The sequence below is a fragment of the Choloepus didactylus genome, chromosome 8, assembly GCF_015220235.1.
Source record: "Choloepus didactylus isolate mChoDid1 chromosome 8, mChoDid1.pri, whole genome shotgun sequence".
Classification (NCBI taxonomy): Eukaryota; Metazoa; Chordata; class Mammalia; order Pilosa; family Megalonychidae; genus Choloepus; species Choloepus didactylus.
Window position 1 is genome coordinate 79,909,959 of NC_051314.1, and position 72,089 is coordinate 79,982,047.

The 72,089-nt window shown below is 36.4% G+C and overlaps 3 protein-coding genes and 1 pseudogene across 3 annotated transcripts; 2 read left to right on the forward strand and 2 right to left on the reverse strand.

The window, feature by feature from the left end:
- Positions 1 to 666: 666 nt before the first annotated feature.
- Positions 667 to 26,620, reverse strand: LOC119542757 (olfactory receptor 6C4-like). Its single transcript, XM_037847422.1, has 3 exons — positions 26,594 to 26,620; positions 5,033 to 5,123; positions 667 to 1,611 (listed from the first exon to the last, which is right to left on the reverse strand). Exons 2-3 carry the CDS (start codon positions 5,120 to 5,122, stop codon positions 667 to 669), a joined length of 1,035 nt encoding a protein of 344 aa, XP_037703350.1. The 5' UTR covers position 5,123; positions 26,594 to 26,620.
- Positions 26,621 to 32,533: 5,913 nt separating this feature from the next.
- Positions 32,534 to 33,548, reverse strand: LOC119542758 (annotated as a pseudogene).
- A 12,122-nt stretch (positions 33,549 to 45,670) lies between these two features.
- LOC119542759 (olfactory receptor 10C1-like) lies at positions 45,671 to 46,619 on the forward strand. The gene is given in 2 exon segments (XM_037847423.1): positions 45,671 to 46,314; positions 46,316 to 46,619. Coding segments are annotated over 2 exon segments (948 nt in total).
- Positions 46,620 to 59,444: 12,825 nt separating this feature from the next.
- LOC119542760 (olfactory receptor 10C1-like) lies at positions 59,445 to 60,373 on the forward strand. The gene is given in 2 exon segments (XM_037847424.1): positions 59,445 to 60,177; positions 60,180 to 60,373. Coding segments are annotated over 2 exon segments (927 nt in total).
- The last annotated feature ends 11,716 nt before the right edge of the window (positions 60,374 to 72,089 follow it).

Genomic DNA, 72,089 nt, shown 5'->3' on the forward strand with positions numbered 1-72,089 from the left:
ATTTGCTAGGGAAACAAGTTTTGAATTAGTTTAGACTTGACTCATCCTTTTACCTCTCTCATGGGTTTGCTCAAAGAATTTAATCTGTGTTTAAGTCATCATTTCACATTTCCCAGCAATATTAAAACAAACACATGATTTCTCTTCTTTAGGACTTTGTTACTTTAAAGGCTGCAATCCTCATTAAGCAGTTACTGTGAAAAGATTACATTTGAGCAGTAATTTTACAATCTGAAAAGAATAAACTTGTACATGCAATAATATATTGCATAAGCTACTATTAACAAGCTCAGGTTACAAATTTAATTTTTCAATTCCAGATGTAGGGATTAAAGATCATATGGCAATAGACATGATTTAACGATTGAAATGTAAAAAACAATTAGAAGTCAAATTCCCAATTCCAACTTCTCCCAGAAACTTTTCTTTTCTTTAATACTGAGGTATAAAGTGTTAGAGCACACACACACAATTGTACACTTTTAAGAAGAGCAAAAGTGATGATAAAATTGACTTAATTAAAATAAGCAGTTTTATTGTTTCCGTGATCAAACAGGAACATTAATGAGATAAGGTAAAAATAAATTTCTAAAATTACCATAAAGTACATTTATGATCTTTCAAACATTTCTGTATTATTTGTCTAATGAATGACCTTAAACAGTTTCATTTTATTGAAAAAAACTTTATCTTACCCACCACGTCTTTGAAAGCTGTTTTCACTTGCTTGTTCCTGAGGGTGTAGATGAAGGGGTTTAACAGAGGGGCCACTGAAGTATTGAGCAGAGCCACTCCCTTGTTAAAAGTTGCTGTTTCTTTAACAGAAGGATTTATAAACATAAAGATACAGCTTCCATAGGAAAGTGAGACCACAAACATGTGAGAGGAACAAGTCGAAAAAGCTTTTGTCCTTTGTTGTGCAGAGGGGATTCTCAGGATTGTCCTGATAATGTATGTGTAGGAAAGAATCACCAGTGCTAAGGTGAAGATGAGCGTCACTGCAGCAAGAACAAATTCAATCACTTCTATGAAATGTGTGTCTGAACAGGCTAAATGCAACAAAATGGTGTAGTCACAGCAGTAATGATTGATGATATTGGAGGCACAGAAAGGCAGCTGGAGAGTCATCACATGCGGCACGAAGACGACTAAAAAACCAGAGAACCAGGAGCATAAGACAAGTTGAAGGCAGAGCCTCCTGCTCATCACGGTTGTGTAATGCAGGGGTCTGCAGATAGCAACGTAGCGATCATAGGACATGGCGGCTAAAAGGTAAAATTCAGTTGCTCCCAGAAGGATAGCGAAAAAATACTGTGTGAAGCAACCAGCAAAGGAAATCATCTTGTCTCCTGTTCCAATACTGACTAGCATTTTGGGAACAAAGACAGAGGTAAAGGAAATTTCCAAAAAGGAAAAATTACGGAGGAAAAAGTACATAGGAGTCTGGAGGCGATAATCCAGCAGAGTCAACATGATGATGGTCAAGTTTCCCATGATACTTAAGACATAAGTTAGTAGCAGAAAAAAGACGAGCACAGCTTGAATCTCCGGGTCATTTGTCAAGCCAAGAAGAATGAACTCTATCGCTGATGTTCTATTTCTCATGATTAACTTCAGAAAAATAGAGAATAATAATAATAATAAATTAAAGGTCTCAGATATTTTTTGAAATATAAATCAGATTTTAAAACCAACCAGAAGTAAAATAGTTAACTCTAAATCTTTCTGCACCCCTTGTTTTGAAAATGTCTTACATGTGAATAACAAAACAATAAATCAGTTAATGTATTGTTTTATTTTCCTTCATACATAACAAAGATCCTTCTTAAGGACATTTTCAATGATTGCTTCTAACTTATATCACCACTTATTTCTCACCATTTCTCACTTTTTAATATTTTCCTTCTTATTCTTTCTATTCCATTATCCTCTAAGTATTGGCTGCTGTAGCATGTATATAGATCAATCTAAAGAAAATTTCAAGAGTTGGCTTTATTTGAGAATTTTTAAAAATTAAGTTTTAACTGTAGTTTATTATCCAGCCAAGTAAATATAATCTAAATATGGAGAACACAAAAAAATGGAACTCAGTTGGTTTCTTCTTTTCTATTTGTATTTTTTGTTTATTGTAAACTTCTCATTTTGAATAATTCCAGGCAATTACCAGACAAATTTTTCTCTTAATTCTTCAAAAAGTATTTGGAATTTGTATTATTACGGTTCCTCGGTCATAGCAAGGGCTTAATAAATAGCTCTTATTTTAATATTAAATATATAGATTAATTAGTTATCAATGAAATATTATATCAAAATGATCTCACTGATTGTGCTTTCTATTGCAAACTGGATCTGCTCCTCAACAGATACTTCTTTGAAAAGTCAGTTCAAGTTCAGCTCTCCATACAATTTTCTCTAACAATCCCAGTTAACAAAAATGGTTTCTCCCATGGCTTTATAATATTTACTATAACACAACACTGGACCATAAATTCCAGTAAGTAATTTTCTACTTATTTCAGTTGATTATGTCTATTTGTCATAGCTTAAAATGAATAAACTGCCCATAAGAATCTAGCTCTGTTACTTTACACCTTTTTTAGAGGTCAGCAAATTGTACAGATTTTATCAGAATTTGAAGGCAAAATATATTATTGAGTTCTCTTCAAATACTTAGACTTATTTTATTGAATGTTAAAGAGTTTTTATTCAAATTGGAAATTCCAATTTATGCACACAGTAGTTCAGGATGTTCTTTCAATATTCTTTTTCATCAGATACGAGGAAATATTACTGAGAATGCTTTCTCCTACTCAAAAATTGTGAAGACTCTTTTTATGTTAACAATTAAATGTTTCACTACATATATTGGCATTTCTCAAATTGCAAAATGTAATAAGTTAGCAATTGTCATACATCTTAACACATCCATTATTAAAGCAAAAGTCCCCTAAAGATTCAACACTGACAAAATGGCAGCTTTTGACAGGTTAGGAAGAGTGATTGTATAGTAGAATTACGTATGGAAAGATATCAAGAGTCTTAATATTTTAAGTTGAGCCAATTTTCACTTTTGCACCAGAATTGTTTCTTTTGTTAGATAATTCATGAACTAATTACAAGCATCAAATGTATTAATTGTATTTAAAAGCTGCAATAGGCTATGCAATTTTGCAGTATTATTTTCATTAACAATCCATTCATGTTAATGAATACTCCAGGTTTTTTGCACCAATAATATAAACGTGTGTTTATAGAAATTATGTCTATCTTTGCTGAGTATATTATATTGCAAGCTTATTAATGACTACAGGTGAGTGTGGAAACCTAAAAAATAGTCACAAAGTAATGAATTTGCAAAAATATTTTATATGCAGACAAATATTAGGACATTACTTCTACTGTGGCAAAATAGTTCCTTAAAACTATATTATTACCAAAATTAGTTGAATTAAGTCATGGAAACTTGTTCCGTTAGTAATGATGTTCTGTCTCTACGTGAAAATAACAATTTAGAGCATGGGCAGATAATCTGAAGATATCAATTTTAAACTTCTAGTTTGAGATCCTAGATTTTAATTAATACAACATTCCAACTTAGAAAATGATTAATCGATTGCAGTCACTAAAGAATATTAGCATTCTGAAATTTCCATTTTTGTCAATATTTCTGACAAAATAAAAATTTTGTAAATGTTTCCCACAAAGAAGAAACATTTCAATTAATGAATAAATAAATGTAAGTTCATAAATGAATAGCAAAAACAGCATTTTTATATTTGTAAGGGATCTCATCATTTATTACAATTAAGATCCACAGAAATTATAAATTTATCTAAGAAACACAACATAAACTAAACCTATTTTTTTTTCAGCATGATAGAAGATGGTAATCCTTTATTGTAATGATTAGTCTTTTTCCCTGAAGAGAAAAAGCTGAAAGAATGAAAGGGATCTTTATGCTTTAAAAACATAAAGTTATGCATATATTGAATCAAATATAAACTTGTTCCAAACAAAACTTTTTTGGTAAAATATGTTGCCATCTAAAGCTTTACTACTTGGTTACTGGGGGGAAAATAGAGGTTTTATTTGCAGTTAAAAGAGCATGGAAGAATATTCCCAATCTCTTCTGAATGACTTTTGTTACACAGCACTTCTCACAAGGTAAAAATCTTCCCCCAAATGAACTAAATGGCTCCCATGTATATCCTTTGTCTCTTTCTGTGGTATATTTCAAAGATTTCAGAAATATTTGTTAGTTTATGAAACACTGTGTGAGATTACAATTAGGAAGAAAGTTAAAGGAAAGAGCCAGAGGACATGGGAAGTGGGGATGGGCATAGTGCAAAATATAAAAAATATAGTTTAGTTTATTTTACCCACTTTAAGCTCTAAGTGTTTGAATATGGTACAACATTTTTCTGCCTGAAAATATATTTATGCTGAAATATTAAGTTTTAAAAATTCTTACATATATTTGTTTAAATACAGCAAAATTTCTTTAAAAGGTGTATGCACAGTTATGTCAACAAAGATAAAAAGTAAACAAACAAAACATTAAGGGAACTATGAAACTCTAGTCAACTGTAACCATCAGCATCTCCCTCCTACCTCAAGCAAAAGAGTCAGTTCTGTCCTAGTTCCCAATCAAATACATTGTCACTGAATTGGAATATATGCAAGTTTATGACCCTTTGGGAAATGATCCCTAGGCCATCAGGAAGGTAAAAACCTATGCAAGCTCTTTATGGAGATAAATAGGAATATTATAAAAATTCATTCACTCCATTAACTCTATCTGTAGTAATTATCTCACATGCAAAATTATACACTCTCCCTGTTTATGCTGAATTCTGAATGCCTAATAAATTCCATATCAAAAAAAAAGCAAACATATGCCCTGAAAAACTGTAAGTTTTCCTTACATTGATGCATAGTGGTAGTAATATAAGAAATTGCCACCTGTTGGGTGAGAAATTTCAAAAGGACCTGAGAAAAACTAGAAAAGAATCAATGTTTCAAATTACCAAACTTTATTTCCATCTAAGCCTTCATGTGGCTTCTTGGAGAAATTACTGGTTCCAGGGCAAAGCAGGGAAAATACAAAATGACTCTGGAACATCCTGTGGTGCAAGAAAGAAGGAAAATGTTTTAAAAAGATGGGAACTTGTCAAAACAAATAACAACCTGAAGGAGTGCCTAATGGCCAAAGCAGGAACAATTTGAATGAGAAAATAATTAATGATAATATTGAATTTTAACCCATAGGATAATATAAATATCCCTCAGGTCATACTAATTTAAATAAGTCATTGAATAAATAAATGATGGATAAAAGACAGCTCTTTATAGAGGAATTCCAATTACTCAACTAGAAGGAAAAAGGAAAATAGAAAATACCATTTGGAAAACAGTACATTAATCATTCTTGCAGCTAAGATCTATTAATGGATGCTAAAATTCTGGAGTAGACATCTCACCCAAATATTTAGTAACTACAAAGGGGCACTTTACAGCAGAGAAATAAAGCAGTCATCACCTTAAGAAAATGATCAAAGTTTAAAATCACCAGTAATACGACCCATTGTCATCACGAACCCCTTGGTGTGAGGCACTGAGAAGGACACATCATCTGGTGATATTCTTGTGAAAAAGTCATAACTTCGTTCCAATCATGAAAACACAAAGGACCAAATGAAACTGAAGGACAGTCTACAAAAAAACTAAGTATTCTTCAAAAGTCAGGGTCATGAAAGACAAGACTGGAGACAGAAAGAGAGATAATAGCTAAATATATTATGATAGGATTCTGGAAGAGAAAACAGGTCATTTGTGAGAAAACTGATGAAATTCAAATGATATCAAAAAATGGTTGATGGCACTGTGTCATTGTTAGTTTCCTGGTTTTGATAATTGTACTACAGTTATGTAAACTGTTAACATTAGGGAAATTGGGGAAGTAGGGTTAGGAATATACAGAAACTATATGATTCTGGCAACTTTTCGCTAAAACTTAAATTAGTTCAAAATAATTTTTTAAATACCCTTATAATGTTCAGGAAAGAAGAATGAGAAGAAAATATGAAAGTCAGAGTTCATCTGCTTCAATATTGTTCATATATAGAAATACATGTTATAAAGAAATGCAATTGAAACTTTGATGTTGACCTTGTATCCTGCAACCTTGCTAACCTCAGTTTTAGAAGCTCTTTAGTAGATTCCTTGGGATTTTCTATATAGTTGATCAGGGTGTTCATGAAGAAATATGGTTTTACTTCCTCTCAAAACTGATTACTTTTTTATTGCTTTATTGTAGTGAATAAAACCTTCAGTAAAATGTTACACAAAAATGGTGATAATGGACTTCTTCCCTAGTCCTGAATCTTAAGGGAAGAACATTTTTTTTTTCATTAAGGATGATATTAGCTGTATATTTTTTGGTTTGTTTGTTTGCTTGCTTGTTTGCTTGTGCTGCTCTGTCAGGTTGATGTTTTCTTCTATATCTCTTTTTTGCTGACAATTTTAATCAGGAGTATTTGTTACAATGTTTAAAAATCTTTTAATGCACCCACTGATTTGGTCAGAAAGTTTACTTTGTTACTGTGTTAGTATGGTGAACTGTATTATAAAATTTCCAATAGTAAACTCAACATGCATTCCTGGGATGAACCCCATTTGGTGATACACATTAACCATTTTATATATTGCTGGATTAGATATGCTAAGCATTTTTAAAGAACTTTTGCATCTATGCTCATGAAAAATATTTATCTATTGTTTTGTTTTCTAGTAATGTTTTCTTCTGGTTTTACTATATGGGTAACAGTCTTCATAGAATGAGTTGGCAAGTGTAGATTTGCTGTTATTGGTTCCGTAAATCAATGATAGCATTTACTAATGAAATCATTTAGGATTGGAGTTGGAATGGTTTTTAGGTACTAACTTAACTTCACATATATATGGCAATTCAGGTTATCTATTTCTTCCTGCATGAGTTCTGCTAATTTGTCATTTTCATGAAATCAAATCTGTCCATTGCAATTAAGTTGTTGAGTTTATTGGGATGAAGTTGTTCAAAACTTTCCCTTATTATTCCTTACATGTCTAAAATTATGTAATCTGCACTGATGCCCCATCTGTTATTCCTAATGTTCACGATTTGTTTTTCCCTTTCCTGATCAGGCTAACAGGAAATTATTAATTTAACTGATTTTGATTGGAGCAGCTTTGGTTTTATTGATTTCTTTATTTTTGTTGCTGTTCTTTTATTTCCTATTTCAATGATTTCTGCTCTGATCTTTTTTGTTTATTTTCCTCTGCTTAGTTTGGGGTTTAGTTTTTTCTGCTTTTTCTAGTTTCTGAAGGTCAAAGTTTAGATTGTTCATTGGACGCTTATTTTTTAATCTACGTGTTTTGTGCTATAAATGTCCCCTTAAGCATTGTTTTAGCTGCATACAAGTTTTTATACCTTCTTTTTAATTTCCTTTCTGATATCACAATTCATTCTGATTTGACCCATGGGTTATTTAGAAGCATGGCTTTAGTTTCTAAATTATTTGGGGTAATGTCTAGAAATCTTTCTGTTGAGTTCAAATTAAAATCTCTGTTTTTCAGAAAACACACTTTGTATGATTTAAATTCTTTAAAAACTATTGAGACTTCTTTTATGTCTCAGGTGTGGTGCATTTTGTTAACGTTCTGTGAATATTTAGAATTATGCATATTCTGCTCTTTGGTGGAATGCTCTACAAAAGCCACTTCAGTGGCTGATAATGTTGTTCTAGTCTTCCAGATGTTCTAGTCTTTCTAATTGTTTTCTTGACTGTTGAAAGAAGGGTGCTGAAATCTGTGATTATAATTGTGCATTGATTTACTCCTTCATTCATTTCCTTGGGCTTGTATGCATTTTATAACTCTGTTACTAGATGGATGGACTTTTAGGGTGTCCTCTGATTAACTGACTTCACTGTCATTATTAAATGACCTTGTTTTTTGCCTGGCAATATTTTTGGCTCTGAAATTTACCTTGATTGATATTAATGTATCCACTTCAGATTCCTTTTGATTAGTGCAGTTATAATTCTTAACCCCTTCTTTATCAGGACATTTGAAATTAAAGCCAGTTTTATTTCTTCCTTTTCAGTCTTTAGGGCTTTTATTTCTTTTTAGGCCTCACTACACAAAATAGTACCTGTAAGAAATTACACAGAAGAAGTGAGATGTCACCTCACTTTAATGATAAGGGTAAAATGTTCAATATTTCACCATAAAGGGTGATTATAAGTGTAGCTTTTAAGAAATAGAGATCCTTTAGTCATTTGAGGGATTTCCCATATATTTTTATTTTGCCTGAATGTAATCATTAATGGATATAGAATTGTGGTAAATATATTCTTTGCATCTATTATGATGCCTATATGCTGAATTATATTGACTGATTGTGTTACATGGTAAATCAAAGTGAAATTTCTTGGGTAATACTCACTTGTCATGATGAATTAAAATTTTTCTATATGGCTGGAATTGGCAAACATATCTTTTGAAATTTTTCTTTTCTATCTTCATGACAAGTATTAGTCTATAATGTATGTTTTTGCAATTTTGTCAGTTTCTTGTGTCAGAATTATGCTGTCCTTGTAAACAGTTGGATTGTAAAAGATTGTAATTATTTTTTGTTTATTAAATAATGAAATCAATATTAGGCTATGCATACTTTATATTTTTTATTATGGAAGCTTTGTTAAGATGTCTTACAAAACTTGTTTATTTCATCTAAGTTGTGGAATTTATTTTATAAAACATGTTTTATAAAAGTTTTATGATAGTATATAATATTTCATTTTTTAAATTTCTAGTTGTATCTGCTGTTTCATTTCTGAAATTAACAGATTTTTCTTTTTTTTTACTAATTCTGTCTTGATAGAGGTTTATCAATTTTGTTATTCTTCAAAGGAAAAGAATGTTTGAATCTGTCAATTAGTCTCTTTTTGAATAATTTATATTTTATTGATTTCTGTTCTTATCCTTTATAACTTTCCTTCCTCTAACTTTGGGTTTAATTTGCTTTACTTTTATTAGCTTCTCAGGAAGCAACATAGACTATTGTTTGTAAAACTTTATTTCATTATTATATATGCCTTTAAAGTGATAATTTTACCTCAAATGAATTTATTTTAAATGAGTAAGAAAATCACACTGAAGTGTGATCAGAGGTTGAAAGAACCAACTTAAGTAACTTTGATATACAGTATTTTGTATTATGTACTCTAAGGCTAAAAATATAAATCCATTTAAAATACTGTTAGTAGACTTATTTCCCACAGTAGGTTGGGCTATCAGTGCTGAAACTACTTTATATGTAGCCTAGAATTATGCAAATTAGTAAATATACTGTGGACAATGAAAATTAGGTATTTCACTGTCAGAATCAAGTGTTGAAAGTAAAGAAAGGGAAATGATGAGAATGCACACTTGGGTCATTGAATTTGGAGGCTCTGTATACACTCATTGCTTTTGGATAAATATAGAAATAGATATGTGTGCATGTGCATGTGTTTAGATACATCTATTTCCTGGCTCTGTTCACTGAAATAGCTTAGAAACATTGACACCCTAGTATCTATGAGGACACCAAAGACCAGATCTTTGGTGACAAATACTAGTATCTGACAAAAGGAACCAGAACTATTTAGGGAAATGACTGATTCTTGATCTGAAGAAGGATATGCTCAAGATAAGTCTTGAACATCTTGTGCAGCCAGAAATTAAGGCAGTGATTAAAATTTATGTGGACTTGTCAAAAGGTTACAAAAGGTCAAATTGAAGTGGTTTCTGCTGACCAAATTTGGAAAAATTGGAAAAAAAATGATAATTATTGATAGTAGCCTAGAGAATACATGAAGAATGCACATGTCCATACAAATAGATAGATAATAGCTAGGAAGATAGATTAGATAGCTAGATAGGTAGATAGATAGATAGATATTTAGACAGATAGATAGAGATGGAAGAGAAAGAGAAACTCATCATGATACAATAATTTTAATAAATATTAAAAAGAATGGTAGAATTAGAAAATTAGCATTTGGCAAACACTGTTGTAACAATTATTTCAGACATGAATCCCTAGTAGATTATAGAATAAGTATGATTTAAAATGGGATATTTATTAATAGTATTCATTACAACAGAAAAACAGTAACTTCCCAGGGTTGAAACTTGGAAGACACCACTTCAACCAAGTCACTTAAGTTATCTTCACCAATAATGGGACAAACAGACATGATGCAAAGAGAAAGGCACAATATCAGTTCTGTGGTATTTATGCAAAATGCACACACAGAATCTAATCATGATGAAATATCAGACAAACCCAACGGAGGTATGTTCTCCCATTCTACAAAATAACTGGCTTGCACTCTTCAAAATTGACAAGCTCATGAAGGACACAGAAAGACTGAGGATCTGTTGCAGATTAAAGGAGACTACAGCAACTGATAACGATATGTAACATGCGATCCTGGATTGGATCCTGGCCAGAAAAAAAGGGTATCTGTGGGATAGGTGGTGAAATTCGATGAAGACCTGTGGATTTGACAATGGTAGTGCATCATTGTCAGCTCCTTGGCTTTTAAAACTTATCATGGTACAGATAAGACAATCCTCATGAGAATGGACTTCTACATCTATAATGTATTGTAAAACATTTCAAGAAGTAAAAGAGAGAGATGTGAACGGAGGATAAAATGTTACCAGTTAGGAAATCTGGATGAAGTCTACTGGAAATTACTCATAATATTTTTGGTAAACTTTTGACTCAATTGAATCTTCCAAATTAATTAAATATATAATTTAAATTTGGAAATATTGTAACACAAATTATTGGAATTCAATAACATATTAAAATATATTTCAAAACAGTGTTTTTGAAAAGTTTTCAGAGTTTTATAAAACACCTCAATGAGGTAATTATTTAAATATCTCCCACTGAAATATTTTGCAGGGTATGAATTAAACTTCATTAGAGCTGTATGGGGGAATAAATCATTATGAACATAAAAGATGTAACATGGTAAATTTGAAAAAGAAAAAGATAGTTGATATACAAAATTAGAGTATCTGCAACTAAAGCCTAATTCATGTGATGGTTTGAAGGCTTTATGGACCCCAGAAAAATATGTTCTTAAGTTAATGCATTCCTGGGGATGTAGAACTATTGTAGGTGGGACATTTTGATTAGGTTATTTCAATTGAGATGTGACCCACCTCATTCAAGGTGTGTCTAAATCCTCTTACCAGAGTCCTTGATAAGAAAATAAAATACAGAGAAAAGATACAGAAAAATGTTCCAGAGAAGCTTAGAGAGTATGCATAGAAGCTAAGAGAGACAGAAGCTAAAAGAGAGAAACACACAGATGCATAGAGAGGAAGCCACTGTAGCCAGAAGCTGGAAGCAATGAAACCCAGGAGAGAAGGGAGAGTCTAGAAGACGTGCCATGTGACTTCCCATGTGACAGGGGAACTGAGGATGCAGGCAGCCTGCCTTCAGAGTCCAGGTATCATCCTACTGATGCCTTAATTTGGACATTTTCATGACTTCAGAATTGTGAACTTGTAAATTAATAAGTCTCCATCATAAAAGCCAATCCATTTATGGTATATTGCATTTCATCATTCTCTAATTCATTATACTAAAACAATTCATAAATAATATGACATATTATCATTAGAGAGCATCTAAATTCTGATTTATTTCCAATTCCCTTTAACCCAGTTAATCTGAAACATGTAAATCATAGCTATGCAATGATAAATCAACTCAGTATAAAATTTCACAGATTAATTCAATGAAGTTTCATTCAATCCTGTTTTTTAACAAGACTTTGTTGAGCACCCAATGTGTGTTACACAATCTTCTGGGTACTGGTGATAGATTGTAAACAGAGCAGAAAAAGAAAAACAAATCTCATAAAGCCCACAATTTATTTGATCTTAACATTACCTAGACTAACATTGTTGTATAATTAAAGAAAAGGTCATAATCATAAATCTCCAGATAACAAATAGTTGTTAGTTTCATGTGAATTATTCTGTATGTAAAAATTACATGATTGTAACCCTTAACATGCATACCATCCTTTCAACTGTTTCTCATATCTATTCTCTAAATCCCTCTACAATATTCTTTAATCTGTAACTGAAAACTCCAAAAAAGGTGATGCTGAAATTCCCTGGCTGGCTGGAAATTCTTGCAATAGGTCAATGCTGGAGTTGAATAGAAATTCTTATTCTGACACCTGACACCCTCAGTTCTGACTTTTATATCCTTCAACTAATTGGATAAGAAGACACCCACATTCCTGAGGGCAAGCTCCTTTGTTGCTTGTAGGTGCAACCAACTGATTATATAGATGGAAATTTCATCTACAAAATACTCTCATAGTATCAAGCAGAACAATGTTTGACCGAACTGGACCCCACAACCCAGCCAAGTTGGCATCTGTAATCACAGTGATCATATATCTTTTATGGGAAAATGCTTAAAAGAAATAGGATGCTCTGTATATTAATAGGATAGAAACATAAGCCCATAAATTTATGACAAATTTAAAAGCCCAATCTATAAAGAAATATTTAAGGGAAAAATAAATGCCAATTAGCATTTAAACTGAGTTTACTTCACATTCTTTTTGTCCTGCACTCTCTGTGTTACCTTGTCATACACAAGTCATGTTCCTTTTACAGTTTAAACTTAAACCCTTTTTGCAAATTCATCCATGAACACTTCTATCCCATCTCTCAACCCCTTTGACATTTATAATCCATAGCTTATTATTCATAATTGTTAAATTTGATTATCTTTAAATTTGAGAACTTTCTCATTTAAAGATGTTTAGAGTGAGTCTGAAATAGTTTGTATCTTGACTAAGGTCACCAAGAGAGTCAGTGAAAGATTCAAAAGTAGGTTTTTAGACATGCACCTTAGTTCCTCTTTTACCATATATTTGATTCTGCCTTTTTCATATATGGTTTTGGATCATAACAAGATTTTGATTTAGTTGAGCAAATCATCATATTTTTTCTCTATCAGCCATTTCTCCACAAATTTGCCCATGTTTGTATACAAAGAAAACAGCTTTAAGTAATCTGAAAATGAAAATATCATTACAAACTTTAAGGCCACATCCAAAGGCCCTTTTTAAAATTGTTTCTGCACCCTCTCCACACCTCTCAAAAACACACACACAGAAGTTTATTCAAATCTAATTTATGATTAAGTGGAGGTACAGTCTCTATAGATTAATATAATATATAAATATGTATATAAAGATACACATTTTTTTTTGCCTCTAGATTCTGGACTTACAAATGAATTCTGTCAAATGGCATTTGTTTCCTTTTTTCACTTTTTTATCTGTCAGGATTCTTCACTGCACAAAATTTAAAACTGACTCTTGCTGATTTACACAAGAAAAAATACTGAAAGGTGTGATAGTTAAGTTCATGTGCCAACTTGGCCAGGTTATGGTGTCCAGTAGTTTAGTCAAGCAAGCACTGACCTGAATGTTTTGTTTTTTTGTTTGTTTGTTTTGAAGACATTTCATAAACATAATCATCAAGTTGATTGCATTTATGGCTGATTACATCTATAATCAACTGAAGAATTTGCCTTCAACAAAGAGAGAAGTCTCATCCAATTGATTGAAGGCTTTGAAAGGAGGAGTGATAACTTCAGCATCAGAAGAGAGTATTTCCATCTCTATTTAACCCAGCCAGCTTCTTATGGAGAATTCATTGAAAACCTTCATTGAAGTTTCCAGCTTGCAGCCTGCCCTATGGAATTTGGACTTGTCCATCCCCACAGTCTTGTGAGACAGCTATAAAAATTTCATAATACTTACATGATGTATAAATATATTTATATTACATTATATATTGTATATATATATTATACATACATTATATATATGTAATATATACATATATATATATATATCCTGTGTGTTCTGCTTCCCTAGAGAACCCTAACTAATACAAAAGATATTGAAGAGGGCACTGATATAATGGGGAAGGATATGAGAGAATAGGCAGTAGTTACTACCAGTGTGAAAATATGAGAGCATAATCCAGAATCATTGAAATAAAAGAGTGCTGTAGCCACAGCTAAACCCCGATGTCACAGCTTATGAAACACTGCCAGCCCTGGACACTGGGCAGTACAACTGCCACTGCCATCTCTACTGCTCCTGGACACTAGAAAACACTGGCTGCATGGGAATCTCCACTATCCCCATTTCTTTGCATTGTTACATTGCAATTAAAATTTGATTGGTTGATCTTCAATTACATGCCCAAAAACTAGCTATAAGAGAATCTGAAAAAATAAATCCCCAGCTTTCTTATCTTTTCCTTTGGAAACAGCCTCTGCCTTCCACTAGAATTCATAAAATGAGGAACCCTGAAGCTAAGCACATCCCCCACACATTATCAATGTCCTTTCCTGTATGAATATATTAACCTGTATGAGCATAAAATGAACTCGTGTGATGTCACCACAGACATGTGCACATATGATGATTCATGGAGGATATAATTATTTATTACAATATATTTTAATATATTATAACAGTAATTTGTATATTATATATTAATATTTACATATTACTATATAATAATGTATAATATTAATTATATTAATTATATAATTATATAATGATTATATAATACTAATTACTGTCATATTTTTACAGAGTGTGGAATTATGAATTCAAATTCATGATTATCTGTCTGTGGGCTTAATTCCACAGTGAAATCCTATCATAACTCACTTTATATAACTTTTACTCTTTCCAGACTCCAAAAATCCATAGCACTAACTACCCACATTGATTAGCATATTGATTTATCTTAAGAGTTTATAGGTCTATACGCATTTGTAGTTTTGCACTATTCATTTTGGAAATTGAGAATTTTACCCTATTGTTCATTATATAATTTTACTTTTATCTATTAATTGTGCTTAAGTTTTGTTTCCAAACTAAATTTAAAACATCTTCAGGACCATTTTATTTACTTCATTTAAAAATATAAATACAAATGAATATTATCTAAGATTTATATTTACCAATTTGACTTGAGGTTTTAAAACTATGTTTAAATGTCAACACAGCTGATCCCTTTATCTTCTTATCTCACTCCTATACATGTAAGAGGATTGTATAATATACAAGCTGATGAACTTCTAACCAATTCTTACGTAGATTTGACCTTTGAGTTTGTAACAGTAACTTTTTAAATATAATCTTAAAACTGTAAGCAAGCTAAAAATTGTAAAGTAGGCTTAAAATGTATCCTTCAAAGCTGGAAGCAGGTTATAATGAGAGCTCTTAGTCTCACAAAGAAACAATATGTAAATATAAAGTCTGCAGCAGTATGTAAATGTAAAGTCTGAACCAGACCTGAATAAGCTTTAATGTCCTAAACTCCCAGATAGGAATAAGCCTTTCATCTATCTCCCTAAACTGAGAGACAACTTCCCAGGTATCACAGGATGTAATCCTTGAGGAAGTAGGGTAAACTACTGAAGTTCTACAGATCTGGGGTTCATTGTGACTTTTATTGGTCACACCAAGTGATGAACCCAGATTTAGGAAATGTCCCTTCTACAGTTTTGGTGCCCAATATGAGGCCCAAAGCCTGGATCCCCGAGGAAAGACATCCATGAGTCTTAGCTCTAATGCCAATAGAGAGACTTTTCTCCAAGAGCTGGATGACAGAGATTCTTGCCCCAGGTGTCTAGGACCCCAAGGGCAAATGGCTGCAGAGGAGAACAGGTTTGGTGAGTGAGTGTGGATGTCTTGTGTGCTTGTATGGGCCCACTTTGTTTCCTCTTCAGTGACACTTAAACTTCTGCTGAAGCTGTAATCAGAAGACTGCCCTTAGTTTGAGTGCTCGGTGGCACACAAATTTATGCCAAAGCCACTTTTGGAGTGTGCAGCCCCAGGCATAAAGGAATAGCCACTGAGACTTGGTTTGGAAGGGATCAACCCCTGGCATTAAGGGACATCATGGAATTTGGTGCCTAGGTTTTAGATTTGGTTATTTGGGTGCTCAGTGGCACATAAAAGCCATTGAGACTTGGTTGCTTAGGATTTGGCTTTAGTTCTTGGTCTTGTTATAGTGTGTGGTTTGGGTGTGTTAGTTTTGTGTTTTGTCTTGTCCCATTTTGCCTCAAAAGCTATCTCAAAAGTATTTTAAAAATGGGAAACAACATGAGTGAAAAATCAAAGGAAATTAAGTAGAATGAACTTTTTAAATTGCATTGTTAAGCATTAGAAGCAATTCAGGTATGTGCCCATAACAAAGAAAAGCATGAAATATTTATGGGACATAATTTGGTCTCAGTACAAATTAAAAGGTGGCCACAAGTGGCCAAGCCAGGGATCAATAGAATACAATGTTATTTTGCAACTAGGTTTATTTTGTAAGAGAATGAACAAATGGGATGAAATTCCATTTGTGCAATGTTTTATGGCTCTAACTCAGAATGAAAAGCTGCAGAGAAAATGTCATTTTCCCCACCAGCCAAGCCCCTAGTCTGTCCTTAAAAGCTCCAGAGTTTTTGGCTCTGGAAGAAATAAAGGAGAGTTCTAGGCCCCAGTGCAAGAAAATGATTAAGTTTCCCAGCTCCCAGTTGGTTGATGCTATTGAACTCCATGTGGAGGAGTTAGTGACCAAGATTTCTAGGCCCAGGCTTGCTACTCCCATGCTCTCTGGCCACCTCCTGTTCAAGTCTGCCATTTTTGCATTCCCCTTTCCCTCCTCATAGGAGCCTACAACTTTGCCACTCTCTCCTCTTCCTCTCCCTCTGGCACCTTGTCAAAAAGTTGAGGAGCAGCCCCTCATGCCTATGAATTCCCCCAAAATGGCCTTCCCACCTCATATCCAGGGTGATATGAACTTCAGGAAGGGTGTCTCTACCTCTGGAGGGCAAAGGCAGGGACAGTGCCCTCTCCAAGAGCCAAGTGAAATAGATAATATGTGTGGGCACACTCCTTTCTCTACCTCAGATCTATACAATTGGAAAAGCTGGATTCCCAGTTATCAAGAGGATCCCAGGCAAATGAAAACTTGTTTAACTTAACTTTTGTAATGCCTAATCATAATTGGGCTGATATACAAACTTTGTTACATGTGCTATTAATCTCAGAAGAAAGGAGAATTGTAATTAAAGGACTCATGGTTATGCTGATTCTTTAAGCAATGATAAACCAGAAAATCCACTACACACCCCTGGGAATCTGGCTATTCCACAAATAGACTCCCATTGGGACCCAAATGAACAAGCTGGCAAGACAAATTAGATCACTATAAAGCACACATAATTGTGGGACTAAGAAATGGAGTTCCTAAACAAAATAACTTGAGTAAAATTCAGGAGGTTGTCCAAAAACAGGATGAAAATCCATCAATGTTTTTAGAATGACTATTTGAAGCTTACATTAGTTTACTGATGTAAGCCAAGAGGACCCAATAAATCAACAAAATGTGAATCACTCTTTTATTTGTCAGAGTGCCCCCAATATTCATTGGAAATTACAGAAAGGTGAAGGTGGACTTGAGTTACCAATCTCAGCACTAGTGGAAACTGTGTTTAAAGTGTCCTGTAATCATGAGTGTCACGGCTGCTGAGAGGGCAAAGAAGATGCTGGGCATGTTCAGAGGCATGAACTTTTTATTCAGGGCTTACTTACAAGGAAAAAATGGAAGCTTATCACATTGCCCTGAATTCAGGAGCCTCTGTAAATGGATTCAGGAGCTGCTCTGGATGGTAGTAAGTTTAGAGCTCAATATGGAAATAGTCCACCCATTGAGGGGGATGAATAAACTGGCTATGAGGGCTCAACATTCCAATGGGTATGAGAGCATAAGGTGGGGAGCAGGGGGGTCATGCAATGTAGGGAAGGGTTGATTGTATTCAACATGGAGGAGAGGAGGATTACAGAATATATTGCATATTATAACAGTATCTCAGGGAGTCTCAGGGAGGAGGTAGTTTGGGTACCAATAAGGATCTATTTGTGGAGTAGCCAGATTCCCAGTGGTGTGTAGTGGATTTTCTGGTTAACCATTGCCTAAAGAATCACCATAATCATGAGTCCTTTAATTACAATTCTCCTTTCTTCTGAGATTAATAGCATATGTAACAAAGTTTGTATATCAGCCCATTTAGCACCTGATATTACAAGGAGAATAGGGCAAACCTTAACTGTCCAAGGTCATTCAAGCTGCTGTGTGCAATCTTCAAGGCCCTTGGTGAATGCCCTGTGCCCAGGGTTCCCACAATGATGCAGCTCAAAGAAAGCACAGAAAGAAACCTATCACCTGTAAAGCTAACCAGAACGCTAATCTTTTAGGAGCAGGCCTGAGTAAACCTTTTCAGTGGCAAAGGAGTCCATGAAAGATAAAACCCCCAGGGCTCCAAGGAAACTGCTGGGCCCCCAGAAATTTCAGCTAAATCAAAATCTTGTTATGATCCAAAACCATATATGAAAAAGGCAGAATCAAATATATGGTAAAAGAGGAACTAAGATGCATATCTAAAAACCTACTTTTGAATCTTTCACTGACTCTCTTGGTGCCCTTAGTCAAGATACAAACTATTTCAGACTCACTCTAAACATCTTTAAATGAGAAGGTTCTCAAATTTAAAGATAATCAAATTTAACAATTATGAATAATAAGCTATGGGTTATAAATCCTTGTGTATATTATGAAGTGGGGGGTATTGGAAACAGGAATGTCCCAGCTTAATGCAAAGGAAAACAAGGGACTCCAGAAATCCAGTGTCTCACAGCTGCCAGGAAAGTGAGGCAGTTGGTGGGGGGTGGAAGGTGGTGCAGTTTCCACCATCAGGAAACCATCCTGATCACCCACAAAGAACCTTAGATCTCATCCCAAGTGAATAAGAAATCAGCAGATTTCCTGGTAGATATGAGACTTGATTGCACTTCAAAGGAATCAGTCCTTGTTATGGGTATTGTGCCAGTGTGAATGCATTATGTTGCCCAAAATGCCATTACCTTTGATGTAATCTTGTGTGGGCAGATGCATCAGTGTTGATTAGATTGTAATTCTTCGAGTGTTTCTGTGGAGATGCACCACACCCAGGTGTGGGTGATGACTCTGATTGGATAATTTCCATGGAGGTGTTACCCCACCCATTCAGGGTGGGTCTAAATTAAATCACTAGAGCCATATAAATGAGCGGACAAATAAGAAACTCAGTGCAACTGAGAGTGACATTTTGAAGAGGAGCTACAGCCAAGAGGGACACTTTGAAGAATGCATAGAAGATGAATGAGTAGCTGCAGATGAGAGACAGTTTGAAGACAGCCATTGAAAGCAGACTTTTGCTTTGGAGAAGCAAAGAGAGGACAAACACCACAAGAGCAACTAAGAATGACATTTTTGAGGGGGTGAAGCCTAGAGAGGAACATCCTGAGTGAAAGCCACTTTGAAAGCAGAACTCCAGAGCAGATGCTGGCCGCATGCATTCCCGGCTAACAGAGGTTTTCTGGACTCCATTGGCCATCCTCCAGTGAAGGCACCTGATTGGTGATGAATTACGTTGGATGCTTTATGGCCTTAAGACTGTAACTGTGTAACCAAATAAAGTCCCTTTTTATAAAAGCCAATCCATTTCTGGTGTTTTGCATTCTAGTAGCATTAGCAAACTAGAACAGATTTTGGTACCAGAGAAGTGGGGTGCTGGTGCTGCTGAGTTTGCAAATACCAAACATGTTGGAACAGCTTTTTAGATGGATAAGGGGAAGATTCTGGAAGAACTGTGAGGAGCTTGATAGGAAAGGCCTAAACTGCTTTCAAGAGACTGTTTGTGAAAATATGGACTCTAAAGATACTTCTGAAGAGGCTTTGACCAGAAATGATGATTGTGCGGTTGCAAACTGGAAGAAAGGTGATCCTTGTTTTAAAGTGGCAAAGAATTTGGCAAAATTGAGTCCTGGTGTCAGATGGAAGGAAGAATTTGAAAGCAATAATCTGGAATACTTAGCTGAGGAGATCTCCAAACTATGTGTGGAGGATGTACCCTAGCTTCTTTTTGCAGCTTATAGTAAAATGTGAGCAGAGAGAGATAAACTTAGAACTGAACTCTTGGGTTCAAAGAAACCAGAAGCTGACAGTTTGGAAAATCACAGGCTTCCAGTGGGTAGAATCCCAGAAGCTACAACCCAACATGAGGATTTAATCAAACATGGAATCCAACCACCATTTCAGCACAAACCAAGATTGGAGATGGAGTTAAGCAGAAAGGATTTGTGGAAAGTCCTATTGTCTGATGGCTTTGACACCTGTGTGCTTCATGTGAAGCCAACAGAATTTTTGTAAGATCTTTATAGACAGAGCCATTGCCAGTCTGGACTGGAGGAAAAAGACAAAGAACAAATTGAAGGAAAATTTTCTTCAAAGACAGAGCCATGGAGGTTGAGGTCTGGAGTCAAGAGGCCTTGGGCTGGGAGAGCGGAGTGGCCCACATGCATGGAAAGGGTGAGTTTGCCTCAGAAGTGGAGTTTTCATCCACCCTGATGCTCCAGAACAGTTTTGCCACCCCAGGCCCCAAAGACTGTGGAATGCATTCCTAGGGAATTGGGGAGAGCCTGGCTGCCACCTCATTGTTCTGAAGGGGTAGAACATGTGCCCTGGAGATGGAAGGGAACCTGGATGTTGCCCCAATGTTTGAGGAGGGTGGGGCTGAGAAGATGGTCTTCCCAATGTGTGGATATGTTGGAGAACTCACCCCAGTGTTTGGAGAGGAAAGGGTGGCCAAAAAGGCCCTTAGGAAGGGTTAGACTCCCACTCTCTCAAGTCCCAAGGATAGAACATCCTTCTGTAAATGACTCTCAGACTTTGAAATCTAATGGAGTTTGTCCTGCAGGTTTTAGGAACTGTTTTGGTCCTGTGAACCCTGTTTTCCTTTCAGTTTCTCCTTATGGCAATCAGAGTGTGTATCCTATGAAGGTCCCTCCTTTGTATATTGGAAGCACATAACTATTTGAAGTTTACAGGCCCACAGTCAGAGGGGAATTTTGCTTTTGGACAGACCACACCTGTAACTGATTTAATGGGATCTTGTACTTAACTATTGTTACTGAAATGATTTAAGTTTATGTGATATTGTGATGGGATGAATATATTTTGTATATGGAAAGATCATTTCATTTTGGGGTCCAGGGGATGGAATGTGCCAGTTTGAATGAATTGTGGCCCCATTATCTTTGCTGTAATCTTGTGTGGGCAGACGTATCAGTATTGATTAGATTGTAATTCTTTGTGTGTTTCTGTAGAGATGGGCCCCACCCAGGTGTCAGTGATTACTCTAATTGGATAATTTCCATGTGGGTGTTACCCACCCATTAAGGGTGGGTCTAAATTAAATCACTAGAGCCATATAAATGAGCTGACAAACAAGGAACTCAGTGCATCTGAGAGTGACAATTTGAAGAGGAGCTACAGCCAAAAGGGACACTTTGAAAAATGCACAGAAGATGAAAGAGTAGCTGCAGATGAGAGACAGTTTGAAGATGGCTGTTGAAAGCAGACTTTTGCTTTGCAGAAGCTAAGAGAAGACAAACACCCCAAGAGCAACTAAGAGTGACATTTTTGAGGAGCTGAATCCTGGAGAGGAATGTCCTGGGAGAAAGCAATTTTGAAAACAGAACTCCAGAGCAGAAACTGGCCACATGCCTTCCTGGCTAACAGAGGTTTACTGGACCCCATTGGCCATCCTCCAGTGAAGGTACCTGATTGTTGATGTGTAACCTTGGACACTTTATGGCCTTAAGACTGTACTGTGCAACCAAATAAACCCCCTTTTATAGAAGCCAATCCATTTCTGGTGTTTTGCATTCTGGCAGCATTAGCAAACTAGAACAGATATATCTGAAGTTGCTAATGACTGATTCTTCTCACAGCATCAGTAATGCCAAATTGGAAAAGGTCAATTGACTTATGAATTTCTTTGCAAGCCTCTCTGTTTCTCTCATACCTGGTGAAATGAATTTACAAGTTCCAGCTTTATGAGCAGGCCTGCACACTGCATCAAAAGATCCAGGCAAGCAACAAGTTCCTAACAAGGAAGGGCCATGGAAAATCCTCAAGGTGAGCCAGAGATGTAAATGAAATCATGATAAGATTACAGCCAGACATGATTCCAACATGTTTAAGCAATGTACACTTAGGCAAGGAGAGGAGAGAGAATTGTTGCCACTAATTAAAAGATTTTAGAAAAAGGACAAATAGCACCAGGATCTCAAGATTACAGATTTGTCTGGGATTTAAAAGGTGTGGGAGCCCTGGGTCCCCAAGTGTCTTGAAGACTGCACACAGCAGACTGCTTGACCTAGGACAGTTAAGGTTTGACCTATTCTCCTTGTAATATCAGGTGCTAACTATAATCTATACTCAAAACTACCTCCTCCCAGAGACTCCCTGAGATACCATTATGTCTATAATCTTCCCCCTCCTGCCTGTTGATTGCAATCAATCCCTCCCTATATTGCACAACAACCCCCCCCCCCAGCTCCCCACCTTATGCTTTCGTACCCATTGGAATGTTGAGACCTTATAACCATCTTATTCAGCGCCCCACCCCAAACTGCAGACTATTTCCACATTGAGCTCTGAACTCACTGCCATTCAGAGGAGCTCTTGAATCCATTCAGAGAAGCTCCTGAATTCAGGGAAACATGACTCAAGTTCCTCTCTGTAGGTAAGCCCCATAATAAAAGCTCATGTCTCAGAATGTGTCTGGTGCTTTCTTTAGTCCTTTGGCTACAAAAGCCCTCTTGGGCCAAGAGAAGAGTTATAAATAGTGGGAAATATATGTCTCACAGCACCTAACCTATATATTCTCATCAATATTTCTGATGCATATACTTAGTTTGCTTTAAAGGCTCCCATTGATTGCATCCCAATAAATAAAGACACACAAAACCCTGGCATAGAAATAAAACAACAGTGTAGTTGAATTGTGTTACCACAAAGTTTTAAAAATGCAAGTCTTATCCAGAAGTTTTCAGGGAGTAAAGCTCCACAAGAAACTCCTTGCAGGCTAGACCCTTTGGCAAGTGGCCTTGCCAAAGTACAAAAAAGAACTCAGAATTTTTAGGTATGGCTGGCTATTCTTGACTGTCAAAATCAAATTTCAGATTGATAGCCAAACCTCTAGAGTGGTACCTTGGTATTTGACTGCATGAAACTTGTTGAATTTGGTATTCAATGCATTTTGTTGTGAAAGTTTTGTCCCAGTACTTGTTATTTGTTTGGTACTTAATGTGCAAACTAGAACTTAGTGTTGGTTGCCCCATGACTCCTTATCCTTTCCAGCCAAAACAAAGTGTCATGTGTTAGTCACATGGTAGCTCTTGCCCTGTGCACATCCCCTTGTGTTCTTGGCTTCTGTGGTCATTTTGTGTATTTTTGCACTTTTTTCTCATCATGGGGCCTAAGGAAATGAGCAGTAATAATGCTGAGCAGAAAAGAAAGTTATTTTGTGCCACCATTGAGGAAAAAAAAAGAAATAATAGGCAAATATGAGAGCAGAATTCACATTATTGATCTTGTTAGGGAATATGGTGTGCCTAGAACAATGGTCCCCACCATCATTAGGAATAAAGAAGTGATAAAAAAAGGCTGATGTTGCAAAAGGAGTTAAAGCAGTAACACAGCAGCATTCCCAAACACTAGAGTAAGTTGAAAAGCTGATATTAATTTTGTTAAATGAGAAGAAGTAAGCAGGCAACAGTGTATCAGAAGCCATGATACGTGAAAAAGCAAAAGTGTTGCATGTCACTTTTTTGAAAAACAAACCAGGACTGAATGGTGATTGTGTTGAATTTTTTAAGGCCAGTTATGGCTGGTTTGATAATTTTAAAAAGAGGACCAGTCCATAGGGGCATGAGGCATGGCAAGTCTGGAAGCGCTAATAAATAGCTGCTGATGAATTTGTCAGTGAATTCAAGACTACATAGAGGCTGAGGGTTTTATTCCCCACCAAGTTTTATCTGAGATGAGACTAGACATTTTTGGAAAAAAATCCTGAGTAGAACCTACATCACTAAAGAGGAGAAGGCATTACCAGGTCACAAAACAATGAAGGACAGGCCAACTCTATTGTTGTGTGTCAATGCTAGTGGGGACTTAAAACTCAAGCCTCTATTAGTCTATCATACTGAAAACTTGTGAGTTTTCAAGAAGCATAATGTCATGAAAAGCAAACTCCATGTGATGTGGAGGGCAAACAGCAAAGCTTGGGTCATGAGGCAATTTTTCACTGAGTGAATAAATGAAGTGCTTGGTCCCTCACTGAAAAAATATTTGCTGGAGAAAGATTTGCCTCTGAAAGGTCTAGTACTTTTGGAAAATGCACCTGTCCATGCTCCAGGCTTGGAGGATGACTTATTGGAGGAATTCAGTTTCATCACTGTAAGGTTCCTGCCCCCCAACACTACTCCTCTCATCCAGCCCATGGACCAGCAGGTCATTTCAAACTTCAAAAAGTTGTACAAGGCACTTTTCCAGAGGTGCTTTGAGATCACCTCTGACACCAAGTTGACCCCCACAGAATTCTGAAAGGAGCATTTCAGTATCCTGCACTGCCTTAACCTTATTAATAAGGCCTGGAATGAAGCTCTTATAGGACAATGAATTTGCCATGGGAGAATTTGTGGCCAGAAGCTGTGACTCAGAGAGATTTCAAGGGTTTCAGGCTGACCCTAAGCCTGCAGGTACAGAGGATACAGTTGTGAAGGATATTGTATTTTGGGGTCAATCAATGGGTCTGGAGGTCAATGCTGCTGATGTTGAGGAGTCAATGGAGGAACATCATGGAGAGCTGAGCACTGAGGAGCTGCAGGAGCTACAGAAGGAGCAGCAACAAGAGGTGGCTGAAGAGATTTCAGGTGAGGAGGAGATAAGGGAGGATGTCCCCAGTTCCTTGATAAAAGAAATGTGTGCAAAATGGGCAGAAGTTCAAAACTTTGTGGAGAAGTACCATCCAGACAAAGCTGTGACAAGCAGGATGTGAATTTATTGAATGACCAATTTCACATTTTTGAGGAATTCTGAAAAGAAGACAGAAGCAGTCTTCATTGGATAAGTTTTTAGTGAAGGTGACAAGGAGTGTGTCAGAGCCTGTGGTGCAAGTTGAAAAAAGGCAGAAAACAGACAGAACACCTGAAGTGCCAGTGCCCGATGTTCTATTGGAGGGGGACTCTCCTTCCGAACAACACTGTATGTAACCTCTGCTCCTCACCGCTCTCCTCCCACCATCCCATCAGGACATAGACTCTTCTCAGTACAGATAAAGTGAAGTTTTTATTTTATTTAATCTAAGTATGTATTAATTTTTAGGTTTATTTCCCATTTAAAGTAATGATATACAACCATATATTTTTACATACTGCCTGAAAAATTTGCATTGTCTTTGGTTTGGAAATGCGTTAAATTTATTTATATTATTCCTTATGGGAAACAAAATTGTTTGTTACTCCTTGTTTTTGGTACTTGGTGTGCTTCCCAGAACCAATTAACAATGAGTGCTAAGATACCACTGTATATCTGGCCCTAAAAGGAAATGAAAAAAGATCCTTTAAAATGGACAATTGCCTTTCAAAGTTTAAAGGCAAATTGATATCAGCTCTAGACTCCAGGCTCCCTGATCCCATGAAATAATTTGACCTCTCCATGAAAAGTAGGGCATGGCCTTCAGGGTGCTTGTGTAGCCTTTTGGGAAAAAAATATACAACCAGTGGCTTATTTGTTAAAACAGCTTGACAGTGAAGCCCAAGGATGGCCTCCTTGCCCAAGGACAGTGGCAGCCACTTGGGAACTCTTATAAGAAGCAAACTGTTTAGTTTGAGCTCCCTATCATATGCTTACTGTACTGGGACAAGAGGAGGGCAGAGGCTCACAAAGGAGAAGCTAAGTCTTTATCAGGCAGTGCTACTGGACTATCTTGTGTGTCATCTTAATAAACTGTAAATGAGCTCAATCCTGCCACCTTTCTCCCAGAAACTAACAGAGGGTCTGAATGGATTTGCCAAAATGTGATTGTGTTCATCTAAGTCTATTTAAGCAGACCAGGCTTGAATTCAAGCAGACCTGTGCCACCAGCAGACCCAGACCTATAAACATTCACTATGGGAAAATTTCCATAAATCAAGGTAAACAGAATGCAAGATATTCAGTAGCAAATATTGCCTCTCTGGCCAGGAGCATCAGTGCAAAGGGTGGGGCTAATTGTCCCCTTAAGAGCCCTCCAGCTGAGCACAGGCAGAGTCACCTGCCTACAGACATAAGATATGTTTTTGCTGATCTTCATGATCATAGAACAATTTAAAAAGAGCATGGTCAAATAACTGCAGCCAACAAAGACATAAAATATATAGGTCTAATTTTAAAATATTAGATGCAGTAATACATCCCCAAAAATTAGCTGTCCATACATAAAGAACATCTATCCACAGATAATAAAAGGGCCTAGAAAGTGAAGAAGACTGGCAAATAGACTTACAGTAAAGACAAAAGTCCCTGGAAACTTCTAGTATTTGCAAGTATTTGTGGATACTTTTACTATATAGTGAAAATCTTTTCCCTTATTAGACAAAAAAAAAAAAAAAGTTGTAAAATGATTGCTTCAAAAAATTATTCCTAAATTTGGACTTCTGCTTTCTATTTTAAGCAATAATACACCAGCTTTCATAGCAATGATTGTTAAAGATGTTTCAAGACTCTTCAGCATCAACCGATGCCTGTATTCTTCTTACATGCCATCATCTACAAGAAAAACAGAATGCATGAATCAGACTTTAAAAGACAGCCTCAACAACATCTGCTTAAGAACTCTTTTACAATAGAATAAAGTTCTACCTGTTCCCTCCTGAGGATAAGAACAGCACCACAAAGTGGGTTAAATTTGAGCCCCTATAAAATAACATTTAGAAGGCTATTTCTAAATGTTGCATATGCAGGTAACATGAATCCCGGTTAAGATTAGCAACAATTCAATACATAAAATCTTTAAGTTCTACTTTAGCTGAAACTAGTAATTATGCCTCTAATGTCTTAAATTCCCCACAGGTGTACCCCTTTCCACCATTAACAGCCTAGAGATTAAATCAGGCTCTCTACCTGAAAGGACCAGCATGTCCAGGTTCAACTGAATCCTAAATGACTTAGACTTTATTTATTGTTACTTGTTACTCATTATTTTCTCTTCTTAAGATGCAGGAAATAAAGCCCTGGAATTCACCATATCAGAGTCAAGCTGTAGCTCTTCCAGGATGGTGACACACCTCCTGTTAGCTGGAAAGCCACAGTGACAGCATATCCTCCTGATAATCCAGAACAGAAGTATACTTGTAAACCTCTGAACAGCCTAAAACATCTGTTTTAAAAAATCTTCCTGGTCAAATAGTGATGATGTTCCTTGTTATCTATTTTCCCATAACCTTAAAGGTGCCCTTTCGTAGCAACCTGCCAATGTAATCTTTCCTTGCAAGAAGCCTATTCATGTGCTGCTTCTATGAACCATCTAACTGTAGGATTTGTGTCCAAATGCCTATCTCTAGTGTCCCAAGTTTGCCATGGTGGATATCTCCCTTACAAGGGACAGCCTAAATAGCTCTCAAGTCATTAATAATCAAAATGTAAGAAAAATAAAACATATTAAATGCCAATAATATCACCAGAAACAGTCTTGTCACTGGCTAGTAAATTTAACCCAGCCAGGACACAATCTTGTTTTCTCTGCCATTATTACTAGTGAAATGGTGCTGTTATTCCTATCAGTTAAATTTAAAAAGGGAAAAAAACTTTACTGAAAAAATGAAAATTGAACATGTTCAATTCTAGGATAAAATAGTATAGCTTACCCAAGATATAAGAAGCTGAGCCAGAAGGCTTCACTTTGTTGGGAACAAAACAAACATTCCCTGCTACACATCCCTTCCTTGATATGCAACATTGTACAGTTACCTTCTAAAAACTGTAAACAAATGAAAACTTTATTAGCTAATGATTGGTATAGAACCAACTGGAATATGAGACCTGAAATATATTGTCATCCCTGATGGAACCCAATAAATCTAATAATCATGTAGTTGCAATATTTGTCCCATTTATAAAGAGTTTAAAATGTAATTGCCAAAATTAATGCATTAAATGGCAGCTATCATAGTATAACTCTAGCAAACGGAGAAATGGCTGTAATGTGCAAAGTGGTATTACAAACTAAACTGGCCTTAATTATCCCCACCAAGGGTGAACATGTGCTTTAGTCAAAATAAATGTTGTACCTAAATTCCTAATGAACCTGGAAACATCTCTTTTCTCCTAGGTCACCTAAATAATGAAGTTCAAGCTAAGATTTCCAGTTAATAATTTAATTTCTATTCGGTCAGCTCTCTTCAGAAATAAGGTCATGATTACAGACTGTTCTTCAAACCACACTTGTAATCTTCCTGATCATTGTATCTATTCTCATTCTAGTCAAATGCCTTTTGTTGCTATGTACTAGAATTATAACTCAAACATGTATGAAACCCTTTTCATCCTCCAGAACTCCTGCCATAAGTTACCCATTCTTCCCTAAAAGACATCAACCACATTTATAAGTTATGAATCAGAAATTCCACCAGACGACCCCTTAACTCCATCACCACTTTCCAGCAGGAAGTAGCCAAAATGAATAGTGGCCCAATTCCCAATATTGGAAATAGAGACAGTTTGAAAGGGGAACTTGTAACAGTAACTTTTTAAATATAATCTTGAAACAGTAAGAAAGCTGGAAATTATAAAGTAGACTTAAAATGTAACCTTCAAAGCTGGAAGCAGGCTATAATGAAAGCTCTTTGTCTCACAAAGGAGCAATATGTAAATGTAAAATCTGCATCCAGAACTGTATAAGCTTTAATCTATTGCCCCAAACACCCCAGATATGAACAAACCTTTCGTCTATCTCCCTAGACTTGGAGGCATCTTTCCCAGGTGTCAAATGATATAATTCTGAAGGAAGTAGGACAAGCCACTGAAATTCTCCAGACCTCTGTTACCTGTTAACTAAAGATGATTATATCTTTTTGACTCTGATGGGTATAAACGCCAATTGAAAACTCACTTCTTGGTTGCTGATTTGGGAAATCTTCCACTGTCCTCCTGCTGGCATAAAAAATCCTCTTTTCATCCTCAGCCTGGTTCAGTTTGAATTTAATTGGCTGAGCCAAGTGACAAACCTTGATTTGGGAATTGTCCTACCTGTAAGGTCAGTCTCTGAAACTCATTCTGAAGGATGTTTAAAGAAAACTCTTCTAGAATTGCTTGTAAATAACAATATGGTGGCATAGGTTTGGAAGTGGCTGATGGAATTTTATCCTTAGGAAGGGCACCATGCAAAATATTTTTTCACTACAACCAAAAATTGTCATATCACCATAAAAAAATGATGAAAACATTTTCCCCAAAGAAAACTCTGGAATTACTGTTGGTGATGAAAATGTGTAGCCTTCATTTGGGAGAATAAACCAGCAAATCAACCCTTTTCATCATCTCTCTGGATATAATAATCCCACTATCAATTAGTTCCTGGAACTATAAAATAAAACTCTACCATGTAATGTGAGGTCACAAAGTTTTTGTGTGTTTTCTTTTCTTGGAGTCTTCATAAGGACTTTGTAGCCTGTAACTTACATCAATTTTAAAAAAACTATTTGAATCACAGTAATTATGTTATCAACTTCCTGCAGGAAGCGATAAAGTATAAATCATGCAGAATGTCCAATCAGTGCATGACTTATGAATGTTCTTTTGCATGTAACTTACAGGAAGAAATTAATTTTATATTCCAATGAGTTCATAATATATACAAAAATAATATATACCTTAATATATGCGATGTATGCTATATTTTCTATGCTATTCTGAGAACAATATCAAACACTCATTGGGTGTCAGTGACTCTCATGAGGTCTTTTCATATAGTAACTTCTATTCTATTCTACTCTATTCTATTCTATTCTATTTCATTCCATTCCATTCCATTTCATGCCATCCCATTGTACTTGTATTTTACTCTCCCAGTTCATTAAACAGATACACATTACTAAATTGATTTTACAACCTGTCAATTTACTCAGGAGGAACAAATGCAAGTAAAAAACATAGCAATAGAGCCTTACCAGATGGTCACTGAACTTACTAGCATTCATTCAAAAATTTACGAGTTAGGCTTAAAAATAAAAAGGCTGTTGAAGGAGTTAGAGAGATAAAGAAAACTAAATATTCCCTAACCAGAATTCCTGTTACACTCAAGGGATTCATTACTCAGGAAATACAATTAAACTAAAATTCTTACTGCAATTTGCAAATTTGGGAATGCTTTTACATTTTCCTAAAAACCAACAGAGTGATGGAGAGCAGGCATTGCTTCAAAAACAAGCTATAGATTTAAAAGAAATGTTGCCTAATGAAGATTTAGAGGAATAATTATATACAGATGACATATTCAAAGAAACATATGCTTATGCTACTTTAAATTAGGAGATTTTACAAAATTTACTGTGTCTCAGTCTCATTTTTTGTTGTTGTTTTTACAATGGCCAAATTCCCATGTAAGGCATAATTTCATTGTGATGAAAGTATGAATAGAAATTTTAAGACACAAACATATTGGATTCCAATTTCAGAAAGGTATGGATTCAAATATGGCTACCTCTCAGTAGCCCTTAACTTATCAAATCATTTAAATGGTCTGACTCTAAGATTTCTGTTTTGTAAAATAAAGATATAGTAGAATATAGATCTTGGGTTGTTGCAAGGTGTGCTGGTTTGAATCTATTATGTCCCCAACAAAAGCCATGTTCTTTAATGCAATCTTATGGGGGCAGAATTATTAGTCTTTTGATTAGGGTGAGGCATTTGTTTAGGTTGTTTCCATGGAGATATTACCCACCCAACTGTAGGTGAGACCTTTTGTTTAGATTATTTCCATGGAAGTGTGACTCCACCTATTCAGTGATTAGCTCACTGGATTCCTAAGAGATCTGAGAGCCCACACAGGCCTAGATTTTTGGACATGCTGGGAGAGGCTAACAGAGGGATGATTGGAGATGCTAAGCTAAGAGATGAAGCCCAGAGTTGGCCCTAGAGAAGTTAAGAAAGGACCCCTAGATGCTTAGAGAGAAACAGCCTGGGAGAACAACATGGATTCACAGGAGCTGAGAGATAGAGAAGCTAAGAGAAACAAAAGGCCAGAGATATTTTGGAGAAAGCCATTTTGAAATCAGAACCCAGGAGCAAAGGGCCAGCAGACACCAGCCACATACCTTCCAAGCTGGCAGAGGTGTTCCAGATGCCATCAACCATTCTTCATTGAAGATATCCTCTTGTTGATGCCTTGGTTTGGACAATTATAGCCTTAGAACTATAAATTTGTAACCTAATAAACTTCCTTTAAAAAGCCAACCCATTTCTGATATTTTGCATAAAAGCAGATATAGCAAACCAGAACACAAGGTTATGTGTTAACAACAGTGCCTCAATAAATCATGCTGGCTATTATTATAATTACTCTTTGTCTTTGCTATGATGTCCAACACAGCTTTGCTATTTAATTTCTGAGAAGTAATAAAAATACCAACATCTGATCAAAGAGTTCCAGCATCATTCCAACAAAAGTTAATACTAAGATAATTTCTTAAATAACTTCATCTGAGCTTGCAATCCATAAAAAGAATTTACCACAACAATTCTTTGCAATTACATGTCTCCGTCTCTGGATACATTTTTTTTTAAATCACTTAAAACATTGAATGATTCATCTTTGTAACATTTATTAATTGTAGAATTTATGGTGGTTGGTGGTTGATGGTGGATAGTTTCATTTACCTTTACTAACTTTAACCTTCTCCATCCTGCTCTGTGCCCCAGAAGGATAGCCTTTTTGTACTATGTGAACAGGCATTTTTACCCTCTGCCTCAGACTTGGCTTGGCCATTCACAGTCAATTTCAAAGTATCAGAGAAGTCGAAGGTTGGAGTGATCAACTTCCTCTACAAAAGGACAGAGTTCATGTTGATTGGACTTTTCTTACAACTATACCATTCACCAGTACTCTTTCCCCTTGTCCCTTCAGGCAAAGAAGATGGAATTTCTGTTTGAGAGCTGTGTGGCAATTCCCTAAACCTGCCCACAATTTGTAAAATAGTTTCCTCATAAAATTTCTCCTGATTATCCCAATTTGAGCTTACCATCTGTTTTTTTTTTTTTTTCAATTTTAAACAACTATCATAACACAAAACATCCCAGAGCTCTTATCAGCTGCTAATTATTCATCCCTAGTATTAGTGTAGTGCTGGAAATGTATTCCTATTCTTGATAAGGCCATGCCTTATGGTCACTGAGATTCATCCATCACAGTAAGTGAGACTGGCAGGATTAGAACAAATCTTCCACTCCTTCATCCCAGACTTTTATTAGTGTGTTTAGCTTCTCCTTTGTTTAGAAACACTCTACATTGGACACAAAACACATCTCACTTCTGTAAGACTTTTCGACTGATTGCCCTCTTCACTGCCCCTTTCACTTCGTTGTTCCTCAGGCTGTAGATGAAGGGGTTTAACATAGGGGTGATGACAGTGTAGGACAATGAAATTAGTTTCTTGCTTTCAGATGACTGGTTGGATTTGGGACATAGGTAGATCAGGCTGGCAGTTCCATAGAAGAGGGACACCACGATGAGGTGAGATGAACAGGTAGAAAATGCCTTCTGGCGACCAGTAGCAGAGGATATCCTCAGGATAGTGGCGATAATGTGAGTGTAGGAGACCAAAATGAGGGAAAAGGGAAACATGATAAACAGTAGTGTGGAGGCAAGTGCTTGCATTTCATACATGGTGGTGTCTTGAGTGACTAGTTTCAACACCGGGGGACCATCACAAAAGAAGTGATCTATGGCATTTTGTCCACAGAAAGGAAGGGCCATCATCCATGCTGTCTGCAGCATAGAGACAGGGACACCAGACATCCAGGAGCCTATGACCATCCATGAGCACACAGTCCTCTTCATTATGATTGGGATAATGGAGAGGGTTACAGATAGCTACAAAGCAATCATAAGCCATCAGAGAGAGAAGGAAACATTCAGAACTGCCAAAGAAGAAGAAGAAGTACATCTGGGTACCACAACCCACAAAAGAGATAACTTTCCTTGGGGAAAGTAGATCTACCAGCATCTTCGGCACCATGACCAAGGTGAAACAGACTTCAAGAAGTGATAGATTTTGGAGAAAGAAGTACATGGGTGTTTGAAAAGTGGGATCCACACTGGTAACTGTGACAATAAGAAAGTTGCCCAGCAAAGTGACTATATAGACCACCAGGATCAACACAAAGAAGGGAACTTGCATTTCAGGGTTGTTTGAGAAACCAAGAAGAATAAATTCAGTGACACTGGTCTGATTTTCACAAGTCATATCTTAGACCAGTTTCTCTCTAAGAATCAAAATCAGTATGTGCCTCAAAAAGTACTTTGCATATAGATATAATTTCAAAACTACAGTAAAATCCATAAAACACAGCTGTTTTCAGTTATTTTTTCTTACCATTCTGTTTCTCTGAAGCAGATAGTATACTTACAATGAGAGAAAGTCAAGGAAAATGAAATATTTTGCTTGAAAACTACTAATTGCTGTCACCTGGGTGCAGTTTTTCTCCTATCAGTGGTCAGTCTGCAGTTCATGTTTTTCATCGGCAGCGTGCTTTTTGCAGAATTAATAGAAAGAGTTTATACAGAAAATAATTAAAATAATTGAAATAAAATTTAGTATTTTTTAAAGAATTCAGGATACAATAAAAATGAATAATGGACTTTTCTAATCTTTGATTATATAAATCAATGTTCTTACTGAATGAAGTACATTTTATACCATTCCATCTACTACATACGTACATATACATGCATACACACATATGAAATATATATGTGAAAAAAGTGTAGTAAAATATAACATAAGCTTATGATTTGGGTGCTTTTCTGTAATCTCCATGGAATTGCTGATTTGTGTGAAATCCAATATTGTCTCTTGACCTATGACTCAACTCCACTGGGCTCCCATTTCTTTTATGCATATGGGTAGTTATATGGTCTGAATTCAGGTTTAAAAAGTCTTCTGAAAAAAATATGACTTACAATAGGGAAGTCACCATCCCAACACTTGCTTCACTCCTGTATATCTGAAATAATTCTGTTTTCTACTGTCCTTCTTCTCCAAAACTACATGGTCAGAAGTGGGAGCTGGTAACTTACCATTGTATTTCCTCTTAAGTCCAGTCATAAAAGTGATAATTCCACTATTACATATTACTTCAAACACCATATCTTATTTAGAGTAAAATGTTATGACCAACAGTAGAATTATAGGCAATTTTATTTTCTACACTTCATACTTAGACCATCAAACATACAATTGCATGTTGGAGAAACAACTATTCATAGTGCTATGTTGGAGCTGAACATATATAGGCAATGTTTTACTTTTCAAATATTGTAGTTAGGTAAATATTGGATCCCAATTATTTTACAAATGCATTAGAAAATGCATTTTACAAAAATGCATTTTACAATGCATTTTTCAAATTAGCTTACCAAAAGTGTATCTACTTTTTTACAGTCAAAATAATATATACAATGTATTTCCCCCTCTGAAAATCAGGAGCGAAAATTCATAGCCCCTAGATCCATTTTGAAACAAGTGTCCCATTTGTAGGATTCTATGTTTTGTACTCTACCCTAAGATATATATTCTGGTAATATCTCACCTACCTATTTCGCTAACTATAAGTTATCAAACAAATATCCTCAACAGCATAAAGAAAGGAACCCTGATGATACCAGGCTGTAGTGGCCCTACAAGTCCCAGAATCATAGGTAACAGGCATGACAGGGAATGTGACCACTACCCTCTTAGCACTATTGCATTACCTGCATCATAACCACTCTCATTATCAATAGTGGTAACTACAGCATCGATATTCCATGTATATTTAGCAGGACTTACAAAATGCTCCATATGCATTATCACAGCAGCATTTTGCAACAATTATAAACTTGTGGGTCTAAAAATATCACATCATCTGTCTTAAAAGAAAAAATATCTGCATGAGTTTACCTTACTGTAGACTAACAATTATTCAGTATCACTAAAATACTTCATCCATGACTGCATATCAGAATTCTGATGTTAACAGTGGCAGAAAGCAATGCCAGCCCGAATGGATGGTCCTTCAGTGATCAGAGGATGCTCCACCATACCTGCCTCCAATGTGAAATATCAATAAGTCTCTCCAAGAAAATTGTCTTGATGTTTTGATAAATAGTATTGCAGGTTTTCTACTTTGCCTGGGCATGTTTAAATTTAATAAAAGTGTGGAGAACCAGAAGTTTAGAATGTACCTTCAAATTTCTACCTCAGTCTTTCTATATTCTAAAAAAATCTACCAGCTGTGTTACAGATACTCTGTAAACAAGGAGACTCATCAGCATTGATGCTGCAATCACCATCTTGGATGTACACCGATGTCTTAAAAAAAGTTGCAAACTATGACTGAGTGCCTTGATTTCAGCATTACTCTAGAGAATGTGCTATTTTACTTGGCATGAAATTTTGACAATATAATGACATTAAGTCCATTAATTTAGTTAGCTATGTCCCAGTGAAGCCAAAGAGTTTTGTCATTTCCCGTTAAGCAGATGGTCTTGCACCTTTTTTCAGGTAACAAACTTTACCTCTCATTCTAGCCTTCTCAATCACAAATAAATGTTATCTCATAAGAATGCTTGTGTAAATACATCACCAGTATTTGGAAAACAATCCCAGAGCTGAAGTCATCATTAAGTTAGTCTAAATGGAGAAATACTTCTAACAACCTTGAATATAAATGTTTAAAAATTGAAGAGCAAATCACCCTGGTCTCTGAATAGAAAATGCTTTGTGTTGTTATAATACATAACATTTCTTAAATATACAACTACTACAAATACTGTTTTCTTAACATACTCTTCTTTAGCATTTTTGGATTTCAGACAGAACAGACTCTTTTATTTTCTGTTTACTTTCATTTTAGTAATACATAATGATATGCAGTTTTCAGAATTAAACAAGGTTCCATTATTTACTTCTATTTTTTCTAAACATGTTTTTGTTGTTTACAGATAGCATCACCATTTAAGCAGAAATGGGATAAAATGAGGTGCTTAAAAATTGAGGAAAAAATAAATTATAAATAAATATCTTACCAAATAAAACCTCATATGATATATCTTCTTTAATTAAAGGTGTAACGGTTAAAAAGAGATATGCAATCCTTTCTGATAATTATTAACTGATCTTGAAATCTATCAGTTATCTTACATGTTCAGAAGGAAGCAAATATCTTAGGGAGACTACCCTGTTAGCACTGGCTCTAAAAGGTTATTACATTTTAGTAATAGTATTTTCAAAAGTGACTAGCCTTGGGGAAATGATCCCTGGGACATTAGAAGATGCTAGTGGTAATTAAACAACTGTTTTTATCTCATAGGGATAATAAAGAACTTTCATGGAATTGTCTATATTTTCTGTAAGTCATAATGACTGAAATTCAATCTATATTCCTCAATACCAGATATATGGGAGGCAAGATTCTTGGGTCCACTGCTCATGTCCCTTGGGATTATAAATTAAATATATCAAAAATATATCAGGAACATAGATTTTAATTTGCCCTGTAAGATTTTTGTAATTGCTGTGGGGTAGATTTTGGTTCAATTATTGCAAGGGAAATTTGTGCCATGGCCTTTGAACCTTACAGGACTTTTAAATTTCATTTTTGAAAATCAGTACTGGGAGAAAACAAGAATTTTCCCATTAATAACCATTTCTGAATGCTCAAATGCATTGACTCAAATTGATAATTGGCATGTATTATATTATTGATTATACCTAAAACTAGTTTAGCTATTGGTTCAGATAACTATGAGAGCATTGAAAATAATTCCTGGAAGATATGATAATAATATCTTATTAATGTATAAGATAGTTAATATCATAAAGAAATAGGCAATTTTCTCTTTTTTTAATCCCTAGAATTTTTGAGACTATAGAAATAATATTATGGGCCAATAAAACTACAGAAATCACTCTGTTATATTACAGCTCTATTTGCTGCAGAAACAACTGAAATAAATAAAAATAAACTTAAAACAGCTATAAATGTGCACAGAGGAAATGATTCCAAAGAGTTCTAATGAAACCTTATGGGTTCAAGAAGACTTGAGAAGCCCCCAGGAGTTTAAGGTTAACCCATCCATCAGTAGAAGCATAGAGAAAATTTCAACCTGCTTAAATTTTACCTTAGGGGAAAAAAAAGAGACACTAACTACATTTGTGAGAATTTCAAGGAAAATTCCTTAATACCTATTTTTCCAGTAAACCAAATAACATAGTTTAAAAAGTTAAAATCTTATGATTTTTTAATCCTAGAATGGATCTATCTTTCAAAAAAGTATAAATAAATTTCTAACATCCCCAAGAAAATAATTACATAAATTATTACATTTATCATAATTAGTTCCTGTGCTAAATAAATAGCCATAGTGAAGGAAACGTATGTAATAGTGGGTAAGAAAAATGAAGTGAAAAATTGTGAATTGTTGAATCAGGTATCAGTTGTTCTTTTTTATTTTGTTCTGCTTTTTGAAAAAATAAAATAAAAAGAAAGATTTATGAGACCTCAACAAGCAAGGCTTCAAAAATCTCCTTATCTGAAGCTGAATTAAAATGTCAACAGGCATGTCTACATTCTCTGTTCTAAATGAGTATAAACCCCTAAAATAATCAGGTAAAATATAGTTTACTATGCAGGTGCCCAATTGCCATTCCAGAGCAGTCCAACTGTTTATTGAACAATTCCTAAATCAGACTGCAAATTTCACCTACTGACTGTTTTGACAAATACCACACAATATGCTGGCTTAAACAATGGGAAATTATTGGCTCATGTTTTGATGCTAGGAAAAGCCCAAAATCAAGGAGTCCACAAGGTGATGCTTTCTCTCTAAAGTGTAACATTCTGGTATTGGCTGCAGGTGATGAACGGGGTCCCTTGGGTTTCTCATCAGATAAAGATGTTCTCTCCTTTCTTTCCACATTCCTCTTGACATCTGAATTCTTCCTGTGACCTCCTCTCAGCATGCCATAATTCTTTCTGCTTATAAGGGGTTCCAGTAATCCAGATTGAGAACAAATCTCATTCAGTTGGGCCACACCTGAACTAACAATAACATCTTCAAGAGATCCTAATTACAATAGGTTCACACCCACAGGAATGTGGGTTAAGATAAAGAATATGTCTGAATTTGAGATGTATAATTCAATCTACCACACTGACTATATATTGCTGCCATCTTGTGGGCAGTTCATCTGAATTATTTCAGCTGAAAATTGTTCATGCTGTTATACATTCAATTTGCCTGGGGGAAAAATCAGTAATTCTTTTCCTCTAAATATTTTGGTTCATCTACTAAGTGGAAGGCACTGTGCTAAGTAATAGGTTGGAAGTGTAAAACAGATACAGATCTCTATCTCAAAAATATTGCCTTGTTTATAAAACTCACTGGACATATTCATTTTGTGGAAATAAAGAAAGATGAAATGTCAGTAAGAAAGGCTGTTTAGTAACTCATGAAAAAAGTAAAAATGTACATTGGTCTAAGGTTTGGTCCACAGAGTTCAGGTTCAGAATTTAAATGTGTGAATTAAAACAGATGATGATGTTAGAAAAAGACAGACAGAAATTCAATTAATGCAAACATGATGTATAAAAAAAAATACTATACATGGGGGTTAAGGCAAGATGGTGGAGTGGTGAAGCATGGAATTTAGTCTCTCCTCGAGGGCATGGATAATTACCCAGAAACTCTATGAAATAGAGTTTTCAGGGTCTGTATTGACCAGTCACACATCATACACAAGTCTGGAACCAGAGGAAAAGCTGTGAACCCAGTGAACATTTTAAGTTCCCCTGACCAAGGTTTGGGGGCCCCCCCCCCCCCCAGACCCCATGGACTGTCTTGCAGCTGGCTCCCTGAGAGGAAAAAAAACACAACAATCTGCTGAGGGCAAGAAGGGGGACTCAACCCAGTCTCAACTGCAGAATTAACTAACAAATTAATTAGTTAATTTTTGGAGCTGAGGGTGCTAAAGAAGGGCTGGGTGTCAAGAAGGGGGGCACATAAAAGCAGGCACCCATTCACTGGCTCAAAAAAAGCTTTTTTTCCTACTATGTTTTGTCCCTTGTTTCTCACTGACTCCTTATCTTTATGTACTTCAGTAGCCCCACCCCCCACCCTGGCAGGGGCAGAATTGAAGCTGTTGGAGAGTAATTGGCAGACAATAGCTCAAAGTGCATCTTTAAATACTCTATGCTGACACTGGAAAAACTTTCAGGCTGGGGAAAGCCTTTTAAAAGGGACTTCTATATATTCTTCCCTTTTCTTTTTTTCTTTATTCCTTTTCTTTTTATTTTTAATTTAAAACTAACATATGTGGTTATTTTCTATCAGCAGTCCAGGTTGAAGGTCCAGGCTGGCCTTGGGGGGAACAGAATACCTAGAATTCCTTTGAATTTCAGATTCACTTCTGAAGAAGGTCTCCACCCCAATCTTTAATTGACAGCTCAGGCTGACCAAGGAATTAAGCTGGAGTTACCCCAAAGAGGAGAAGGGAGAAGGGAATATTGCCTCTAGGAGACAGCTGGGGTTCCTAAGATTGGGAGAGTGGAGGGAGGTCCAGCTCAACTGGCAGTCCTCCTTCTGGGGATTTAGACTCCAGGGTCTGGAGTTCATATTCCAGCTTCAGTCATACATGCCCCTGGCAGGCTCAGAGTCTGCAGAGATTTAAAGGAACTCCACCTCCTTAGAGGGGTTGGGGAACTGCAGGCTGGCAAGTGCCACCTGCTGGACAGGATAGGAAAAGCACCAAGTCTAGAGGCCTCACAGGAGGGACTCATTCTCAGGGAAACTCCATATCCTCCTCATGAGACCTGGGCTTCTCTAGACTGGGAAAAACTGACTGGGGTCAAACATATCTGAGGAGATCCTCTCACAAAAAGGCTACATAGAGAAAGGACAAGAAACCAAAAAAAAAGAGGTGAAAAACTACAATAAACTAAATAGACCCCTAATTTAGAGGCCTGGAATACACTGAACTAAACACCAAAGGTTAGAGAACAAAGCCAACAAACAAGAAAACCCTAGGTAAAAGAGTGAAAATAAGCTCCAGAATAAACTAATGAAGAAAATCAGATGCATAGACAGCTCAATATAATGAGCCATACCAGGAAACATGAAAATATGGACCAGCCAAAGGAACAAACTAATAGTTCAACTGAGATACAGGAGTTGAGGCAACTAGTGTTAAATCAATTCAATGAACTGAAGGAAGAACTAATTAAAGATGTTCAAACAATTCTCCTAAATCAATTCAAAAATCAGGCCAATGAACTGAGAAAAGATATAGCAAAAGAGATGAAGGATATAAGGAAGACATTGCATGACCATAAAGAAGAAGTCATAAACTCAAGAAAACAAATGGCAGAACTTATGGGAATGAAGGTGAAAAAGGAGGGGATGAAAAAGACAATGGAGGGATAAAACAGTAGACTTGAACAGGCAGAAGAAAGGTTCAGTGAATTGGAAGATCAGACATTTGAATTTGTACACACAAAAGAACAGATGGTAAAAAGAATGGAAAAATACAAGCAGGGTCTTAGGGAGCTGGGTGACAACAGGAAGCACACCAATATGTGTTATGGGTGTCCCAGAGGGAGAAGAGTGGGGAAAGGGGGCAGAAAGAATAATATAAGAAACAATCACTGAAAATTTCCCAACTCTTATGAAAGACAGAAAATTAGAGATTCAAGAAGTACAGCACACCCCAAACAGAATAGAGCCCAATAGACCTACTACAAGACACTTACTGATCACATTGTCCAATGACAAAGAAAAGAGAGAATTCTGAAACAGCAAGAGAAAAGCAATCCATCCTACCAGGGAAGCTTGCTAGACTATGTACAGATTTCTCCACAAAAACCACAGAGGTGAAAAGACAGTGGTATGATACATTTAAGATACTGGAAAAGAAGAACTGCCACCCAAGAATTCTATATCCAGCAAAACTGTCCTTCAAAAATGAAGGAGAAATTAAAATATTTTCATTCAAACCGACACTGAGAGGGTTTGTGAATAAGAGACCAGTGCTACAAGAAATACCAGAGGGAGTGTTACAGGCTGATAGGAAGACAGGAGAAAGAGGTTTGAAGAAGAGTGTAGAAATGAAGATTATCAGGAAGGGTAAAAAGAGAGGAAAAAATAAGACATGACATATAAAATCCAAAAGATAAAATAGTAGAAGAAAGTACTTCCCTTACAGTAATAACACTAAATGTTTATGAATTAAACTCCCCAATAAAAAGACACAGACTGGCAGAATGGATTAAAAAACAGGACCCATCTATATGCTGTCTACAAGAAACTCACTTTACATACAAGGACAAAAATGGACTGAAAGTGAAAGGGTGGAAAAAGATATTTTGTGCAAACAGCAACCAGAAAAAAGTGGGGTAGCTATATTAATATCCTACAAGATAGATATCAAAAGTAAAACAGTTAAAAGAGACAAAGAATGACATTATGTATTAATAAAAGGATCACTTCATCAAGAAAACAAAACAATCATAAATATTTATGCACCAAGACAGAGTACCCCAAAATTCATGAGGCAAACACTAAGAACACTGAAAGAAGAGGTAGATACCTCTACAATAATAGTTGGAGACTTCAATACACCACTCTCATCAATGGATAGAATGTTTAGACAGAGGACCAACAAGGAAACAGAGATGTTGAATTGTCTGATAAAGGAACTAGACCTGACAGACATTTATAGAACACTATACCCCACAATAGCAGGATACATGTTTTTCTCAAATACTCATGGAACATTCTCTAGGATAGACCACATGTTGGGTCACAAAACTAGTCTCAAAAAATTTAAAAATATTGATATCATAAAAAACACTTTTGAGTTGAGGAGGGTGGGGCAAGATGGCAGAGTGGTGAGGTGTGGGTTTTAGTTATTCCTCCAGAGCAGTTAGTAGAAAGCCAGAACTGCATGGACTGGACACCTCAGAGCAATGTGACTTTGGGCATACTTCATACAAAATACATGGAACAGCTGAGATCAGCAAAATTTTAATCAATATGCTCAAGAGCTGACTCTGCTGATAAATGTACAATTATATGAGAATACTGTGAACAACTGATGATACACTGTGGATAATTGTATGTTATGTGAATATATCTCTGTAAAATTGTGGGAAAAAATATAAATGGGGTAAAAGTGCTGGAGAAAACATGGAGAGAGGGATGTACCTATTTACTGTTGATGAGGAGGAAGTATGGTGTAGCCTTTCTGGAGGTCACTGTGCTGGTTCCACAAGAAGCTAAGTATGTGGAGGCCATAAGGTCCTGCAACCTCACTATGGGGTACTTGGAAGATTTGAGAGCAGAGACATGAATGGACATTTGCACATCGGTGTTTATGGAGGCAGTATTCATGATTTGCATGGGTGGAGGTGACCTAAGGGTACACTGACTGAGGAACAGAGTGGTGAACTGTGGTGTATGCATGCAATGGAATATTGAGCAACAACAGGAAGGAGTGAAGTTATGAGACATGCAAGGAGGGGAATGGATCCTGCAGACAGCATTTTCAGTGAAGTACATCAGAAATCAAGTTAAACACTGTAATGCCTCACCAATATGGACTAACTGCAATGTGTAAACTCAGAATTGAATCATAGAGCACAGCCTAACAGGGAAATGATTATCGTCATGGTCCCTAGATTGTAAGCTCTTACAGCAATCAAATCTATTCCTGAATTGTAATGGCTATCTCCAAACTCTGAGATGTTGATCCCTTGGTGTATAACCTGACTGGTCTCTGAACATTGGGTATCTGTGTGACACCTGAACTCAGAGCTAGAGCTTGGCAGATATGAATGTCAGTATTAACGTATACAGCAACTGTTTAAAAAAAAAAAAAAAGCTGAAAAAGGGCTCAGACTTCAATTAGAGATATGAATGAAGCAGATCTGGTTAAGACTAGGGCAAATCAGACCAAAGAATAAAGGTTGAAACTGACTGTGTGTTAAAACTTCAACTTCCATGTGAGACCAAGGACAGAGATGTTCATTTGGTGGAGGATCTATATTTTCTAAATGGTATAACTTCTAAAGTCAGTTTGTTCAAACATGAGAATTACATGGAACTTTGAATCGGATGTGACATATGGTAAGTTTGTATAGATTAGAGTGAAATAACAACACATCCCAATGCAATTTGGGTGGAGAATAAAAATATATATGCATGGCCCCCCTGAGGAGCTGAGGGAAAATGCAGAAGTGTTGGGTTTCCTCACCTGGATTGTTGCTGATGTTCTCATGAACATTGAGGACTGACAATTTGATGTGCCAAGACCTCTATCATGGGACTTGCTTGCCCTTACGAAGCTCATTACTGCAAAGGAGAGGCTAAACTTACATGTAATTGTGCCTAGGAGCCTCACCGTGAGTACTTCTTTGTTGTTCAGATGTGGTCCTCTCTCTCTCTAACTAAGCCACCTTGGCAGGTGAACTCACTGCCAATCCCCCTACATGGGAACTGACTCCCAGGGGTATAAATCTCCCTGGCAATGCAGGATATGACTCCCGGGGATGAATCTGGACTCGGCATCGTGGATTGAGAACATCTTGACCAAAAGGGGGATGAGAAAGGAAACAAAGTAAAGTTTCTGTGGCTGAGAGATTTCAAATGGAGTTGAGAGGTCACTCTGGTGGACATTCTTATGCACTATATAGGTAACACTTTTAGATTTAATATATTGGAATAGCTAGAAGTAAATACCTGAAACTATCAAACTCCACCCCAGTAGCCTGGCCTCTTGAAGACAATTGTATAACAATGTAGCTTACAAGGGGTGACAGTGTGATTGTGAAAGCCTTGTGGATCGCACTCCCTTTATACAGTGTATGGATGGATGAGTAGAAAAATGGGGACAAAAAAGTAAATGAAAAATAGGGTGGGATGGGGGGATGATTTGGGTGTTCTTTTTTTACTTTTATTTTCTATTCTTATCCTGATTCTTTCTGGTGTAAGGAAAATCCCTACCACAGTGAATTTCCCATATTGATCAGGCAGTAGAAGGAAAATTTGTTCCCCCTGAATGAATGGGAATCCTGGGGATTGAACAAGATTTTCATTTCTTGAGGACAGTGCCAAAAATCATCCTTATTTCTTATTTTTGATAAATTATGTTCTTTAAATCCATTGGAAATTTGGGGTTTCCCTTATCAAGCCTATTTATTTATGCTGAATTATTTGAATCATAGAAAATGAATAAACTGAACGTTATGTATGAGATTATGGAAGCTACTATATGTTCTGTACTATGACTACCAATAATACAAAAACCTAAAACCAGACATTTGCCCATTTGAGAAACTCAAAGATTTAATGGCACGCAAACACTAAAGCAAAATGGAAACAAAAATAATTTCAATTGTATCATGGCAACCAATAAGAAACTATTTGTTTAAAACTTGAAAACTTAAGCAATATAATTGACTGCAATATATTTTTCTGTAAAAATGTCTTCAACAAATGAAACCCTAATTGAACGTTGAGCAGTCATTGGGGTTGTTTCTGTATAAATTCCCCTCAAGGCAAATATCATTAAGTCTCAATCTCTGTGGTCTCTAGTAAGAACATAAAACTGCCTATACTATCGCCATATTAATATTTACAATCCTGGAAAGTTTAGAAGCCCCACAAGAAAAATTGTTTACCTAGTCAATATAGGTATGTTCCCCTATTCATACATTCCAATAGAATTACATTGATGTTGTGGTAAGGAGACTTTGTTGATTTTGGTTTCCACAGATTTTAGCCACCTATGCCTTGATTTTATTCTGTTCAAATCATCAAAATGTAAAAATGTGTACATAAATATATAGAGAGAAATGACTGGAAACATTTCTCCTTCCAACCTGTTAAGAATGGGAATATGAGAGAGCAGATCATAGTGCCTTTCTATTTTATGCTTTATATTTAGGTATTATGTGACTTCTAACAATTAGATGCCTGCATATATTACTTGTGCAACATGTGTATATAATTAGAATAAACACTAAAAGATCAGAATATGTAATTGAAAGCAGTTCTTTCCTCCAAATCTCAGTGAGAAAAGCATGATATCCAAATTTAAAAACAGGAAGGAATATTGCCTCCATTTTAATTGGACAGTTATTTTAGAAATATTTAATAAAAGGAATTCAGGTACATTAATTCTCAGCTTGGAAAACTGATCATATGAAAGCTCCTTTTGCAGAAGTTTGATAGAAACCTGTGATAGTTGACTTGATTCCTGTGATAGGTGACTGAAAACCTGTGATAGGTGACTGGATTCCTTTATATTCATCCTCTTGGTTGTCTCCACAGATGTCTGACTCTGAGTCCAGGATGATTAGAAACCAGTCCTTCTGTACCAAATTCACATTTGTGGCTTTTTCTACTCTAGCCCAGTTACAACCTGTGCTCTTCATTGTGTTCTTAGCCATCTACTTGTTTACTCTGGGAGGAAACCTCATCATCATCTGCCTGATTAGGGTCACCCCTTCCCTGAACACTCCCATGTATTTCTTCCTGGTGAACCTCTCCTTTCTGGAGATGTGCTACAACACCAGTGTGGTGCCTCAGATGCTGGTGCACCTGCTGGTGGAGAACAAGACCATTAGCATGGGAGGCTGTGCAGCCCAGATGTGCATATTTACCATCTTGGGACTGACAGAATGCTGCCTGCTGGTGGCCATGGCTTATGATCACTTTGTAGCTATTTGTCACCCACTGCATTACGCTCTCCTTATGGGCCCCCATGTGTGTTTGAAATTGGCCATAGCATCTTGGACCACCGGGGTGATGGTGGAGTCAGCCCAGACCACATGGATCTTCACTCTGCCCTTCTGTGGAACAGGAAAGATTCAGCACTTTTTCTGTGACATCATGCCTGTAGTAAAACTGGCTTGTGTGGATACCTCCCAAAATGAGGTTGTGATGTTTTTTCTCTCTTTCATCTTCATTATGAGTCTGTTTGCTCATTCTGTGCTCCTATGTGTGCATTCTTGTGGCCATCTTGAGGATCCACTCTGCAGCTGGCAGACACAAAGCTTTCTCCACTTGTTCATCTCATATCCTGGTTGTTTCTCTCTTCTATGGCACTGCCTTGTTCACTTATCTCCAACCTAAGGCTGCCCACACTCCAGAAACAGACAAAGCAACCGCACTCATGTACACAGTGGTCACGCCTGCTCTGAACCCTCTGATCTATACCCTGAGGAACAAGGAAGTGAAGGAAGCCTTTCAAAGGGTAACACAAAGGAACCTTAGATGAATGGCCTACTTCTTGATGACTAGGTCATTGGGCCTGAAACTTTCACTACTGTACAGAGAAATTACATGAGGATTTATGATTCTGCTACCAATAAATATTACCACTAAAATTTTTTATAACATAGAACTAGAAAGCATTTTGATTTGTCCTACATTTTTCAATGTATTTCAGCAAGGAAATCTATTCAGTATGGTCATGAGGTTGTTTAAACATTCATTTGTTCAACAATATTGTCTGAGCACCTCCTGTGTGTCAGCTACCATTGACTTTTTCCTTCCCCAAAGGTAATATGATGAATGTCATTATGTTTCACCCCACCTTGAAAAGGAAAATGAAACGTTCTTCTTTAGGAAGTTAAATGTGAATAGAAGAGATAATTAACATATTATTAGAGTCAAAGATAGGCTGTTACAACCTAAATTATCAAATGGTATATACTTCCTTAACTGCTCTCATTTCTATTACCACACATTTTAAATAATTACTGATGAGTGATTTGCATTATGACACAACCCTAAATACATAACTTGTAAATCCATTGAGGGACCCTGAGTATTTTCCAAAACTAGACTCTTCTTTGATCTTATCCATCTTTTTAGTTTCTATTTTGTAACTAATGGAGTTTTTAGAGAAAATTCTCCCTTTGTTACTCCTATTACGTACCCTTTTTAAATATATTGATTTCAATATAACTTTCTCATGGGATAGTCCATAATATTCTTGATAATTAATATTATTTCTGATTCCTTGAATAATAAATAACAATATTCCATAAGACACTGAAATAAATAGCTTTTTAAAAACAAATTTTTCATGACAACATTAGAGACTGATGTGTCAAAAGAATTAAATGTAGAGTTCCAGTTTGTAAATGTGATTATTAACCTTTGATTTCATTTTAGGGCTGTTATCCTAGAATTAAATTCTAACACAAGGGAAGATAATTTGTTTGGAAGGGGCTCAGATGTGGGAAAGTCTACAGTGAAGGGAAGGCCAGGGACCACAGAGGGTCACTAGAATAATACTGAAACTCGCCATCCATTTCTAGGTAATTGAGGAATATACACACCCCTGATTAGTAATCACTGGGAGAGGGCCACACCTGGGAGGTGCTAACTCTGAAACTACTACTCTGTGGCTACTGGAAATGCTCTCAGGACAGGGATGCAGATATTCTGCAGCTTGAAAGTACAGGCGCACCTTGAAATGGTAAGGTCCAAGGAATATTAGAGGGGACTGCATAAAGCTTCTAGTTGACTCTACAGAAGGATTCATGTATTTGGAACAGTAAAAGAGGGTGAAGTGTGGGGATGTAAAATAAAAACTTGGTTTGAATATAGGATGAGGATTTATAACTCAATGATTATTCTTCTCTCTTTCATTTTCTCCCTCCTTTTTGGACTGGTAGGTTAATTCCCAAAGGCCAGAGTTAGTGCTGTAGATGACAGACAATTAACAGGGGAAAAATGTAAACCTTGACATATCATCTTTTTTTTCACCATAGCTCCACTTTCCCTTCACCCACTGATTTATTTTTTAAGGCATCTAAAACTCTTCCCTTCCTTAGAGTAGGCTTTGCAAACACAGATTTAACATTTTTTCATTAATCATTAGATGGAGGAAATATCGGTGCAAGTTCTAAAAACGTATTCATATAAAATTCATTTCAGTGTGCATATTTTTCAAAATACCAAGTAAAACATTTCTCATGGCCCATTACTTAAACTGAATATACTGTAATTAATCAATTTCACTATTTCTTTCTGTTTACAGCTGTTAGTTCTAGGAGTGGAAAAAATATGCAGTTGTAGAAGTATTTATTCACCATAATGTCCACTATTGTAAATATTTTGATATTTATACTAGATTGTGTGATAACGCTTGATTTGCTTTTAGCATTAAGCATCTTAATTGTTTTAAAGATTTAAAAAGATCCATATACTGTTTTAGGACACTCAACAACACTTTCAGGACTCTTTTTGTTTGTTTTTTCCTCTGCTGCTCTTCTTTGAACTATGCAGGTCCATTGGCAAGAAGTTATTGGGTAAAACTGTTGGGTGGTTTTCAATACAAATAATTCATTTTATAATAAATAGAAATGCTATTTCAATCTTTTCTCTATGGAATTCTGTTTGAAATGCACATCTTTTAAAATGTTTAGTATGATCAAATAACAAAAGAGCAAATTATTATTCCTTTTAGTAATACCTCTAGGATGTGATGAGTCAATGATGTAAAAAGAATTATTAAAAATCACCTAGTGCATATCCTGACAATAAGTAGTCACACAAAAAGTTATTTATAATTATCTTTATTAATACTGATATGCTGTGATAAAAATCAGTGTATTGTCAATAATTCTGAGTTATTATTCTGCACTCAAAAACTGATTTATTTGCAAGATTTTCTTGCATTTCTAGCACTTGTGAATCTACCTACAGTAATCGTTTAGTGTTCTACATGCCTTGATTCTTATACTAAAGTAAAATCAATTAAAATATTTGTGAACAGTAAGTTAAATCCAATTGTAAATAACAAATACATGCATAGCTTTTCCTGTTGAGGACTAAGACATAGTTTGTTGCTGTTTTAAGGATTAGATAATCATACTATTGTCTGTTGGGAAATTTCAAATATTTTTCTCAGAGATGTTCAAGACTGGCAAATATTAAGTAAATACTTCAAGTACACAGAAAATGAAACAGTAAAATTTGCAAACCAAGTTCACACTCCACATTTTTGGTCCTCTGTATTACCTTACATGAAATATTCTGAAAAACAGTATGCACATATATATGTATATGCACTTAAATATATACACATATGTAGATAAACGCATATATACATGCATATTTTTTTTTCTAGGCTGATGTTTAAAACATAAATTTCTTCCTATTTACATTTCTTCCATAGCTTTTAAATGTTCATAGGTTTCTTTTTCCAGTTTTCCTGTCTTTTCCTATACTGAATGCACAGTGTTTTACTTTGGTCAAATAATGATTTTAGTCAAGTTATCACTTACCTTATATGCTTCAATATGGTGAAGGACAGAAACTGTAGTATATATTAGTAGAATTAGAACTGGAATGGACACATCTGAGATTTCATCTTCAGAGACTGAACATCACTGGAAATAGAAGTTGAACACAATATCAGTTACCTGTGGCTAGACAACGTGATTTCCTTCTTTTCCTGCTGGGAAGAAATGAGTGATTTTCATTGTATGTGGGGTACTGTGATAACCTGAGATGAAGGCAACTTCAGAAGGTGGACTGTCTCAGGCTTCCCAGCCATGACCTCTACAACAGAAGAGCCTCATACCCTCCAGTGATGTGTCCTGGTTGTCTCTGAGACACATAGCAAATACCTCACAGTCGGGCAGCTGCCAGTAGTTATGGAATATCTGATCCCTTATATTGTTTTACTCTTACTTTTAAACACACACTACTACTGTGCAAAACCACTTAGGTGAGCTTTGCTATTGCTATTCATTAACCAAATTCTATTCAGAAATCCAAACTTGGGACAGAAGTAATGTTAGCAGATACTCTCAACCTCCAATCTCCCAGGAATCAAGAATGGTGTGCATTCGCAAAGAAAGAACAAAAGAAAACTTTCTACCTCACTTGTGTCATATTTTATTGCTTGGGCTCCAAACAGCTCTTCCCCAAGATAATGGTATTAAAAAATAGCTTTCACACATATCAAGAGAGACAAACCAATACCAGCTCTTTGTTTAGAATGAGTATGGGTTCCAAAAAGCAACCTCACAAAAATGCCCCACTGCAAAAAGTACAGGAGGAAAGAGTTATGTGTAAAAACAGAATTGAAGTAATAAATAACCATGGACACCAATGAGATGCTTTCCCAATACATATCTATTTCACTGATTATTGGCAGCACCAAGCTCTCCATTGTTAAGACTATTTGACATAACCAGTTCCAAAGCCAAAACTGATTGTAAGTATCAGAATCCCCAGTAGTCAGTACTTTTAAAACCTACAAAATGATAGAAACCAGTGTTGACATTTTTATTATACATTTTTTTCAATATGCTAAAGTATTTTAAACTTGTGTAATAAAGTCAATAATATATTCACTGGAACCATTGTTGTAAATATATGACTGGTATGGAGTGGGCTTTTTTTTTTCACTTGTTTAGCAATTTCTGAAGAGTACAGAGCTAAAGGAAAAAGGCACTTTAAATTCTAAAGAAGACTGGAAGTGAGCCAATTATATTTGGGACTTATAGGAAGGTGGAAAATCACCCCAGCCACTTTACAGGTCCCTGTCAACCTATATATGAGAAGACTGTGGATGGTATGTGGCAATTAGAACTGTTATACCTATAGAATTGCCATGTTCATGAGAGATAGGAATGAAGTGTTGATCAATGTGCCAGATGATATTAGGGGTGTCTCAAAGAGAATCATTTGTAGAAATCAGAATGACTATGAAAACATCAAACAGGACGGCAGAGATTGGAGAGTGTAGTAGGGGACGGTCTAAGTGTACCGACAAGGACAAATAAAACCTGTGCTCCCGACTCGATGGGTTAGTTTGGTGTTACATCAGGGTGATAAATGTGGGCTGACTCCCTTCTCAGGAGCTCCTTGAGGTAAAATAAATCCCTTTGCAGATAGTGGACCCAGGACACATTCCTCCCCCTTTTGTCCCAAGCATATACAAACATTCACTGCTGACAACTTGGCTAAATTATGTGGGTTTTATCCCACCAGTCCCATCCTTGCTGCTGTATGTGTTCCTGGCAGGGAGGGAGCATAGCCCATCCACGATGGCACAAGAGATCTGTGCCTAGATCATCTTCCTTGGTGGGCCATGTATTGAGACCCACTGGCCATCCGGTACCAATTGCGGCTAGGGAGGCTGACTTTGATTTGTGTTTTCTGTGTTTGTAAATGTGGCTCCACCCAGTGTGTATATGAATTACATTTTGGCTGGTGATCTCACATCTGCAAACCATGGAGTAGGTTGAGACCCAAGGACTGCTGATCTGAATGATAGACATTGTTACACTATTTTGTGCCCTCCATGCAGTATGTTACCACCTCCCAGAGGTGGTAAATGTGTCTTTTCTGGATGAGGAATACTGAGCACCCCAAATCATGCACCTGGAACCAAAGAACTTCTCCTTATTTGGAAACAGGGACTTTGCAAATGTCATTAGTTACACTTGGATTTAGGATGGGTCCAGAATCCTATGACTGGTGCCCTTATTTGAAGAAAGGACAAAAGGGCACATAGAGGGAAGGCCATGTAAAGACAGGGAGGCAGAGGATGGAGTTACTCTGCCACAGCTAAGGGATGCCGTGAGCCATAAGAAGTCGGAAGAGGCAAGGAAATCCTCTCCCTTAGAGCCTTCAGAGGGAGTGTGGCCCTGCTAACGACTTCATTATGAACTTCTGGCCTCCAGAACTGGGAGAGAATAAATTTCTCTTATTCTTAAGCTATGCATTTTGTGGCATAATTTTATAGCAGCCCCAGGAAGCCAGTACATGAACTATAGTTCCACATCTGGTGCTTACTAAGATGCCAAACTTAGGGCAATTATGCACTACCATCTGAGTGAAGCTTAGGATGGCAAAATGTTGAATTCAGATCTTTGGTAGGCCCTAGAATTAGGGCTGTATATATCAGGGACAGAATTGCATTGCTCACTATATCCCGTCATTTACTGGGACTCACACAGTGAAGACATTCACTATTTCCTTCTCTCTCAAACATGACTTACAATTCACCAGAGGGCCTGAAATATAGAAGCTGTTAGTCAATGGCTGAGTTTTGAATGAAATGAAATTTCCTGAATTTTAATAACTGAAAGATATTACAGCATCTGAAAAATGTAGTTACGGAATGAAAAGGGGAAAATCAAAAGAGCAAGGATAAACATTATTGGAAAAAAAACAATTTTGTTTTTATTCCCCAAAATTTGTGTATTCTAACAAAATTACAAGTGATTATTTAATTACTCATAAAACAGTTACACACATAGCATTCACATTACAGACCTGATTAAGCAGAATATTTGAACCATCCATCCTTATATTATGTCCAAAGTTTAAGAATTTACCAAAAAAAAGAGCACCTAATTTAGAGTAAATTAGTAGTCACATTTCTAATTAATATACTGATCTATAAGTCTTAAAATGCAATATTTAAGAAACTGTTCTCTTTATCTCCAGAGATTTTCCTCTTTTCATGTTCTTTAATTCCTCCCAACTGTTTTAGCAAGAAAACCTATAATATATACTAAAAATATCACATGAAAATTTCATTTTTTAGAAGACAGGAATGTTTGCCAGTCTGTGAGCACAATTCAGGAAAATTATAATAGAAAAGTCTACCATTTCAAATCAATGAGAAGATAGAGAAGAAGAGCACATGTTGGGCATATTTGCAATTATAAAAGTGCATCTTTTTTTTGTGAAAGTTTATTAAGGGAGGATCAATTGTCAGGGCAGCTGGGACGATGGCAGCATAGAAAGAAGTAGAAGACTTAGTCTCCCCCAGAACAATTCATAAATGAACAAAACACCAGTAAATAACCTGGAATGGTAGTGGGGAGAGAAATGTGACTGTACACTGAACTCCCATTGACATGAATTGGGAGGAATGCCTGAGATCACAGCATAAAATCTGTAAGTAAAATTGTGGATCTGCGCTGAGAGCTGAGAACCTAGAGCCAGGAGCCCCTCCCTCACAGAAGCCGCACCATGCACTTTCTCAGCCCAGCCCCAAGTGAGCTTTTAATAACAACTGCTCAGTACAGACAGAGAATCCTCAACAAGCAGACAGAGGCTTTTGGCGACAACTGACCTTGGGAGAATCGGGGGAAATATTCTGTCTCTAGCTCGCTCTCTGTGGAGAAAACTTCAGCTGTTCTCAGCCAACAAGGCACTGCAGTAAAGACAGCCTCACACAATCAGCATTCTGAAACGAGCTGAGAGCCCCACGGCACAGCCAAGCGGCCCAGGGCTTCCCTAGAGGGACGGCGCACACTGACGATGTAGCACGGCATTTTCTCTTGGCTGAGGGAGATTCACGGCTGGGAAGGGGGATCCCCTTGGAGAACCCAGGGGCGCTACACCAAGCCCGGTGGTTTACGGGACATGGAGAGAGAACTGCCCTTCCTCCCTGGCCACCCGTGCACACGCTCCACATTTAGGGCAGGCAACTCCAGCGGCACGCCCAGGCTGAGCTCTCCAACTGAACACACAAGAATCATTTCCCCTCACTATGCGAGAACTATCTGGAGGGATATAGGTGGCTCACAGATGACATCTGCTGGTTACTTACAGAAAGTGTACATCACCAAACTGTGTCTCTGAAAAATTAGATCGATATCCCTTTTTTTGCTACAACTTGAAAGAACCCTATCAAACAAAACAAATGCCAAGAGGCCAAAAACTACAGAAAATCTTAATGCATATGATAAAACCAGATGATATGGAGAATCCAGCTCCAAACACACAAATCAAGATTTTGGAAGAAACGTTATATCTCGCAAATTTAATTAAAGAACTACAATCAAAGAACAAAAACATGGCAAAGGATTTAAAGGACATCAAGAGGACCATGGTCCAGGATATAAGCACCAGAAAAAAGACCCTAGAAGAGCATAAAGAAGACATTGCAAGAGTAAATAAAAAAATAGAAGATCTTATGGAAATAAAAGAAACTGTTGGCCAAATTAAAAAGACTCTGGATATTCACAATACAAGACTAGAGGAAGCTCAACAACATCACAGTGTCCTAGAAATCCACAGAATAGAAAATGAAAGAACAAAAGAAAGAATGGAGAAAAAAATTGAAAAAATCGCAATGGATCTCAGGGATACGATAGATAAAATAAAACGTCAAAACTTAAAACTCATTGGTGTCCCAGAAGGGGAAGAGAAGGGTAAAGGTCTAGAGAGAGTATTCAAAGAAATTATTGAGGAAAACTTCCCCAACCTTCTACACAATATAAACACACAAAGCATAAATGCCCAGCAAACTCCAAATAGAATAAATCCAAATAAACCCACCCCAAGACATATTCTGATCAGACTCTCAAATACTGAAGAGAAGTAGCAAGTTCTTTGAGCAGCAAGAGAAAAGCAATTCACCACATACAAAGGAAACAATATAAGACAAAGTAGTGATTACTCGGTGGCCACTATGGAGGCGAGAAGGCAGTGGCATGACATATTTAAAATTCTGAGAGAGAAAGATTTCCAGCCAAGAATACTTTATCCAGCAAAACTCTCCTTCAAATTTGAGGGAGAGCTTAAATTTTTCACAAACAAATGCTGAGAGACTTTGCCAATAAAAGAGCTGCCCTACTTTGGATTCTAAAGGAAGCCTTACCAACACAGAGATAAAGAAAGGAGAAAGAGATATAGAGAATTTTAACAGACACATATAGTACCTTACATCCCAAATCACCAGGACACTCATTTTTCTCTAGTGATCACAGATCTTTCTCCAGAAGGGACCATAAGCTGGGACATAAACAAGCCTCAAGAAATTTAAAAAAAAAGGAAAAAATTGAATATACTCAAAGAACATTCTCCAAACACAATGGAATACAAATAGAAGTCAATAATTTTTGAACTGTAGCTCCACTATTTATTTACTACATGATAAGAAATACACAAACTCTAAAGACAAATCAGTGGTTTTGAACTCAATGTAAAATATATAATTTTAGACAACTATATAAAGGTGGGGGGATGAAGGAGTATAGGAACGTAGTTTATGTGCCCTATTGAAGTGAAGGTGGTATCAAAGAAAAACAAGATTGATAGGGTTTTAAGAGGTTAATTTTAAGCCCCACAGTAAACACAAAGAAATTATCAGAGAATATAACCATAGAGATGAAATTAGAGTTTGGTTTAAGAGAAATGGGGGAAGGGGCAATGGGAAGTTAAGAAAGGAGTATAGGGTTGTTGTTTGAGGTGAAGGGAAATTTCTAGCAATGGATGGTGGGAAAGAGCATAACATCATTCTAAATGTGATTAATCCCACTAATGGAAGGCTAGGGAGGGGGTGGAATGGGAAGATTTAGGCTGTAGATACGTTTCCACAATTGAAAAAAAAAAGAGAGAGAGAGACATTCTAACTAGACGACAATTGAATGCTAAGGATGAACTTGGATGGGATTGGAGGGTGGAGGACAGGTGGCTCGAAAGGACACAGTTGAGACATAAGGAAAAGGAAATATAGAATGCAAGAATGGTATCATTGTTGAATCTCTTATACTTCTTAGCTATGCTTAATGGAATTACATAAAACAATGTTCTTGTTCATGGGAAGTACATATGTGAATTATAGTGTATGTTCAAGGATGTGTGCAGCTAACTCTCATATGTTCAGAAGACAGAGAAATATATGATGGATGTTAGACAGGGAGGGAGGGAAAGAAATAGTGATGTGACAGCATGTTAAAGTTGGTGGATTGAGCTATCGGGGGAGGGGGGTCAGAGAATGATGGAATTCTGTGTATGGGGCTAGTATTGTTTTTGCAGCTATTCAAGTAACTTTGAATTTATTTCAAAATAAAATAAAATAAAAAGATCAAAAAAATGTTATTAAGGGAAATATTGCTGTAAATATTCTGAAGGGAGTTAACGTTTTTCACTGATTTTCCTTTTGAAAAAAATATATCTTGTCAAATTCTTCAGCAAATGATCCATACATATGTAAAGTTCAGTTCATTAGTTTGGCTGATAATACATATTCTTAAGTTATATATGTTCCAGTGATATTTACCATACTATCTATTCCAGCTTGATTTCAACACTGTAACACATGACCACACATATAACAACTGGAAATTTTGTTTCTTCAGAAGCTACTTAAGATGTTTAATCAAGTTAATATCTTCATCTTTTTGGAATTAGAAATATTATTTGGTGCTAATTCTTAAAAATATCTTTTAAAATCAGGACAGTGTGAGATCAAAGGAAGTGCTGTCTATTTGGTTCAAAATTTACATTTTCTATAGCACACTCTCTAATTTAACCTTTCTGCTCTGTTCATTTAAGCAACCTAATTGCATAGAATCTAGAATAGGGAAGGAGATCTTTTTTTGGGGACACAAGTTAATGTAATACCTGGATACATTCTAGAGTATTTTGGAAAGAAAATAAAAAAGAATTTGCAACATCCCCTTGAGGAACTGGGGGAAAATGTGGAACTAATAAACTTCCCCACCTGGTGAATTCCTGATATTCTCTCAAGCATTAGAGACTCCCAGTTTAATAAGCCAAGCCCTCAATCTTGAGGCTTGACCTTAAGAAACTTATTTCTGCAATGGTGAAGCTACACCTGCTTGTACTTATGCCTAAGAGTCACCCCCAGAGACACTTTTGTTGCTCAGATGTGGTCTCTCTCTTTAAGTCAACTCTGCAGATAAACTCACAACCCTGCCCCCACCATAGGACACAACTCCCAGGGATGTAAGTCTCCCTGGCAACATGGGACATGTCATCATAGGATTAAGAATGCCTTCTTGACCAAAGAGGGTAAAGAAATGTAACAATATAAAGTTTCAGTGGCTAAGAGATTTCAAATAGAGTTGAGAGGTCATTCTGGAGGCCATTCTTATGCAAGTTTTAGCCACATACTTCAAACTACCACAACCAATAGTATTCCTGAAAACCCTATGGAATGCCCTGGGCTCTATCTACATCTCTATAAAAGTTTTTCTTAGTAAGTTCATTTTTTCAGAAACTTATGTCTCCGTATTCATCCCATGCCAGATAAGCTCAGAAACCCAGAGGTACCAGTCACTCAAAGAACGTCAACCAGTTTCATTCCTCTACCCCATGAAGTCAACACCCCTTTCCAACATGAAGAAGTTAAAATGATCATTGCCCAGATATCCCTGAAGACTGAGAGGATGAGCAAATTAGACAGGGAAGGTGTAACTGAGAAATTATGATTTAACAAATGATGGTAACTACTGACTCATTATATAGATATTTCTTTTTATCATCTAGTGTTTTAGAATAGCCAGGATGAAGTACCTGAAGTTGTTGAACTGTAATCCAATAGCCCTGATCTTTGATAATGATTGTATAACTATATATCACCCTCCCACCCAAAAAAAAAAATCAGGACAGAGGAGTTTGCAAAACCTTTGGGAAGATGTTTTGGTAAAATATCATGATCATGCATAGTCTGATCTTTTGCCCCAGTTGTTCAGGGTACCATCCTCTCGAACAGAACACTGTCTTCCTCACTACCTTCTCAGTGTGACGCTCCCATGGTGGCTGGGAAAACACTGCCCCCAAAGACAAGGCTTTACTTCCTCTCTAAGGAGCGTACAGGTACAGAAAAAAACAGCAAAATTTTTCTGCCTGGTCTTTTATGAGAAGGGAGACATAGTGTTTAAACTTCCATCTTTGATTTCATGTGGGAATTTGGGAAAAAGAAAAGGCACTTTCTCTAATCTTTCCAAGAATGCAATAATTTCATAACTGTTCTTTCAACCTCTGCTTGTACACCCCTTAATCTCTGTCCCAGTGATTTTTAGCATATTGACAAGACAATGGAAAAAACATGTGTTCTACTTGAATGAATGGAGATCATGGAGAATGGACAAGTTTTTCATTTCTTGAGAACAGTGCCAGAAATGTCATTTTTCATCTTTTCAAAACTTATTTTTATTCATTCCATTAAAAATTTGTAATTTCCCTAATAAGGCCTATTTATTTATGCTGCCAACAACTGGAACCATGAATAACAAATGAAGTACATATTACCTGTGGGGCTTATGATGTGTACTATGTGCCATTCCCTATGCCTACAAAGACCTGAAATTAAACACAAACATGTTCATCCATTGGAGAAGCTTAAAGGTTACTATAGCAAATATAAGGAAGGTGAAGGTCAATAATTATTTCCACCACAAAATGGGTACCAATTAGAAACTATCAGTTTTACAAATTGAAATCTTAAGTGACATCACTAAGAGCAAACGATTGTCTCTGGATAATTTATTCAAGAAATGAAAACCAAATACATACTGAATATTTATTGTTGTTTGTGTACCTATTCCTCTTGAGACATATATAATTAAGTCATGCAGAGGATGCAATGCCCATGGTATTTGTAAGAATATAAATAATGTCTAGACCATCCCATGTTAACATTTGGAATCCTGGGAATTCCAGAAGTCCAAAGAGATAAATTATATTTACCTTGTGGTACTAGGTAAGTCCCCCTCTTCATAATTTTATGTAAAATTACATTGTTGTTGAGGAAAACAGATTCTGATGATTTTGTTGCCTCAGATTTTAGCTGTGTATTCATCACTTCTTTCTGTTCAAATCAAAATCAATAGAAATATACATATAAATATATAGGTAAATGGTTGGAAACATAACTTCTTCCAAACTTTTAAGAATGACTTTGACAAGTGGTGGTATTTATAAGATTCAGAATATAGCACCATTTATACTTCACTGCACATACTTTGGTGTTGTGTGATGCCTTTAAAATTAGAATGCCTTCATACATTAATTGTGTAATCTTATGAATATGTAATTAGAATAAACACTAAAAGATCAGAATATGTAACTTCAAGTAGTTGTTTGCTCTAAGTTTCCTTGATACAAGCATGACTGCTGAAACACAAAGTCAGGATAGAATATTACATCTATTTTATTTGAGCAGTTATTTAGAAAACAAGAAAACAGGTGTCTTAATTCCCAGCTCCTTTTGCTAAAGTTTGATAGAAATCTGTGATAAGTGACTGGGTACCTTTATGTTCATCCTCTTGGTTGTCTCCACAGATGTCTGAAATCTGAGTCCAGGATGATTGGAAACCAGTCCTTCTGTACCAGATTCACATTTGTGGCTTTTTCTGCTCTAGCAGAGTTACAACCTATGCTCTTTGTTGTGTTCTTAGCCATCTACTTGTTTACTCTGGGAGGAAACATCATCATTATCTTCCTGATCTGGGTCACTCCTTCCCTGCACACTCCCATGTATTTCTTCCTGGTGAACCTCTCCTTTCTGGAGATGTGCTACACCACCAGTGTGGTGCCTCAGATGCTGGTGCACCTGCTGGTGGAGAACAAGACCATTAGCGTGGGAGGCTGTGCAGCCCAGATGTGCATATTTACCATCTTGGGACTGACAGAATGCTGCCTGCTGGCGGCCATGGCTTATGATCGCTTTGTAGCTATTTGTCACCCACTGCATTATACTCTCCTTATGGGCCCCCGTGTGTGTTTGAAATTGGCCACAGCATCCTGGACCACTGGGGTGATGGTGGAGTCAGCCCAGACCACATGGATCTTCACTCTGCCCTTCTGTGGATCAGGGAAGATTCAGCACTTTTTCTGTGACATCATGCCTGTAGTGAAACTGGCTTGTGTGGATACCTCCCAAAATGAGGTAGTGTTTTTTGCTGTCTCTGTTCTCTTCATTATGAGTCCATGTTTGCTCATTCTGTGCTCCTATGTGCGCATTCTTGTGGCCATCTCGAGGATCCCCTCCGCAGCTGGCAGACACAAAGCTTTCTCCACATGTTCTTCTCATATCCTGGTGTTTCTCTCTTCTGTGGCACTGCCTTGTTCACTTATCTCCAACCTAAGGCTGCCCACACTCCAAAAACAGACAAAGCAACTGCACTCATGTACACAGTGGTCATGCCTGCTCTGAACCCTCTGATCTATACCCTGAGGAACAAGGAGGTGAAGGAAGCCTTTCAAAGGAAACTTCTTAGACAAATTGCCTAAATCTTGATGACTAAGCCATTGGTGCTGAAACTTTTATTACTACACAGAGAAATTACATAAGGTTTTATGATCCTGCTACCAATATATATTACCATTAAAGCATTTATAGCCTTGAACAAAAAAGCATTTGGATTTGCTCTACATTTTTCAATGTGATTGAAGGGGAACTTGTGGGTCTTTGGGGTCCTTGCCAGGCGCAGCATAAACAACTCATCACCTCAATTTGGTCGCAGACCAAGGAGATTTAATAGCTGGTGGATGCAGGGACCTCATAGTCTAAGACCTGCCTCCTGGAAGGACTGCAAGACAGGTTTGTAGGCGTTGTTTGGATCAAAGAGAATTGGTGAGCAACAAAGGAAAATCAGGGAGATGACCTTTAAGGATTCTTCAGGAAATGAGAAAAGAAGTGCAATTACAAGTTTAGGGATGCAATCTACTTTCCTATTTGGGTCTGCTAAATGTAACTAAGATGTATAGGTGTAAGCATTTCGTCAGGGAAGTCTGTTAACAATTCACATTGATCAATCAGTTAGGAACTAAGAAACTTCATTTCGAGGGGCTTTTGCAAAGAGTAATGCAGTGTTTTATCATCAAAGCTGGGAACAGAGACACTTAGTTGCAGGGGTTTTTCATGATTATGCAAAGGAAACTATGAGTGAGGTCATGAGGTTGTTGTTTAAACATTCATTTGTTCAACAATATTGACTGAGCATCACACTTTTGCCAGCCACCATTTATTTTTTCCTTCTCAATGGTAATAGGATGATTGTCAGTATGTTTTGCACCATTTTAATAAGGAACATGAAATATTCTTCTTGAGCAAAAATGAAGTGTGGATAGGAAGAAATCATTATCAATTTTGTGTCTGATGTAGACTATTAAAATCTGTTTTCTTAAATGGACTTCCTGTTCTTAATTACTCTCCTTTTATTTCCATACATCATAAGAAACAGCTATTAGTAACTATTGATGAGAGATCCACTGTGACAGAACCCTAAATATATATCTTGTAAAATCCATTGAGATACCATGTGTCATTTCCAAAACAGTATTCTTACATTGCTTTATCCATCTTTTTTGTTTTGTTTTTAGAGAAGCTTCAATCATAGTGACATGCACTCTTGCTACTCCTAGTATGAATCCTATATCGATTTCAATATAATTTCCTTTAGGTGCTGTCCATAATATTCTAGATAATTCACTACATTAATTTCAACCCATTGAATAATAAAGACCAAGATGGCCATATGCAACTAAAATAAAAAGTTATTTTTAACAGATATTGCTTTCTTTTGATGATATTTGATAAACGAGTTGACCAAAAGAATTAAATGTGCAGTTACATTTTGTAAATACGAGAGGTAACCTTTAATTTCATCTTCCTGTTGTTACCCTAGAATCAAACCCTAAGACAGGAAAATAATTTATTTGGGAGGGTCCCAGAAGAGGGAAAGTTTTCAGGGAAGGGAAGGCCAGGGACCACTAGAACAATTCTGAGGGAAATAGTGTACAACACAGTCCTAAAACTCACCATCTGGGTCCAGATAGTTGAGGAATATACCCACCCCTGGTCAGCAATCATTGCAAGAGGGTCACGCCTGGGAGGTGCTAACTCTGAAACTTCTGCTCTGCGAACTAGTTGGCTCTGAGATACACAGCAAATACCTCACAGTCTGGCAGCTGCTGGTAACCCTGGAGTGTCTGATCTCTTATATTGTTTTACTCTTACTTTTCAACACCCATTACCACTGTGCAAAACCATTTAGAGAAGCTTTGCTGTTGCTATTCACTAACCAAACTCTATTTAAAAATCCATACTTGGGACAGAACTAACGGTTCAGGACACTCTCAGCCTCCAATACCCTAGAATTCAAGAACGGTGCTGCATTCCTAGGAAAAAAACAACAGAAAACTCGTCACCAAATGTGTGTCATATTTTATTGCTTGGGCTCTAAACAGTTCCTCCCCAACCTAGTATGTGGTGGAGAACTTCCACAGATACCAGGAGAGACAACTCAGTAACCAGCTCTTTGCTTAAAAGAATGAATATGGGTTCCAAAAGCAACCTCACAAAAATGCCTTACTGCAGAAAGTACAGGAGGAAAAGGGTGTTTGTAGAAATGGAATTTAAATAATAAAAAGCCAATGAGATGCTTTCCCAATTCATATCTACTTTGCTGGTTATTGCCAGTACCAGGCTCCCACATGTTAAGGGTATTTCACATAACCACTTCCACAGCTAAAACTGATTTTGAGTATCAGAATCTCCAGTAATAGGTGCTTTTAGAAACCTCCAAAATATTAGGAAGTGATTTTTAAATTTTTATTAAATATTTTTTCAGGATGTTAAAACATTTTAAATTCATGTAATAAAGATGATATCATATTCACTGGAAATTTTGAGTTAGTCTTTTTTCAGTTGTTTAGCAATTTCAGATGAGGACAAAGCTAAAGGAAAGAAGCACTTTACATTTTAAAGGAATAGGATGGTATATGAGAATTCTGAATTTTATGCATGATTTTTCTGTAAACCTACAACTTCTCTAACTAAAAAAAAAATTCTGAAGAAGACTGAAAATGATCCACTAATAACTGAGCTTAGAGGTAGGTATTGTAAAGTAGTTTAGTTCAAAAGACGGGCAACAAAGCCAAGTGGGAAGGTAAAAAAGAAAATTTTTATTGGAGAGAAGCCTCAGGGTGGTCCCTGTTGACAGAAAGGCTGCTGGGAGGGCCGCGGGAAGCATGCAGTCAGGTGGTGGGATTTCCTTTTATAGGGCCTTTTGCCAATCAGGAGGTTACATGTAATCTTGAACACGTAAGGTGTGTGACTTTTGGCAAATAGGGGATTACACATAGTTCATCTTATAACTTTGGCAGTGCCTGGGGTGTAGATTCAAACAGGAGAGGTGGGGGAGGGAGGGAACAACCTTGTGGCACCAAGTGGGGGAAAGGAAAGGGGGCATGATGGGCTCGAACAAAGGCAGTGAGGCAGTGATAGGAAATGGGGGAAGGGAGGGGGGCACGTGAGGCATGGTCTGATCTGCAGCCTGGTTTTGAAAAACAAGGAGATGGGGGAGGGGCCCAGGGCCCAGACCTAATAGGTATAAAATCATCCCAGCCACCTTACATGCCCCTGTCGACCTGTGTATGATGAGAAGACTGGGGAGGGTATGAGGCAATAAGAACTCTTATTCTTATAGAATTGCCATGTTCATGAGATTTTCCCTTTCCTTCTCAAGAGAGATAGGGATGCAGTGCCAAGTACACCAAATTATCCTGGGGTGCCTCAAAGAGAATCGTTTGTAGAAATCAGAATGCCCGTGAAAACATAAAATTGGACTGTGTGGGTTGAATAGTGTCACTCCCAAATTCAGGGGCTGTCTGGAACCTAAGAATGTGACATTATTTGGAAACAGGGTCTTTGCATCTATATATAGGATGAGTCCTAAATTAATGACTGTTGTCCTTATTAGAGTGGAAAGGACACAAGGATACACGTAGAGGGATGAGGGCCATGTGAAGACACTGATGCAGAGAAGAAGCAATGCTGCCACAGCCAGGAAACACCAGGAGCCACCAGAAGCTACAGCCTTCTTCCCTGCAGCCGTTGGAGGGAGTGTGGCCCTCCTAATGACTTTATTTTGAACTTGTGGCCTCTAGAAGTGGGAAAGAATAAATGTCTGCTATTGTTAAGCTACTCAGTTTGTGACAATTTGTTATGGCAGTCCCAGGAAGCCAATACATGGACTATATACAGCTGGATGTTTACTAAGATGCCAAACCTATGGCCAAAGTATGTACTCCAATCTGAGTGAGGCTTAGGATGGCAAAAAGTTGAATACAGAGCTTCACTGTTATCCCCTAGAGTTTGGGCCATATGTTAACAGAAAGGCTGGGATCACTTCTCTTCCAACAACTATCCGAGTGTCAAGTTCACTGCAGGAGTCCTTGAAAACATAGTTTCAAAGGAATGAAGTGTATCATACTTGAGAAGACATCCAGAACTCTCCAAACTTTACCAGCTTTCTATGGTATTTGTAGACCATAGAACAGGATCCTAGTTCTTCCTGTATCTGTATCTGTATCTGAAGAGCATGGAGGTTAGCAACAAGGGAGAAGAAAACCAACAATGAGAAGGAGATGGGGTGTAGACCACTAGAGGAACCAAAGGTATACACAGTTGGTCCCTCTTCTGCGGAAATTCTCAACACTAAAGGAGCAAGGGTAAAACTAAATGCTGCTTCAAGAAGTTTTGTATAACTTCAACAGGAAAACTAGTAGGTTTAGTGGAATCATATGCAATTGTATCAGGGACACAATTGCATTGCTAATTATATACCATCATTGCTTTGGTCTCACACAGTAAAGCATTTGCCCTCTCCTTCTCCCTCATCCATGGTTTATCAATTTATTTGAAGACCTAAAGTCTAGAAGCTGTTATCTAATGGCTGAACTGAAATTAAGTTTTCAAAATCCAATTTCCTGAGGTTTAATAACAAAAAGTTGTTATGGAAACTGACAGATACAGTCAAGGGATTAAAAACAGGAAATCAAAAGAACAAGGTTAAGCACTAATTTGGAAAAAAGTTAAGCCATTTCATAATTGTATTCTTAACGAATCGTATGTTGTAAATAAACTTACAAATGTTTTATTTCATTATTTCAAAATCAGTTACACACATATCATTCCACACTATAGACCTAATTAAGCAGGATATTTGAATCATCCATCCTTACATTATGCCCAAAGTACAACAGTTTACCAAAAAAAAAAAGAGCACCTCATTTATGGTAAGTTAGTAGTCACCCTTCTGATTAATATACTCATCTATAAGTTCCTAAAATACAATGTAGATAAAATCTATTTACTTTATCTTCAGAGATCTTCCTCTTTCAATAGTCTTTAAATTATTCCAACCATTTTAGTAATAAACTCTCTAATATACACTAAAATATTAAACTAAAATTTCAATTTTTAGATGATGGGTATGTTTGCCATTCTTAGAGCACAATACAGGGACATTATATTAGAAGGAGCTACTGTATCAAGACAATGGGAAAGAGAGGAAAAACAGATATTAGGCATGTTTGAAACTATAAAAGTGTGCAAAGGGTTATTAAGAGAATGTTTCCTATAAATATATTGAAGGGAGTTAGTATTTTTAACCTGTTTTCCCTAAAGAAAGCAAACTAAAAAAAAATAAAAGTCAACCTCTTCAGTAAATGATCCATAAGAATATAAGGGCCAATTCCTCCATTTGGCTGACAAATGTAGTCTCTAATACTATATTGATCCAATGTCATTTATAATACCCCTATTTCAGCTTCATTTCACTACCATCACCCCTAACCCCACAGTACTAATTTGAAATTTCAAGTTCAGTTTCTAATTGACGTATCTTCTTGGAAGTTTAAGATATCTCAAACATAACATGCCAAATCAGGCCTATGAGTGACTCTCATTCTGAAAAACAAATGTCAAAATTCTCCATTTTGTATCTCCACTATTCGCTCTGCTATGGGTGACAGAAATCTGAGAATTTCCTTGACTTATAGCTCTCCTTATCACATATATTCAATTTATGATAAATTAATGACACTTTTATACCTGAAACTTACAAAAACTTATAAAAAGCCACCCACTTCTCTCAATCCCCACTGGCATAGTCCAAGGACCATCAGTTCTTACCTTGTAATTGACCTCCCTCCACCCACTAGGATGGACCTTTCTCTGTTCCAAATGCAGTCATAGTGATAATTTCAAATATAAATTTCATTTTACTGCCAACATGTTTAAGTGAATGCAATATTTTCCATTGCTCTTAAGGTAAAGACAAAACTATTAATATGGCCAAAAGGGTCTTGTATGATCCAGCTCCTTTTTGATCTTGTGAACTTCAGTGAAGACTCTCTTTGGTCCAGTTCAATGACTTTCTTTCCATCTCTTGAGTACTGTCCCATCACAGAGACACTGCACATGCTGTTACCTTAGAATATTGACTCCAACAACTATCCCCTTGAACTAATTAATTCATGATCTTCTTGTATATTTCAGCTCAATAATTATTTATTACAGCTTCCTTTTACCTCTGTAATTACATCTTTTCTTCCTACTATCTTACCACACTCTCAAACTTTCATTTTTTCTTAAGTATCTTTTCACTATATTGTAGATTCCTGAAGGCAAGGAGCATGCCTTATTTATTACTGTATCTCAGAACTTAATTAATACAAATGGTATAACCATTGGCAAGTTTCTTAACTTCTCCATTTCTCTTGCTTGTCATTTGTGTAATGGAGATAATATTACATACCTTCATTGTGGTATTGTAAGATATAAAGGAGACAGATTTTGTAAAGCACTCATTATATTGCCTAACATATAGTAGGGGCTGAATAAATAGTTTATCTGAATACTATTGCCCACTGTTTTTGTGGGGACAGATAGCCTGAGGTCAACATCGATGTTATATTCTCACAGTGGGTCAATTGTCTCACTATACAGAGTGGGAAAGTACAAGATCTGTGGAGCAGTTTTAATGGTTTGGAGAAGGAAAATGTGACTCGATTTCTCAAATGTAAATGATAGATCCATGATCTTAAATATTACATTATGATATTTATTTTTCCTTCAAACTATACCTTTCTCTCCTCTGCCCTTCAGGGTCAACACTTAGAGGTGGCTGAATGGTACAGAAGTTCACTTATGCTTGTTCCAGAAATGGAGCAAAATCATTTGTTAAATCAGCTCAAATATTTTTATATTTAATCAATATAGGAAACTCCCCATATGATCTTAAAACAGATGTAGAAAAGAAGCCTGAAGCCACACTGGGAAAGGCCTGTTTAGGTCTGGTCCCAAATATGAGCTTCTATAATGGAGGCATAGAAATTGGGAATTCGAACTCTGAAAATAAACTTGCTAGGGTGATCAAAGTTTCTTAAGCATAAAAAGAAAACAGTAATCGAGGAGGGTGAATAGAAAACACAGACATGGAATATTCTTCAGTCATATGGTATTATTCTGCCTGACTCCACCCTACCTCCAAAATCAAGTGATCAATTTATATTTTGAAGTTTCATAAATTTGATAGGAAATTAGGAATATTTTATACTCAAACTGTGCATTTTCCTGACACTCCACCTACCGTGGGTTAGAGGAAAGAAATCTATTCTGTTTACATTTAACTGTTTCTCTTTCTACATCCTTTATTAATCCTAATGTGTGAGAGGCATTTTTTGAATCATTGTCTCCCTAGAACCGATTGTTCCTTTGTTTTGTTTCTCAGTGAAGAAACACACCTTCCCAGTTCTCAAAGGATGAAAACTTTGGCTCCAAGTTTGAAACATGACATGATAAGGTCCAATCAAGCTAACTCTTGATGTTTTCCTTAAGCAAATGAAGAAGGTGATAACTTTTCCAGTAGACTTGAAAGTAGGAAGATGTAACTGGCCTTCCTGAGGGCTGTCAACAAGGAAAGAGCGTACTTGACAAAAAGGTCAATGGGAGGACAGCAGCTTAAGGCTGCAAAAATCATGAGTCGTGATGACATACAGGTCTCTGAATCCAACTTTAGACAATATTGTGTTAGACAATAACCTCCTCTTTTATTTTTTTGATCACATCATTCTGAACAAAGGTGATTTTTTTATGGGTAATTACAAAATCCCTACTAATGCAAAAGCCATTATAACAAAAGTTCCAGGACATTGTTGTGCTAATTTTTACTCTATCTTACTCTTCTAGAAAGGACTAAATATTACCAGAGATTCTTCTTTTAGTTAGACACATCTTTATATGATTACAATATTTGGTGTTTTCCCCTACAAATTTTAATTATGTGCATTACTTAAACAAACCTATCATGCACATATCCTTGAAGAGTAATTCAAGAATGACGCAAATTTCTTCAGTGAATAACGTCCATATATTAAGGGACAAACAATCCAGAGTCATCCATTTGTTTGGCAGGATTCCTGAGGATTTTAGTTTGATGAGGTCTTCCACTTTGCTCAGAAGGAAGGAGCTGGACAATTATATGATGCAAAAGTAATCGTTGTAACAGAACTACTAGCTCAAGAGAATTTCCCAATTAGCAAACCAAACATATGATTAATATTTGGACCCTTTCAAGAAGCAGCATTATCATTATATATATTTGAATTTTTGAATTTTTAAAAATATTAATAAAGCTTTCTCTCAGACTCCAGGTACAGTTGCTACAAAGTAAAAGTAGGTGTCAAGTATTTGTTGATAATTACTGACTGATCTAGAAACATTGATTAATCTGATAACAGATTAATAACCCTACCAGTTAGTTAAAGAAACACAGATGCAGTTCATTTTACTACGTAGGGTTAGGATGATTATTGACTTGTCCATGAAAAGCTCCCTAGGAGCGCCACCTGTTGGACAGAACTTACAGCGATTCCATCCGACTGTATGTCATGTCCTGAATATTTTTATACTTTTAAATAGAATCTCACACTTTGTGAGATTTTAGCTCTTAACATAAGGCCCTGTACAATTTCATTAAAAGTATTACATTTATAAAAGTATATTTAAAATTTGCTGAAAGAAATAGGATCATTCCCTCCTTTGCTCCTTCACTGTACTTTACGTACACACTAAACGAGGATAACGTTACATATGACTCATTTTTTGCCAACCAACTCTACTTAAATTTTCTCCATAGTATTTTTAATTCCTTTGCTTATCTCTCCCAAATAACTTATAAGCTGCTTGAGAATAGAGCCAGCTCTGTTTTGGCCAACAATTTCTATAATATTTAATCCAAGAGGTCTGTGGACAGTGTCTCCATCCTTAAAAGGGGCCTACACAGCACTGGATATGTATCTTTACATATATGAATGAATTGAGTATTTCTGTTAAATTTGAGCTATTATTACATTTGAAAGACCTGGAGAAAGTAGTGGCACATGTTCACAGGGGTGATCAGGATTGCTGTGCTGGGCAATGACAGATAAATTTGACTGAAGTCATAAGTAGAGTTGAATATGAAGTATAAATATGTGAGGACTGAGGTTATTCTCAATGCTCAGGTAAAGGACTTGTACAAGAGATTTGATTTATTTTCAGGGACCCAGAAACAATGGACAAAAGTCACAGAAAAACACTTTTCTGCTCAACATTAGGAAGAACTCTGTAATTGGTTTTGAAAAAGGGAGCATATAGAAGGGATTCACCTTGAATGACTGATTAGATTAAATAATTTTAAGGCATTTCTGTCACATAAGAAAATATACCTGTTATATGCAAGTGTGAAATACTGAAAGAGAGTACCTAAATTTGTCTCAGTTTTCTTTCTCCTCCCTGGCCACATCATCTATCTTTAGCTTAATATGCCTTCCAATCTTTTGGGAATTATTTGTATGCAAGAATGCTAAAAGATGGATGACTACCATCAAACATTTCTTAAAGAATATTTAATTTCTGTTCCTTAGTCATCTGGTAACCTATATCAAAACTGAAATTTTCTTGTTTAACTAAAAATGACAAGAATATCTATCTACTTTAAGGAATAGCTTTAAAATTTCAAGCACTAATTATCTCATTTAAAATATAAACTCACCCACCTCTATGTGATATGAAATTTTGGGAAATGTAAAAGAAAGGATTTGAACAATAGCTTGATTATTTAGTGCCAGGAGGTAGCCTCGACAGAAGGTATGAAATGCTTTATTATTTATCAACACCTAACACAGTAACTTGTTTACCTTTTCAATTATTCTGAAGATATCAGTAGAAGGCCCTACTTCATTGTTCTGGGTAGGTTGCAGAGATTCAGTATTCTTACCATTATTTTCCCAGAATTATACCCAATTCTCAGAGGGTGACAAGATTTAACATTTTTTGTTGAGGTAACTGGGTATAATAATGTTTTTAAAAAGACTTGGATAAGGATTTTTTTTGGGGGGGTAACCATTCCTCAAATCCTTTGTATACTCACTTGCTATGAAAAGTCATTTGTGCTGTGATTTTGATATTTAAATGATATCAAGTCATAGGAGCACTAATAGTGGAGTTAATTCATTATTCTGTTGTGTGGCTGCTCTAGTTAAAGCACTATCTGAGAACATCCCACACAACTTTTTAATAAATTTCAAACAGAACTATTCAAACTAAACAACCAAAAATAGCTCTGAGGCAACTTACATCTATAGTATGTATACTGGTGAAAAGACCTGAAAGGAATACAAGTAACAAAAGTATATTAATTGAGTGACTAAAGATTGAAACATGTTTATCTGACTGACTAATGGAAATATCTTCTTTGAACTCCCCCCAATAATTTTTTGGTAGAGTCTCAGGAGAGACAGTTTATCTTGTATCTTGCCATCCAAACTGATTTCTTTACAGAAAAATATGTATTAAAACTTTCATGGAATTGGGAAAAGTATCATTTGTACATGTAGGTACTAAAGCAAGAAAAATTGTTGTCCAAGGGCAAGGGAAACAGGTTTAGGAAAAGAGCTTCTAATTTGTTCCCATTCATTCTCGCTTAAGTTTATTAAACCTAATTAATAATATTAAGACCACCATTCCACTGAAGGAATAATAAAAGGAAATATATTCTAGGCTAATGTCTAGAGATTAAGGAATGCAAAATAAGTTTAAACTGGAAGGCATAAATACTACATTTTTTTAAAAAGCTAGATATGTGGTAAAGGGAAAAGATAATTCTCATGGGAAGGAGTCAGAGGATTGTGTTTGCAGATATATTAAAGTTTCTTTCAACATGTGGACTTTTGGGGAATTCATCTAATACTGTTGCCATCCACCCAATAGAGTCTTGTGAGGGTGTGTGTATGTGTGTCTAAGAGAAGAATGGAAACTTACAGGAAACACTTAACTCTGACTTTATATTTTTAAACATTTAATGTACAACTTAAAAACTATTTCAAGCTACAGTTGCACTTTAATCACCTATCCAGGCATTTCTTAAGATTCTTTCTAATTTTGCTCCTTGCCTAAATTCATTTTTTAAATTGGGCCCAATGAGACTGATTAAAATGGTGAGTTATTTTACATGTGCTTAATTTAAGGTAATTCATAGCAGGAAACAAAAGTTTCATTCCACCAGTGGGAATCATTTGGTGTCCCTGGTGCAACCTATAGCTAATTATGGCAAAACCAGATCAATTTGTTTGGGGAAGTTTGAGAAATTACTTACTAATTGTACTCTTAGACCAGTAGAGATCATCTTCTCATTAACCTTCTCAAAGGCATGATTCTATATCTCTTAGGTTTCTCTCTAACTAGCACACTTAATGTGAAATGGGGTATTATTTTAGGCATCCAGTGAGAGTCACTCTATTTGGAATCCATCAGAGTAGATTTGGCTCCAAACATGCCAATCTGAGAATGACTTCATCTTTAATTTAAAATATTTGTGTAAAGATTCTCCAAGGACAAAGATGATTATCAGTAAGTATATAGGAGTGTTATGTGAATCTCTGATTGGTCTCCAGAGTTTGCTGCATTAAAAATATAAATTTCTTTGGTCTGTACTCTCCAGAAGGCACCCTAAACCCTTTAGGTGATAACAGGTTTCTTAGAGAGATTGTTTCTTCCATAATTAAGATGAGACCCAACTACCAAAAAAAATAATACCTAAGTGGAAAATGTCTTCATCAATTACACAAATTCTTAGGATGGGGTAAAAACTAGTTGTGAAAAAAAGCATGAAATTTG

Bases quoted from the DNA above. Each gene is read 5' to 3' on its own strand.
- LOC119542757 (XM_037847422.1), bottom strand. From the start codon at position 5,122: ATGTTCCAGAGTCATTTTGTATTTTCCCTGCTTTGCCCTGGAACCAGT. The intron at 1,612-5,032 runs GTTTGGTAATTT...ATTTTTCTGAAG, and splicing joins AAGGCTTAGATGGAAATAAA to TTAATCATGAGAAATAGAAC.